General features: G+C 34.4%; 4 protein-coding genes across 5 annotated transcripts; 3 read left to right on the forward strand and 1 right to left on the reverse strand.

The window, feature by feature from the left end:
* Positions 1 to 3,400: 3,400 nt before the first annotated feature.
* LOC141393964 (BTB/POZ domain-containing protein 2-like) lies at positions 3,401 to 5,699 on the reverse strand. The gene is made up of 4 exons (XM_073967638.1): positions 5,470 to 5,699; positions 5,072 to 5,369; positions 4,467 to 4,923; positions 3,401 to 4,321 (listed from the first exon to the last, which is right to left on the reverse strand). The coding sequence occupies exons 2-4, from the start codon at positions 5,134 to 5,136 to the stop codon at positions 3,668 to 3,670; spliced, it is 1,176 nt and encodes a 391-aa protein (XP_073823739.1). The 5' UTR covers positions 5,137 to 5,369; positions 5,470 to 5,699; the 3' UTR covers positions 3,401 to 3,667.
* A 7,115-nt stretch (positions 5,700 to 12,814) lies between these two features.
* On the forward strand, positions 12,815 to 20,621 carry LOC141392765 (BTB/POZ domain-containing protein 2-like). 2 transcript variants are annotated; one of them, XM_073965734.1, is made up of 4 exons: positions 12,815 to 13,193; positions 18,625 to 18,839; positions 18,894 to 19,138; positions 20,077 to 20,621. In XM_073965734.1, exons 1-4 carry the CDS (start codon positions 13,141 to 13,143, stop codon positions 20,503 to 20,505), a joined length of 942 nt encoding a protein of 313 aa, XP_073821835.1. In that variant the 5' UTR covers positions 12,815 to 13,140; the 3' UTR covers positions 20,506 to 20,621. The 2 variants fall into 2 exon arrangements, with proteins under 2 accessions (XP_073821835.1, XP_073821834.1); XM_073965733.1 differs by having other exon boundaries at positions 12,833 to 13,193; positions 18,625 to 19,138.
* Positions 20,622 to 21,886: 1,265 nt separating this feature from the next.
* LOC141393966 (uncharacterized) lies at positions 21,887 to 39,689 on the forward strand. Its single transcript, XM_073967640.1, has 3 exons — positions 21,887 to 22,112; positions 26,194 to 26,650; positions 39,146 to 39,689. The coding sequence occupies exons 1-3, from the start codon at positions 22,060 to 22,062 to the stop codon at positions 39,572 to 39,574; spliced, it is 939 nt and encodes a 312-aa protein (XP_073823741.1). The 5' UTR covers positions 21,887 to 22,059; the 3' UTR covers positions 39,575 to 39,689.
* A 150-nt stretch (positions 39,690 to 39,839) lies between these two features.
* Positions 39,840 to 48,199, forward strand: LOC141392766 (uncharacterized). Its single transcript, XM_073965735.1, has 3 exons — positions 39,840 to 40,043; positions 45,461 to 45,923; positions 47,618 to 48,199. Exons 1-3 carry the CDS (start codon positions 39,976 to 39,978, stop codon positions 48,044 to 48,046), a joined length of 960 nt encoding a protein of 319 aa, XP_073821836.1. The 5' UTR covers positions 39,840 to 39,975; the 3' UTR covers positions 48,047 to 48,199.
* Positions 48,200 to 65,856: the final 17,657 nt, after the last annotated feature.

Consider the following 65,856-nt stretch of genomic DNA (forward strand, 5'->3'; position numbering starts at 1 on the left):
ATAATTGAGTGCAAGTGCAAAAAACTATTAAATTTTTTGGAAATATTTCAAAGATATTGCTGTGGTCTCTATTGTGACAAATTGGAAATAAACTTGTTGAAAGTTTATAGTTAGTGCTGCTGCTTATAGTTGGTGTTGTTTTGTTGGACAGACAGCAATTTCAATCCACAGTTTATTTTTTTTTCTTTTGTTGAAAAGATTTTATACTGTTAATCATTGCAGTGATAATATTTCTAAAGCAAAATATATTTCTTCACATTTTGACTGGTGAAACATAAAAATTCCATGTAAATATTTTTGGCCAAAATTGTTGCTGATATATTGACAAGTCAGAAGGAGACTTGTAATAAGAAGTTGTGTCATTTGCTACTAAGAATTTTAACATTGTGGAATTTTTGCATTGCAATTTCTTCTTTTTATGTATTTGACTGCGAGTCGCAATTATAAGTTTAAATCGCACATTAGAATTTTTTTGCATTCGCGATTTCTTTTGCTGGTGAACATCTTTGGCGTTCTTATTTAAATTTCGTTGGCGTTTTGTTGTTACCAATTGCGTTTTACTGTTGCCAGATAAACACTAACAACTAGCATGGAGTACTTCTTCTTATTGTTAGTTGGTTGTGTGTTTTAGTTTTTTTTTCCATTTCCTTACTATTATATTTGCAAATCCTTTTTATTATTTTATTAAATTAAAATATTTTTTAAAAGTGAAAAAACAAAATTGAGGAAAAACGCAAAATAAAAATATTCTGTGACAGTGATCGCTAGTGCTGATGGTAAATATCCATTTTTTGGTATTTTTGATGCAAATTTGTCTGGGTTGTTTGTTGTTGTCCATCGCTTATTGCTATTGACAGGTGCAGTCTATGGAAGAAGGCGACTTGTAATAAAAAGGTGAGTTGTCCTTCACTTAAAAATAACTGATTATTGGTGCTATATTATTTAAAAAAAGGATATTTTTGCGCTTGTTTCTTGTTTTGAGCAGTTTTTGGACATCGTTAAGATATTTTGCAGCAAGAAATTTATTTTCTGCACAAAACTGAGTTAAATTGTTGTGGCTTTGATAAAATTCAGAGGCAGTTTCTTAAACTTATATTGAAGTTTTGCGATTTTTTTTGGAAATTATGGCAGAATCTAAAGTTTTACGTAAATTTAAAGCACTTGCTGCTTTACTGTTAGACCTTGAGACAGATTTTAATGCCACCAAGAGTAGTGTCACTATGTTTGATGTTGGACCTCGTAAGGTTGAACTAAAAAGACTTTGGGCAAGGATTAACTCAATTTATGAAAATGTCTGTGTTGAGTGTAGTGTGTCGAAAGATGAAGTAGCTTATCTCTATAGACAGTGTAGAGAAGCTTATATGAGTTGTTCTGCTCAAATGGGTGAATTATCCCAAACCTTTGTGGATAACTCTACTTTGTCATCCACAATAGCTAGCCCCAGCCATCGAGCAAGGTTCTCGGAAAACAATGTTGCCGACCATCGTTTGCGTTTACCTCCGTGTACGACTGAAATTTTTCATGGTGAATTTTGATAAATAGCCAGTTGAAGATTCTTTTTAATCTCGTTGCTGTTAAGAATGAATCTGCTGGTGAAATCAAAAGGCTGCAGAGGGATGTCAATAATTGCATTACATCCCTAAAGTTACACAAAATTGATATCGACAGTTGGGACCCTATATTTGTGTTTTTGTGCTCCACCAAACTGCCTCTTACTACTTTGTCGTTGTGGGAGCAAACAGTCAGTAATAAGACTGAGATTTCCAAATGGTCAGATTTGGATTGCTTTGTAACTGCTAGGTTTTAATCGTTGGAAACCGTTTTTGATTTGACAAATACCGAGTCACTAGAAATAGCTGGGTCCGAAGATATTCTTTCTCCTATTGAAAGATTGAAACATGGTTCAAAGTTAAACAAATGTTCTTGCTTCATTTGTTCAGAAGACCATATAATGAAATATTGCCCCACATTTTTGAAAATGACCCAAAGTGAAAAGTTTAGAGTGGTAAAGAGAAACAATCTTTGCATAAGATGTTTTGGCAACAATCATTTGTTGAAAAATTGTTCAAGTACATCTTGTTGCTCCATATGTAAAGGCAAACATCACACCATGTTGCATAGACAATCACAAAAATTAAATTCGGATTCTAATGCTGATGATGTTAGGCATAGTACTATGCAACAGGCAAATGTTCAAAATTGTTTTGCTAGTGCTCACAATCAAGTATTATTGGGCACAGCAATCGTTAACATTGATGTTAATGGAAATAATTATACTGCCAGTGAGGAATGCGATGTTGACGTCTCTGCTTATGTTTTGCCCAGGTTAACGGGGAATTTGCCCAGTTATACAATAGATATACCTAATTATATTTCGTTGGGAATTGCACCGTTGGCTGATCCCAAATTTGGAAGAAGTGGTCAGGTAGATATTTTGATTGGAGGTGATATTTACCCGCAGATTTTGTTGGATGGTATACAGCGAAGGATCTTGGGGTCTCTGGTGGCCCAGGAAACTATTTTTGGTTGGGTGCTTACGGGACCAATTTCTGAGACAAGCTCTCTTATCTCGTGTTGCACTTTGGTAGATAGTGAACTATCTCATGTCGTTAAATACAGTCCACAAAGTAGATGTTGTGAAAAATATAATGTTGATATAATACGATCAGTTGATAGAATGCCGCATTTAAAGGGAATGGGACCTAGTTCGTCCGTATCCCAATCAATAAAAGGACCTAGTTCGTCCTATACATTATCTGGGCAAGGACCTCGTTCGTCCAAAGCCATTGTAAATAGTGGACCTCGTTCGTCCAAAGTTAAATCGAATAATTTTTCGAAAATTGTTTCTCAAAATGGACCTAGTTCGTGCAAGGAGAAAACCGAAAATGGACCTAGTTCGTCCAATTATAATGCCAATGGTGAAAATCGTTCGTCCAAAGGCGTATATGGAATGGAACCAATATGCCCTGAAGTCGCAAATACTAGTATACCAGCATTTTCCAGGAGGAAGATTTTTACGGATGACGCCACCTCGTATTTAATGATGCCAATCGATGGACCATGTGCCAAAGGACAAACGGTTGTGAGCAAATCTAGAAGATTGCTTTGAAATCGAGTTCGGGATCGTGTCTTGTTTTGTGTGGTCGCTGGATGTATAGATTGGTAATTGTGGCAGAGCCACACCATTTTTAATTTTTTTCTTGTTTTTGTTCGAGTCTTTTCAGAATCGGTGATTCCCAAAGACTGAACGGGGGCCGGGATGTTCACGTTCGTGAAGCGCCGTTGATTTCGGATAAGCGGGCGGCGGAACCGATCTGGTAACCCTGTATCAAAGGATCAATTTTTTATATGGCAATACCTTATGAAGATGTCACTAGCCATATTTTTTGTTGTAATGCAATTTATAGTTATAGTTGGTCTTGCTATTCGAGCGCAAAGACGCGTTTTTTATTGAAATTATTAAATATAGTTGAGTTATCATTGTTCGAGCGCGTAATTATATTTGGCGCTATCGCTTTTGTAGATTAAAATTCGATTAATTTCAAACAACTTTGAATTTTAAATAAACATTGTCGGAATTGTTTGTGGATTTTTTATAATAATAAAAGGAAAGTGTTTCTTTTTAACCGATATCGTTCGGGAATACAAAAAAGTGTTTTTATTCTTTTTATTTTCTGTTTGCTATTGTGCCTTTTTTCCTATCTTCGTTGGCTCCAGTTTTGCTCCCCGGTTGCTGCTCTTTTTTTGTTGTGGGATTTTGCCCAATTTGTTTAGAAGCTAAACAGTTACCATCACTCATCTTATTTAACTGCGGGGACGGAGATGCCACAGATGGTTTGGGTTCACCAGAGCATAGTTGTGAGTTACCATCACTCATCTTATTTAACTGTGGGGACGGAGATGCCACAGATGGTTTGGGTTCACCAGAGCATAGTTGTGATAAAATAATATATTTTTGTTGCCATGTTAGGATTTTCGAAACACCTGGACCGGCAAGATAATCTTCAATCTTGATCTTAATAAAGTCTATATTTGACAGTAACTTTTCGAGTAATTCCAATGATCTTTCTTCACTAAGGAGGACAACAGCTTCTTGGCCATACAGAGTGGCAGCAGGTTTTTGTGCAGCATCTTTAGTCTCCGATAGTTCTTGAGGTATTAACTCATTAACTGTTAAATACTTTTCGATAGCTTTAAATAAGTCTAAATGATTTATAATTTCTGCATCCTGTGTCATGTATAATTCAATATATTCCATAAATTGTAAGGGATTCAATTCGCAGAGACTTGGCAGGAGAGCATATTGGATGGCATATAGTTTCTGGAAGAAAAAACAAATATCAATAAAAAATGTTTGTATAATAAAATCCAGTAGATTTATAACGAGGATTTATTTGACATATACGCCATGGAATTGACATTTGAAATCGAGCGGATTTCGTAAATCTAAACTCACTCTAACTTACATTTTTAACATCCTCCAATAACTGCGAGTTTCGTAATTCCACAGCAACGGCAAAAATCATTATCAATTGATTTCCATCCTCCGTCTCGAGGAAACTTTTCAAATGTTCAGCACATAATTTTCCGATGGCCTTAAACATGTATTTATCACATAGTTTATACAAACTAATTGTATCGTTGAGATTGAACGAATTTACTTCCGTTTGTGCACCTCGTAGATTATACAATACAAGACGTAAATTACGAAAAGTATTTGGATCATCATCTGGTAAAGGAATTTCAGTACTTTTAGCTTCCAGAAAATGTCCCGAAAGCATTGATTCAAATACTTGGGAATTTAGTATAAACATTAATTTATGACCGAATATGGGTTGAGGTGGTCCAAGATTTTCTCCAACAACAAATTTACAATCCACTGTAAAGGCATTAACAATCATTGCCTCAAATTTTGGAGGCATTCTGAAAAAGGAAGATGAAAGAAAAATTAAATAATTTAAGCAGAACAAACTAAAAACTGGAGCTGAAAAAATAGGAGGCAGGGTGTTGTGTTGTTGAATCACCGTATTTTGCAGATACAATTTCACAATGTCATATGTATTTTATATACCTTATTTCTGTCGAAATTTCTTCATTTTTTGCATCTGGTAATTGTGTTTCAACTGGAGCTTCCATGATCCTCGTTTTATTTTCTTTATCAACTTTAAATTTAATTCCACACTGAATTCAGCAACAAATACCGTGGAACTGTTCTTCTTTGTATCATTTTCAGTCACACTTCAGTACGTCGAGTCACTCACTATCTCATAGTCCCGGTTGTTTGCAAATACATATATTGGTTTTGTTTATTTTTTACGATTTTTGCGGTTTACATTTTAAAATAAAGGGAATTTCCCTCATATTCATTGCTGAAAATAAAACAAAGAAAAAAGAATCAGTTGGGTTTGCCGACAGCTAAATACCCTTAGTCTATACTAAAAAACAAGTAAAAGATTTTTAAGTTTATACCCTCCACCATGAACAATTTTTTTTTGGTCCTTTAATAATTTGATATTTTAGTTTGTATCCTTGTAAGACGTTGTTCGCAGTAAATCTGCAGCTTAAGGAATGATGTAAAAGTAAATAGCGTGTAGCCGTATGTTTATTTATTTATTTATTATCAGTGAGTCATTGGTTTTGTTTATTTTTTACGATTTTTGCGGTTTACATTTTAAAATAAAGGGAATTTCCCTCATATTCATTGCTGAAAATAAAACAAAGAAAAAAGAATCAGTTGGGTTTGCCGACAGCTAAATACCCTTAGTCTATACTAAAAAACAAGTAAAAGATTTTTAAGTTTATACCCTCCACCATGAAAAATTTTTTTTTTGGTCCTTTAATAATTTGATATTTTAGTTTGTATCCTTGTAAGACGTTGTTCGCAGTAAATCTGCAGCTTAAGGAATGATGTAAAAGTAAATAGCGTGTAGCCGTATGTTTATTTATTTATTTATTATCAGTGAGTCATGCTGTTAAATTGTAGATATTCTATCAATAAAAATGGCCATAGCCAAAATGTAAAATGTAAATGAACTAATATGGAATATTTCTGTAACGAAAGTACCAATGGGGGGGCTAAACCACAACGTGTACACAATTAGTTCACCACCACTGGGAACTATAATGCCATGTCAAATACAATTTTTGGTATGTAGATAAAATTAAAAAAACCAAAACAGGGGCCTATGTCTTAATTTTTTTATGGAGAAGTTTTTTAACCAATTTGATCCCTAAATTCCTGATGACTTCCAAATACCTTAAATAAGGAGGTGTCGTTTATGAGAGCTATTCCAAAACGTGGTCCAATGTACACTGTTTTTATGGGCAGGTTTCTTAACCACTGGGAACCCTAAATTCCAAATTACAGCTAATTGAAGCAGAAAATGTCATTCCAAAATACCTGAAATCAGGCGGTAACGTTATATGGAGGTTATACCAAAACATGTAACAGTGGGTATAACTCAAGATCTATTTAACAGGTCACGCATGATACAATAAGGAGGTAGCAGCAACTGCCGTTTTTGGTAACATAAGAAGTCAAAATTTGACATAAATTCAATGCAATTAACACATTATGTTACCTTCAGCTGGGCTGATAATGCTACCTTTCTTATTGTATCATGAGGTCATAAAATTTAAAAATTTATTAAAAACCCACATATTTTTAGATAAACTGCAAAACCTGAATGAAAAGTAATCGTTTTAACGACTAGTATACATTTAAATCGTAGCAAATTTTCTCTTCTCTTTTACTACAGCTGTATTTTTTGTCCATCGTTTTAAATTCGCGTACAAATTTAGAAACAAAAATCAAATGCCTGCCGGAAAGTCTGTTACCAAAAACGTTATTTTGGCCGGTCTCTCTCTCTCTCTCTCTTGTTAATTTTTAAAATAGAAAAATTAGAAAATTTACTGAAAACACCAAAATTGTGAGAAAAAATAGAAAACATGAATGAAAATAATATAATTCAATATTAAATAGATATCTGAAAGAAGGATAAATATTTTTTCAGTTCATATCAATTAATTTTACTCGTCTTTGGGCTGAAACTTTCTTTAAAATCAGTAAACAAAAACCATGAAAATATGAAATATGTTGCATGGCATGTTGCATGTTACCATGTAGTATGAACAGGTTAATTCGTGTACGTAATTATGAGAACGAACGACGTGATTCAAATGCTGGTATGAACATGGCATAATATGGCATAGAAAAATGGAAAGTAAATCTCGTTTTTAAATCTTGTCTTTAGAGTCCATTTTTGTTATACCTTGCATTAAAGCTGTGTACACATTGTCAGTTTTGAATGACAGCCTTGTTGTTGCTTGCTAGTGTGGCCGTTCATTTTTGTCATTCATCATGCAACCACAAAATATTTTGTGGTTGCTGGACGGTTGGACAGTTATCGATAATTGCAAAAAAATCGTCATTCAAAACTGACAATGTGTACTGTACTTAAGAAAAGTAAGGAATAAATTTCGCATTACCATGGACTTGATATTACATCCTCCGTTTAGAATAAATGCAATATTTTGCAAAAATATGGCAATATCAAGCAAATAATTTTGTATACATCAACTCTCAAATCTGTAGTGGAATTCTGACACATTTTTTGAGTTACCGACAAAAATCGGTAAATTTGAAACGCAAAATTATGAATGAAAAGTATCAATAAAAGTTGACAACACTGTTGCTATCGGTAGGACCAAGGCACATTAAAGAAGGTAGCCGACTCGTATCAGCTGATTGAATATGAAATGTCAAATAAAATTGTTGTAATTGTGAAATGTAAACAAACATCTTGTTCTGATTGGCCGAAGCTAAATCGCTGCAAATTTAAGCGCCAAGGCGAATTGATTCTCTTTACAAATTTTGACGTATTATGTTACGGCAAAAGTTGCTTTGTTGTAGCAATTCGCCGAATCGGCTACCTTCTATATTTGCCTTGGGTAGGACTTATTTTTGTTGTAAACTTACCATGGCACAATTACCATGTAGATGCATCAGCCAACCACTAAAACAAAAACCAGTCCAGTACTGTGAAATGTCAATAGTGTCTTCCAAAAATAAAGCGATTCACAGAATGTTTTCAAAAAAATTTTGTTAGGCAGATTTTAATAAACGCATTTTTACAAAAATCCACCTAAAATTCACAATTTTTCGTTCAAATTTTTGCTTTTTAATTTTGTGTTTTCAATTACAACAACTTTTTTGACAGCTCGCAGTACCTGCATGATTGTGCCATGAAACTTACTCATGGTTCACACATACGCAACAGTTGCTGCAATTATACAATTCCGTTTTGATCTTCATTTTCTCATTCTGCAGGGGTGGAAAAAAATGTAGCAAACATGGATAGAAAGGGTACAAAAAGTACTTTTGAGATGAATTCACACATAATTATTTTTTTATTTAATTATCGAAGTTCTCAAAAAAATGTGACAACACCCATATCGAAAATATATGCGATAATTTACCTCAATATTAGAAATAAAATCTATTTGTTAAAAAAAGCGATATTAACAGGTATTTTAATTCATTTCCTTTCCTTTTTACCACACACGTGTATCACTACCTGTATCACACACATTTGTCAGTTTTCAGCCACTTTATTTCATAAAAACACACTATTTTATTTTTTATTACAGGCAATTCAAATTGTTTTGGTACATGAATAGTACATTTTTTACACAAAGTACGTTTGTTACGAAAATGCTGAAAAATGCAACCCTTCTGTTAAAAATAAGAAAAACGGTCAAAACGGAATTGTAAAATCGCAGCAACTGTTGCGTATGTGTGAACCATGAGTTACCAAAGAGTGTCGTTAATTGCCGAAATTAGGTCTGTACGGTAACTCAAAAGTTTGTACAAATTTGTACAAACTTTTACAAAATGCTGTTCGATAACAAACTTGTTCAGTGAAAGAAGACTGGGAGGTGTTGCAAGTACTCGCAAGAACTTGCAAATACTTTTTACTTGTAAAGTTATCGAACAGGCCTATTATAAGCATTTTAAAGCTCTGTTCCCGAACTAAAAGTTTTTACAATTTTTACCAAATTTACACATTTTGCGTTTCCGTACACAAAATTTATATGAAAATCGTATAAAGTACGGGAACAGGCCATAATTTTATCGATTTTTATCGGAAACTCAAAAAATGAGTTAAGGGGAGTACACACTATCATTCAAAACTGACAGTCAACGTACTTTTAGGACAATTATCCGGCAAATAACAGCTTTTATTTAGCTAAAAATGTTTGAAAAACAATATATACGGCATTATTTACAGATTACAAAAGCAAATTTTCAGTTAGGCTTTGATATTCACGAAATAGACCTCGATTACTGTCAGTTTTGCTTGCCAATGTGTACTATACTTTACAGAACTCCACTACTGTAGTGTGATTCTGTAACTGGTTAACAACAGAATTACCGACAATTTTTATTTGCTTATAATTTCGATAATTAACGAAATATGTCGGTAAGTTGACGACCAAAATGCAGTTGTCGCTTACCCCTATCCCAAGTGTTGTCAACTTTTATTTCAACTTTTCATTCATAATTTTGCGTTTTAATTTTATCGATTTTTGTCGGTAACGACAAAAAAAGTTATTTGAATTTGCTCTCAAATTTTTCTTGTTTTTGGTGCAGCATACTCTCGGGCGCACTTTAAATTTTAAAAGTAACACAAAGTTCCTTTTAATTTGTCTAAAGCTGAAAACACATCCAACGTTTGGGTAAAGTTTTGTGTCGTTTTTGGCCGTTTTTACACTGTTCAGCATGATGCCGAAAAATTCAAACGCTGGACTTTGGTGTCGGCGTCGCCCTGTTGTTGTTGTTGTTTTTTCTCAACGCCCAACACAAAACTTTACTCAAACGTGGGTGTGCTTTCAGCTTAACATTTATTTTTAAAGCAAACTTGTAAGAATTAAAACCGGTTATCTATCCAATACCGGCCAGCATTTAACTACAGAGAAGATATAATAACGGGCCATAGACTCTATACTATGGTGGAGGGTATAAAAACATTAGTGCGAGACGTGTATGAAGGAGTCGTCCCAAGGCATATTTATACAAGGTAGAAGTGACAATCAGCTGCATTCTTACTTTTTTGTAAATTTAGTTTTCAAAATGTAATAGGGTCTGCTCATGAAATTTGAAACTTCGAAATTTGCTAACATAAAATTCTTCTTTTCACCGTAAACGTGTAATAATAATGACCTACGACAGTTCTGAATGCTTTATATTTACATTTTGATTTAAATTTGTTCTATTTTAGAGGATTTTCAAAATGTATTTATGTTTTTCCTGAGAAAATTTTATCTTTGACAATTAATTTTCAATAACAACAATGTTGTTTTTGTAAATTTGTTATGTCTTGTTCATACTAAAGCGGGCCAGACACTATCAAATTTGCTTGTCCATCCGATGAACTTCTTCTGTACGTGTGTGCTTGATAAGTGTGTAGCAAAGCATTCAATCAGCCTTCAATCTGCAACCGAAATCTTAAAATTCTCCTCTAAAAACGGATGAACTTAATTTTTTTTATTTCTTTCCAAACACAATGTTTTCTTTTTTCAAAATTTCTTTTTGACAATTTTGAAAATAAACCCTATTCATCGGATTGATTGGGTTTCATTTTGAAAATCAAAACTATTTTGATTTTCCTCAATCCATAAAATAAACACATACATTCTCATATTTTGAAAAATCTACACATACTACTACAAATGTTGACATCAAAATTTGATAGTGTATGGGGCGCTTAAGGCTAATCCGCTCTCTATTCGTCGTTCGAACCCAAATTACGATATAATTACTTCATTTCCCACACAAAATTTTGAGAACGAACAACGATTTTTGTACATTGTTTAATTTAAATTACTCTCAGAACGACGATAAAATGTGTCCCATCTCTAACAAATAAGAGAATTTATCAAAATAAATTACAACATAAAATACAACATTTAAAAATTTATTAAAAACCCAAACTTTTTTAGAAAAACTGCAAAACATGAATGAAAAGTAAACGGTTTAACGATTAGTATACACTCAAATCATAGCAAAATTTGTCTTCTCTTTCATTGCAGTTGCATTTCTTGTCCATCGTTTCAAATCTGCGTATAAATCTAGAAACAAAAATCAAATGCCTGCCACAAAGTCTGTATACCAAAAAGATATTTTTTTGCAGGTTTCTCTCTCGTTAATTTTGAAAATAGAAAAATTAAAAATAAAATCTGAAAACACCAAAGTTGTGAGAAAAAATAGAAAACATGAATGAAAATAATATAATTTAATATATTTAATATCTGAAAGAAGGAAAAATATTTTTTCGGTTCGTATCAATTAATTTTATTCGTCTTTTTGCTGAAAATTTCTTTAAAATCAGTCAATAAAAAGTATGACAATGTGAATCATGTTGCTATGAATTGTGTACCATGTCGTATGAACGGGTTAATTCGTGTACGTAATTATGAGAGCGAACAACGTGATTCAAATGCTGTTATGAACATGTCATAAGTACTTCTCAGTCCTCTTTTACTGAACAAGTTTGTCATCGAACAGCATTTTGTCAAAGTTTGTATAAATTTTTGGATTATCAAACAGGCCTACTGTACAATTCATTGCGAAGAAAAATTATTTGTTTTACGAATGAAAACATTTAAGTAAGTTTCACGAAGTCAAAAAGATAACCAGAAAAGGAGCTACAAGCATTTTTTGACATACATATCACATTCGTAACACATGAGTTTGGCAAGACCCCACTTAGGCGGCCATCAGACCATCTGCTTTTTCACATGTATGTTGTCACTTTGGGTATACTAATATACAGAACTGCTGGTGTCATACATGTGAAAAAGCAGATGGTCTGATGACGGCCTTATTTTTTACTAAAAAAATTTCGACATTTTTCTTAAAATTGGATCTTTTCCACATTATTTGACAAAATGAATACCTTTTTATGAAACTTGTCGCATTTTACCTGTGGGATTCTTTAGGGCATTTTTTTGTTACCGACAAAAATCGGCCAAATTAAAACGCAAAATTATGAATGAAAAGTTCAAATAAATGTTGACATCACTGTTGCTATCGATAGAACTTTGCGACTACTTTTTATTGGTCGCTAACTTACCGAATAATATCGTTAATTGCCGAAATTATACACATTTTAATTTTAACGATTTTTGTCGGTAACTAAAAAAATGCGTTAGAGAATCCCACTACAGGGGCCGTCACCTCAGCAATTATGTGTTAACTGACTGTAGTTGGACTTCTTGGCTCTTCTCTTTCTCCATTTAAAACAAACGATTTTATTTAAATATTAACGTGATCAAAATATTAACATCCAAACGCTTTAGGTTAAAGCCAAAAACAGAATCAACGTATGGTTAAATTTTGTGTTATTTTGGCCGTTTTTACACTGTTAGGCCTGACAACGAAAATTTAAAACTCATTAGAAATATGTATATGCCGGCATATACATGCATACATATTCATTTATTGCTCTAATATAATGCAGACTTTCCTTTGGCCAACGCACAGTATTTAATGTAGTTTTTACTCTACCTTCCAATAATTGTTCCATGAAATTTGTCAAAAAGAAAAAACACTCAACGTTAGTAGATTCTGGAACAGAGCTCATGTATTCTACTTTTGTGGTGAAAACGTGTCATACGAGCGTATTTGGGTATGGGTGGGACAGGACAGTTCATGTTCGATCATCTTCGAATACCTACCTCGGTTAGTTAGAAAAAGACGAAAATAGTTTCATTTCTTCGTGTGATAAAAGTTGGAAAGAAGGAGTCCTAATTCGCTCTCTATTATCAAAAAGAAAAAAACTCAACAATAGTAGATTCTGGAACAGAGGTCATGTATTCTACTTTGTGGTGAAAACGTGTCATACGAGCGTATTTGGGTATGGGTGGGACAGTTCATGTTCGATCATCTTCGAATATCTACCTCGGTACCTCGGTTAGTTAGAAAAAGACGAAAATAGTTTAATTTCTTCATGCTACTCTGTGATAAAAATTGGAAAGAAGGAGTCCTAATTCGCTCTCTATTATCAAAAAGAAAAAAACTCAACAATCAAGTTGGAGTTGTGTTACCGCAAATTATAATTTAGAAAAGAAAAAATTGTGATGGAAAATCCAAAAACAGAAGGATGCGAAGAGGATTCTTCGAAAAACATCAGGTATTTATGTAAAATTATCGTAAAAGCCTTTTTTGGATGATGATTAAAAATTCGGAACAAGTGTAATTTATGGACACTTCTCGAATCGGGGTGAAATTTTTGCTATAGGCACTCATTGAGATCCTGAGCACAACGTTATATACCATTAATATTTATCTTGTTTAAACTTCGTCAAAATATTTCAGTTGCACACTCATCCTCAACTATATCAGAAATAAAAATGGGAACAAATTGCCTTTATCGACCCTTCGCAGAAAAAAATACAAACATTTTCTTTTAATCGCAAGTTTTCTTATGCCATGTTCATACCAGCATTTGAATCACGTCGTTCGTTCTCATAATTACGTACACGAATTAACCCGTTCATACGACATGTTACACAATTCATAGCAACATGATTCATATTTTCATACTTTTTATTTTCTGATTTTAAAGAAAGTTTCGTCCAAAAGACGACTAAAATTTATTGATATGAACTGAAAAACTATTTGTCCTTCTTTCAGATATCTATTTAATATTTAATTACATTATTTTCATTCATCTTTTCTATTTTTTTCACAATTCTGGTGTTTTCAGCAAATAAAAATATTTTTCTAATTTCAAAATGAACGAGAGAGAGACCTGCCAAAATAACTTTTTGGTATACAGACTTTCTGGCAGGCATTTGATTTTTGTTCCTAAATTTGTACTCGAATTTGAAACGATGGACAAGAAATGCAACTACAATAAACGAAAAGAGAAAATTTGCTATGATTTGAAAGTATATTAGTCCTTGAACCGTTTACTTTTCATTCAGGTTTTGCAGTTTTTCTAAAAATTTTTGGGTTTTTAATAAATTTTAAATTTTATATTTTTCCTGTCATAATTCATTTATTTCGATAAATTCTCTCATTTGTTAGAGATGGGACATATTTTATCGTCGTTCTGAGAGTAATTTAAATTGAACAAAGTACACAAATCGTTGTTCGTTCTCAAAATTTTGTATGGGAAATGAAGTAATTATATCGTAATTTGGGTTCGAACAACGAATAGAGAACGAATTACCGTCAGTCTGAACATGGCATTAAGTAGCCGGGTTTCGGCCGGGGATTTAAGACTTTCGGCTACGCGAACAAAATTTTTTTAATTCGTAAATATTTCCCCACGGAGGCCTATATCTCGGTAAGTATACATTTCCGCAACAAAACAAATACATCGGTGGAATCGGCATAATTTTTTCATGATTTTCTGCGGTGGGTAGGTAAAGCTGAAAACACATCCAACGTTAGAGTAAAGTTTTGTGTTGGGCGTTGAGGAAAAAACAACAACAACAGGGCGACGCCGACACCAAAGTCCAGCGTTGATCTGTTTGCCGGCATAAATTTCAAATGAATTTGAATTTTTCGGCATCATGTCCAACAGTGTAAAAACGGCCAAAACGACACAAAACTTTACCCAAACGTTGGATGTGTTTTCAGCTTAAAGGAAATATATGCCTAAAAATGATACATGTTTGCTTTTTACCTGCGTTAGAAATGCGTATTTTTGACGTTTTGAAAAACGTAGCTTCGCTGTTGTTAAGTACTGCGGCGTTAAGAAACATAATACTTCGCAGATTTTCAGCCATTTGTATTTGTTTCTATTTCGGTGGTGCTCAAATTATTTTGTGCATTAGTCTCTCTGAGCGAGTCTTTCCTTTGCTAAACCACGACAGATGAGAATAAAGAGAACATATTTTGTTGTTTCAGTCACGTTACATTTCATTCATCTTTTTTTTCTGAAAATATTTGTGTTTTCAATAAATTTTTAATTTGAACATGTCATAATTTATTTTTTCGATGGGACATATGTACATATTTATTCGTCGTTCGGAGAGTATTTCTACTCGAACAAGTAGAAAAATCCTCGTACGTTCTCAGAATTGTGTATGGGGAAATAAGTAATTTATTCGTAGTTATGGGTCGAACAACCGATAGAGAACGAACGAAGTACCCTGGAAACGGCTCATTAGTCATGGCACAATTACACAGGTGGTAGTGGTATCTTAAAATTTTGAATGTTATGTCAAAATTTTCTTTATGTTGTTGGGTAAATTACAACAAAAATATTTTTTATATTTCATATTCGTACAGCTGGTTTGATATCACTACCTTGGTAATTGTGCCATGCCTTTTATTATTCTACCGTGCTAAAAAGTAAGAGACCATGGTACAATAATACAGGTAGCATTATCATGCCAGCTGATGATAACATAATGTGTCAACTGCATTGAATTGATGTCAAATTTTGACATCTTATGTTGCCAACAATTGCCGATGCGGCTACCTGTGTATTTGTACCATGTAAGAGACACAACTATTTTTTTTGTTATTGAATTAATAGAGCTTTCATGACCTAAAAGCTGTTCTACACGGTATGTTTTTTACATATTTGTGCATACCAACTGTCACTTTTTACAAATCTGAACTTTGTACACATGGTGTGAACCATACAGAAATTTCAATGCATGAAAGTGTTATGTGCATACATACCCAGCAAAATTTTATGGAAGTGGTTCCATGAGATGCCATGATTTCACTGGATCTTTTGCATTGGTTCAATTGAAGTCGTGATAGATCCGATCTTTTCTTCAGCATTTGAATTAATTCCACGAATGATAAATCAACTCGTGAAAGATCCGATCTTTTCTTCAACATTTAAACCCATTCAAAGGAAGTCGTGAAAGATCCGATATTTTCATCGGTATTTGAACCCATTCCATCGATCCAATTGGGATGAAGTTTATTTTTAGGTATATTTTCTTTTATTTATTACACTGTGCAACAAAATGAATGTGAAAATCTGGGGCACGGGAATTCCCCGAAAAACCCCGAAGGACAGACCCGCCGTGAGTTGAACTTCCGCGTTATGGCGTAATGGATTTTTTTGCTATAGGCCCTGTAAGTCATCAGGAATTAGCGTTGTATCTTTGTTCACTTATGTTTTAGCTCTTAAAATGAAGGACGATGAGGACATCGAAGGAAGCGAGTTAGAAGGTCGAAGTACTCTACGAAAATAATCCTCATTCCATTTGACTGAAGACATATTATCTCAAAAATAAGCTAAAACAACAGTGAACAAAGATATAACGCTATTTCCTGAACAAAGATATAACGCCATAATGCGAAAGTTCGACATAGGGCGGATCTGTCCTTCGGGGTTCCTAATATACTTACCAAGGGCTTTTATCCCCAAAGAGAATCGTCCATGCCCCAAAATTTTTGTTCACAGTGTTATTTATAGGAAGTCTCCAATATGGAGTCAAAAAATATAATCGAACTGCACTCTTTGATACTAAAAGAGTTTCCTTGTCTGTGCTAGGATCTTATTTGTAAATACATAAGTATATTTTATAAAAGGTTTTAATTAGTAGTATGTCCTTATACATTTCTTGCAAATGTTTGCTTGAATCCTATTTCAAGTACATAAATATATGCAAAATCTGTCGAATCAAGATGAAACGTTGGATATGCGACTAACTCTGACTTAGAATGAAATCAATCAAATTTTGTTTTCGAAATTTGACCAAAAAGCCCGAATCGAAGAAGAACAGGATTCTGAAAATGAATGGTAAGGGAAGGTCGAGTTAAGCATGACCTGATTATGTAGTATTTTTCTACAAACGTGCCTTCGTGGACAAGGAGGCTTATCCCACATCAATTAATATACCTCGATTCAATTTTAAACTCATTGGTAGTGATGTACTTCTATAGCCGTGATGTACTTCTATGGAATTGGTAAAAATTCCATGCTAGAGGGTTCATAAAGATGACATGCCAAAGGGTTAGTGTAAATGCTATTCTAGGAATTGCTTAAGATGTCATGCCAAAGGGTTGGTAAAGATGACATGCCAAAGGGTTTGTGAAAATGCTATTCTAGGAATTGGTTAAGATGTCATGACAAAGAATTGGTTAAAATGCCATTCCACGGGGTTAGTGAAGATGACATGCTTAGGATCTGAAAAGGAATTGCATCTTTTGGGGGTCACGCTCTTGTAAAAAAATGAATGAAGATGCTAAAAAAATGACATTCCATATCACTTGTACCCATTCTTGAATAGCTTCTTTGGCATCGAACATGCTGGGTATGTATATTTTTCGAATAGAACGCGCTCTATTCTCGTCTGTACAACCAAAGGTAAACAGCTGTTTTGTTTGTACGCGGAATAAATAAAGAAAACAACAGAAAACGAATCAAAAATAAAATTTTGCCGTGCAGAAGGAATCACATATGGGCGACAAAAGTGACAGTTGCTATGTATGAATATGTAAAAAACATACCGTGTAGAAACACCATAAAAGGAGTTTTGTATTGAAAAAGTGATATCTAGCGAAGTCCACACACATCCAACCAATATGCTACGATCGTTTCGCTGGTGGTTTAGTTCAGCTCATCAGGCATATTTAGATGTGGTGCTAGACAAAGGCTGAGTTTGAAAACTTATATACATATACGTATAGGTACAAAACTTATTGCAAATTTTGCAGTTGTGAAGTATTTTTGAAGCCTTTTTTACTATCAAGTCAGCCTAGTGCCTCTGGTCTTCATAGAATCCCTCCATACCAATTGCTGATATTATTCGAATGTTCGGCACAACTTTCGAAAACGACTATCACTGTCGAATGTTTGACAAATGTTTTTCATGTGTACACAACCACGTTGTTCTTTTGTTCGTCAAAAGTTCGAAAACGATCATTTTCGAACATTTCAATATGACCAGCAATATTGTGGCAAATAAATAGTTTACACTTTCTACCTTTTGGCAAAATTTTAAGTTTCCCATATGTAGCCGGTCTTCGGTCGAGGATTTAAGATGTTATCCTATGGACAGGTACAAAATTCGGTTACGTGTACAAGGTACACTCTCCATATGCTTTAAAACGCCTTTATTGACCTCTTTAAAAGAGTAAAATGTCAAAACCCATATATCGGGAACTATAGACGTAATGAGCGTTAAAGTAAGATATTTTTGAAATGTGAAGACCCATATCTTAGGGAGTATTTTTGGCATATTAAAAAAGGGTTTTGGGATTCGTGTCTGATAAGACGTTGAGAGTATCGATCTTGTAGCTATCCTATCGTCGTTGTCTTGTTATGTGCAACAAGAGACACCTGCAAAGTATTGTACATCTTCACATAATCTGTAGTCGTACTGTAACCCATAGTGATTCTCGTTCCTTACATATCGAGTGGGAGAAGGCAAGTCCTTCTCGATGAGAGATTCCTGGTCTGCGGTGTGCCTTTTCAATGTTGATATCATCTCAACAAGTGGAAAGGGTATTATAAGTTTGTTTTACCCAATATTTACCTAACAACGCGAAATATTTGCCCTAAGTGTTGTGTTTTTTGGTGACGATTAAAACATTTTTACTGCTAGTAACCCCTTAAACTTATTTATTATTTGTCTTTATAGTGCACCCGCTAATATGGAATCCAAACTACATAATGCATACACTGTTGATTGTAAATTTATTGTTGGCGAAAAACTGGGAGTGCCTAAAACTGTATTTGGCCACAAATTATTGTTCAGCTTGAATTCGGAAGTGTTTGAATCAATGTTTTCGGGAAATTTTTTAGAAGCTAAATGTACCGAAATTGCTTTGCCGGATGACGACCCAAATGCTTTTCGTAAGTTACGTCTTATTTTGTATAACCTTCGTGATGCTCGAACAGAGATTGCAGAACTTAATGTCAGCGATACCATAGGCTTATATAAGCTATGCGACAAATATATGATTATGAACATAAAAAAATTCTGCGCCGATCATTTGAGAAAATATCTATCTGGTGATGATAATGAGGATCATGATAATGATGAAGATGGTGATTATGGTCAAGACGTGGATGATTATTATGGTCAACTGATAGAGCTGTTTGCGTTTGTTATGGAATTTCCTAATCCAGAGTTATTAAAAGAAATTGAAGAGGTAAGAGTAACATACAACGGTAAAAATATATGTATCAATCTTGTCCTATTAAAATGTGAAATGAAAAATGTTAGAGGCATTCCAAAATCCACCAGTGTACCCAAAGCTATTTCCACCAAACAAGTAAATTTTTGTAGTATTCGTTTTCTAGCCCAAAACATTTTGATTGGAACTTCTATGTAAAACCTAAATTTTTCCAAAGGTGCGTTTTCACGAAAATTCTCTAAAAGCCGCATTTTTGTTGCAATCAATAGTCATTTTTTTCATTGTTCATTTTCTGGCTATAAAACAAATCATAAAAAAAATTAGATATTTTGGGCCCTATATAGCTATATAGAAATCTGACCCCATTTTCACAATTTTTTGTAGGCCACAACAATGAACTATACGATTGTACCATAAATGCGGCTTTTAAAGAATTTTCGAGAAAATTCACCTTTGGCCCCATACTAATTACTATGGAGCACGAGTTAACCTTAACTGTAGTGCGATTCTCTAACTCATTTTTTGAGATACCTACAATTTTCGGTAAAATTAACGCAACTAATCAATTTCATATCCACTGTAAAACATTTTGTTGTTATTCAAATACTTGAATACAACAAAATATGGACTAAAGCTGAAATAAACACAAAGATGTAAAATTAAAATGCTTATAATTTCGGTAATTACCGATGTTTTCGGTAAGTTAGCGACAAATAAAAACCAGTCGTAATGTTCTACCGATAGTAAGGATGTTGTCAACTTTTATTTGAACTTTTCATTCATAATTTTGCGTTTTAATTTTAACGATTTTTGTCGGTAACTCAAAAAATATGTTAGAGAATCGCACTACTGATCGTCATAAAATTGTATATATAAAGTTTTTTTGTCGGTCTAATGTACATATGTATTTTCATTTATTGAGTATTTCTATTTCTCCTCATTTTTATTTTCAGAAACTAAGTATGGAAGATTACCCTCTACTTGAGGCCGTTTTTAACTTTAATCCAATAACTTTTTTGAAATATCTTGAAATCAAAGTAAATCGAGATCATACATATCATTTGCCCATATTCAATGCAATCGAAAAGTATTTAACATACAACAATTTAATACCCCAGGAACTGTTGAAATCTGAGAAAACTAAACAATCGCCGAGCAAAAATTTCAATGGACAGGAAAATGTTGTGTTTCTAAGCGATGAAAGACAAATGGAATTGCTTGAACAGTTGCTAACATTGGTCGATTTTGCTCGAATAAGCATTCAAGAATTTATTTCGGGACCTGGTGTATCAAAAATACTTACGTGTGAACAAAAGTATTACATTTTATCACAGCTTTGTGCCGATCCTCAACCATCATATATTAATTTGTATCAAAACTAAAGTAGTACTTATAAGCCAGCATGTTTTGTAGCTAATGGTATATGTACAAAGTATTGGCATTAAATGTCCTTTATTTATTTAATCAAAAAATATATATTAAGTATTCAATTCACCAATGTTATGTTTTATTCATTTACTAGCTGACCGGGGTCCGCGTTGCTGGCCCGTTGTTCGGATTTTCCGTGTAAACATCACATACATATTTATTTATCTAGTATTAATACTGAACTGATGATAATTATCTAGCAAAATTTAAGGGAAGGGGTTTCATGCGATGCCGTGATTTCATGGCATCTTTTGCATTGGTTCAAACAATGCACAGGAAGTCGTGAAAGATCCGATCTTTTCATCAGCAGTTAAACCCATGCAAAGGAAGTCGTGAAAGATCCGATCTTTTCATCAGCATTTGAACCCATTTCATCGATCCAATTGGGATGAATTTTGTGTTTTTATTTATACACAATTTCTAAATATATAAGATTAATTATTTACAATAGGCTTGATGTTGTCGGAGTCTCGAAATCATAACCAACGTTGTTAAAACTCTCGTAATGATAATGTCATTGGCAATGATGCCATTCAATCATGGGTGCGAGTAGTCTGGCATGTCATCTTTTTAGCATCTTCATCGATGAATTTTATATGAGCGTGGACCCCAAAAGAAGCTATTCATTTTTGGATCCAAAGCATGTCATTTACACCAATGCTTTGACATTTCATTTTCACCAATGCTTTGGCATGTCACTTCCAGCAATGATTTGGCATGTCATTTTTACCAACCCTTTGCAGTGACATTATCATTACAACGAGAGTTTTAACAACGTTGGTTATGATTTCGAGACTCCGACAACTCCTTAAAACAGTTGGCATTAGCTTTGTTTCAAAACTAAAAAGTTTTTACAATTTTTACGACTTTTACACATTTTACCCGAAACCCCGTTCCCGTACACAAAAAAGGTGTAAAATGTTGATTTCTCTTTAAACAAAAATGGCGCTGAATGACGCTCTCTTTAAAAACCTTTTACTCGACAAATTTGAGCGTGTAAAAAAATAGCTTTGTTCCTTTACTTTTTAATGGTAAAAGCGGTAAAAGAGAAAAGTATCAAAATTGCTCTCTCATGAACATTTTTACCAGAAAAGTAAAGGAACGTGACAGCAGTATTTTATATACATAAGCTTCGTTCCTGTACTTTTTTTTAGCTGAAAACACATACAACGTTTGAGTAAAGTGTTATCGTAATAAAAATAGCTTGTTGCAGGTTCTGGGACAGAGCAATACTTTATTTAAACTGGAAGACCTGTTAAATGGGCCACGGCTGGGTTGATGCATCTACCTTGATTAGTGTGTCTTTGAGTGTGCCATGCATTCACTGGAAGTTAGAACAGGACAAAAATAGTAAAATAGTCAAACAACAGATGTGTGCTATTCATTCGCTCTGCAGAAAATAATTTCATTGGAAGCTGAATAAGCTGAATCGAGGGAACCGTTTATTCCATTGTTCTCGTAGTGGCGTCAAGTACGGGCAAAAAAGCTGTAATTTAAAAGTTAAAGTTATGGAAGCGCTAAAAACATCAGGAAGCGAAGAAATTTCTTCGAAAAATATCAGGTATTTATGAAAAATGATGTTTTTAGATATTATAATATCCAATTGACAACAAGTGTTATGTTCCAGAACTACTATCTTTGAAATGTTGGCGATTCTTTTATAATTTGTTGTCATGAAAATAGTAGGGAGCAAGTTGAGTTGAAGTATTAAGCTCGGCTAAAATTATAATTTTTCCTATATAGCCGGCCAAAGGCCGGGGACTTAAGACTTTCTCCTATGGACAGTAGCCAATCTAGGGAACGGGAACAACATTTTCTTTTAAATTAAAATTTTTCTCTAAGTAGCCGACATTTTTACGATTGTTAACAAGGGAATTTTCGGAACTTCGGATATCTCGGGAAGTGTGGACTGCCGCAATAAATGTTATATATATATATTTGTGATCAGGGTAACGAGACCTACCTGTGGAAAAAATTTTGTCCCGATCCGAGCTTAATGCTTCAACTCATCTTAAGCCAAATAGATTCTAGCAGGTTCTGGAACAGAGCAAATATTTCACCATAAGCAAATAACTAAAAAGGAGAAACAATCGTTTAAAACCACAAAATAAATAACTTGTGAAAATGTGCTGTCGGATCATAAGGGAAAAGTTCTGTATGGAATATTATAAGATTAAAGGGGAGTACACACTATCATTCAAAACTGACAGTCAACGTACTTTTAGGACAATTTTCGGGCAAATAACAGCTTTTATTTAGCTAAAAACGTTTGAAATACAATATATACGGTGTTATTTACAGATTACAAAAGAAATTTTTCAGTTAGGCTTTGATATTCACGAAATAGACCTCGATGACTGTCAGTTTTGCTTGTCAATGTGTACTATACTTAACATGGGATTCCCCCGCAAAGCGGCCTTTTGTAATTACGTATGTATACATACAGTGCTGCTCAAAACATTTGCAACTGGAATGACTAGTTCATATTTTATATAGTTCTGAGGTACTTTGTGGATTTGAAATGCCAATATTTTTGTAGATTGATTGTTTATTGAATCCTTTTTAAAGATTTAAAAATTAATTTGCAAAAATTTCACTTATTTTACAAAAAAATAAACAAAACAAAGCTCGAACTCACTTTTGGCTTTGCTCAAAACATTTGCAACTAAAAAAATTTTATTCAAAATCTGAAGAAATTATTTTTGTTTTGATAATATATTGTGAATTAAACATTTTATTTATTATCTGGAGACATCGTAAAGGAAACCAATTAACTAAATAAATTAATATATCCTTTGAATCCTGTGCTCTAAGGATAATTGTGAAATACCAAGGTTTTATTCGATATTTAATAGTCTAGAGTCCAGATTAGAGGCCCGGAACCTCCTATAAGAATTTAGATTACTATAGATGATTTCGTCCGATAAGCAATTAAGCATATTTTCAAAAAATTACTAGTTTTACGTGGTTATATATACGTTTAGAAGCGGTATTATGCCAAAACATTATGTTATACGACAATTCTGGAGTGTACATGGTGAGATTTTGACATGCTACCTGTCCGGTTAGTTCTTGGATCTGATAAATATCTCGACCTCATGTATCCTGTACCATTTCTGTCCATAAAAATACCTCCAGAACAATTTAAAACACCATCTACATTTTGGGTCAACTTTTTCGTATAAGGGGACTAATTCTATTATCTTTCGTTCTGGTGATCAATCAAATTTTTTCAAGTCATATAACTTAAATATTGATTTATATCGAGGAGAAGTACTCGGTTTCACTACTTCAAAAATATTACCACACATTTTTTGAATAATTTCTATGAAAAATTCCATTTTTCCTGGAAATTACTGTTTTCCCAAAATTTGCCTATTTTGGTATACCGGTGTCTTTGGTATGTATCGGATGTGATTGTATAGATTTATCGGTGTCAAGTCTTTTTTTAACATCTGTTGATGACCTCTGAGAGATCTGCTTAATAATTCGTATAATTATTTGATCATCCCCTGCAGTAGATGTTGTTGTCCTTGCATCTCCTTCCCATCTTATGGCGATTTTAGTTCTTTTTACGCGGTATCCAGCTCTGTTTTAGATATTGTGATGTTCCTATGTTTATTTTTGGAACTCGTTGGATCCACAATTTTCAAAAATTACCATTTTAGAAAAGCGTTGATAAAAATTTCTGGTCATATTTTAAGTTTTTCTTAAAAAAATGACATGTCTTGTTTTCGGCATACTTGTCTATCAAAAGTAAACATATGTGGGATAAAATGTACTAATCATGAAAGCTTTTTGCCCCTTCTTCTGATTAAATTCACTTTGATGTCAATCAATACAAAAAACTCGTCAAAAATCAACTAATAGATATTCGTATCACGGAGTTGCAAATGTTTTGAGCAGACTAAAACATGTGTTCCTCCGATATTTCACACATTTTTTAAAGATAAGTGTTCATAATTGAATAATGCTTTTTAAATCTTGAAAATATGGTCAATAAAAAATCAAATAATAAAAACCAACATATTTCAAAACTCAAAATGCCCCTAAAAATAGACTGAATGTGATATAGGCATCTGAGTTGCAAATGTTTTGAGCAGCACTGTACATATTATATGCACGTATTGTATGGTTGTTCGTATAAACAAAGTGTTCACACAAATTCTTTCCATCATCAAATTCCGATGGGCATAGTACCTCAAAGTATGTACACTAGGGTTATTACTTTTTTACAAACTCATATCCCAGTATCATATTTTGATGAGCTTTTACATAAGATTGGACAACATCTTAATTATAATATAATATTCGATGAAAAGGCTTTTAAAGTTTTTAATTTTCAGAACTTTGGTCAATTTTTTGAAGTCACTGTAAGCAGATATGTATGTATACCACTGAAAACAAGCTTTAGGGCCACACGACATAACCAAAATGACAACAGTTTGTTTCTCACTAATTTTATCATCATATTATATGTATATATAGCTATGTTCCATATATCAACCCAATTGAGAGTGGTTTGTGCTGTGCTTGCCCCTTTTCACTATTTAAATGGCAAAAGATCTTTCATTCGTGCAACAGAAAGAATTTTTTTCAACAAGTACAGGCTTAAGACGGGTTTACACGCGATTTTTTTGAAATTTTTTACCACAGGTAGGTCTCGTTGCCCTGATCATAAAAATATATATATTGTCTAGATGTAGTCCATACTTCCCGAGATATAGGTCTTTAAAGTTCCAAAAATATGTAGCCGAAGGCCGGCTAATTGGAGAAAAATTAATAATATAAAACTAAGTTTTGTTTCCATTCCCTAGATTTGCAATTGTCTATAGGTGAAAGTCTTAAGTCCACGGCCGAAGGCCGGCTATTTAGAAAAAAATTTAATTTAAAAGAAAATTTTGTGCCCGTTCCCGAGACTTGTACCTGTCCATAGCAGAAAGTATTAAATCCCCGGCCGAAGGCCGCCTAATTACAGAAACATTTATAATTTAAAATAAATGTTTGTTCCCGTTCCCTAGATTTGCCTCTGTCCATAGGAGAAAGTCTTAAATCCACGGCCGAAGGCCGGCTATTGCAAAAGAAAATTATAATTTAAAAGAAAATTTGAAACTTTAATGGCCTATATCTCGGGAAGTATGGACTACATCTAGACGATATACCTATATATTTTTGTGATCAGGGCAACGAGACCTACCTGTGGTAAAAATTTCAAAAAAATCGGGCGTGCGCGTGTAAACCCGTCTTGTTCCCAAGTACATAATTAGAATGGAATGAGCCTTTATAGGCATTAAAAGGCGAAAATTAATTTCCGTTACTAGAAATCATTTTTGAAAAAAGTGGTCAAAATGCCGTAATCCTAATGTACACACTGTTTTTCAAGCTAATGTTCTCCAGACAAGAAAACGAACATTTGTATTCCTTTATGAAATATGAGAAATAATTGTGATGTGTTTTTTGTTTTTTGGTCGACTTGTTGATAACAGCATTGTATGTAAAAATAAAAAATTTATCAATGTACCATAAAAAGGCTTTGGTAGACTTGTGTAAACAAAAAATCAAGAAAAATCTCTTCTTGAAGCTGTACATACTGGTGGTAGTAACTAACCCCTTAAACTTACTTATTTTTATTTTCTTTATAGTGCACCAGCAAATTTGGAAGCCAGACTACATAATACATACACAGTTGATTGTAAATTTATTGTTGGTGAAAATCTTGGAGTACTTAAAACTATATTTGGTCACAAATTAGTGTTCAGCTTGAATTCGGAAGTGTTTGAATCAATGTTTTCGGGAAATTTTTTAGAAGCTAAATGCACGGAAATTCCTTTGCCGGATGACGACCCAACTACGTTTCGCAACTTACGCCATATTTTGTATAATCTTCGTGATGCTCGCGCAGAAATTGCAGAACTTACTGTCAGCGATACCATCAGCTTGTTTAAGCTATGCGACAAATATATGTTTACGAACATTAAAAAATTCTGTGCCGATCATTTGAAAACATTTCTAGGAACTGCTGGCCATGATCAGCTGGTAAACCTGTTTGAAGTTGCTGTGGAATTTCCTAATCAAGATCTATTGGATGAAATTAAAAAGGTAAGTGCATAATACTATGGTAAAAATACATTATTTAATCTTGGTTAGAAAATATATACAGTGCGTTAAGAAAATCTTTTCAGATTGAAAACATGTTATGATTTTTGTATAGCATACATGTAATTAAAACTGCTGAATAATTGTTTTAGAAAGTAAGAAAGGTTTTCGATTTAGCCCTGTTCGGCGTCCGATAACTCGGCGTCCGATTTAGTCACCGTAATAGTTTGTCCATATTGAGATCAATTTCGAAGATGGATTAAATCGGTAAAAATCTTCAGGTACCTACCTCCCCCTACGAAGGTTCAAAACTTTCCACTAAAATGGTGCGAACTATTGACGTTATTCTGAACTCTCCGTGATTTTTGCCACTCTGTTGTTTCGTCTTAACTGAGAGTGTGAGAATACTCACGGAGAGTTTTCATTCAGAATAACCCCCTATAATTGAGAATCCGACTGGTCCAAAGTTTAACACATCGTACATCAAGTTCCAATAAGGTCTATATCGGACAACACATTCGGCACCTCCCTCACAAATGTTCAAAATCTTCGTTTAAGTGCAGCAGCCCAGAGCTCGAGGATAGTTATGAAATTTTAAACGAATGCTTTTTTGTGATCTTGTTTTCATCGATCCTGCTTCCATAATGACACAAAAGTTCTATAAAATCCTACGGTGACCAGCCAAATATAGAAAGGAATGACTCTTATACAGTTTAAGACCACTTCTCGAATCGTGTTGAAAAATTAAAGCGGGTAGTCGTTGTGAGTATGATCACGAAACGTACGAATATTTAGGCCCACTCCTTCATACATTTCTCGCTCACTTTACACTTTTTACAAAGCTATACTTTTTTCTCCATAGGATTATGTTTTATTTTTGTGTAGACTTTCAGTGGTATAAATCGACCTAATATTTATGATACCTACCCTATAAACGCTAAAAAAATCTATGCTTGGAAACTTACAAAACTACTTCAACTCTATTTGTTAACTTAAATTAAATCTGTTCATAGTACTGTTCATAGTTTACTAATAGCCCGATGATGTTTAGCTGATGGCAAAGTCCACTGATGCTTTTTTACTTGGTTTGCACTCATGAAGATAATTCTTTCTCAAATAAAATCAGCAGGCAATTGTTGCCAAAATCCAAAATTTCTTACACAATTAGTTGTTGTATTTTGTAAATTAAAACAAACACATAACACATATGTATGTATCTATTCGGCTGTATATTTATTTGGCAAGATGTATTTTTTATTTATTTATTTCATATTTATATGGTAACATGGGGCGCCTTCGCCACGTTTTTGCTCAAAATGTTCTCATATCGACACCGTAAAGTTCTTTCAAATATTATTTTTGGTAAAAATATTAGCATTTATTGGCTATAAGTTTTGATATATAAATGGTTACAATTTTTTTTTTTAAAATATTATTTTTGAGAATTTACAAAATATCTAAAAAGTGTCGATATGGGACATTCACCAACGGGCTCTTGAACTGTAATTTACCATACTTCATCCTTAAATATCGATATTATGCGAAAAATTAACAATCAATCAAATCAAAAATGAGTCTAAAGCAGGCCTGCTCAAGGTGCGCACCTGAGCTGTCGGTGTGTGTCAATTTTCTCACACACACAATTTAAAAAGAGAGCTTTTGTTTTTGTTTTGAATATTTTCAAAATTAAAAATCAGTCTCTATTGAACATTCAATGAGGAAGGTTCTGTTTTCGAATTTGTCTATGAATTTATATGCGTACACTGAAAAAATGAATGAAGATACTGAATACGAATTTTTATTTGCCTAAAATTTTTACGGCAAATTAGAGTGTTTGGTTTGTCAACGCACTTTGGTTTGTCACGAACTTGATTTGCAACAAATTATAACATCAACAGTCACATTTGGTCAAAATAAAATAATTATTCTACTCTATATTTTGAAATATAAAATAAAAAAAAAACTGTTACGATATTTCTCACAGTATACAGAGAGAGAAAGGAAAATTGAAATTTGTGTATTTCAAAACCAACACAATTACAAAATGTGTTTGTATGTGTCTGAGCAGGCCTGATTTAAAGTGACATGAGACACTAAGTCTATGTTGCCACTTTCATGGGTATAAATGTATTTCATGGGAATGTGATAGATTTGTTAATTTTTCTTGGGAGTTCTGTGTTCTTGAATGTTTATTCTGATTTAAATTTTAATGTCTGCTTCTTTGTAATAAGTCCATAAGGCCAGGTAGGCCTTAATGTTGTTTGTTTTAAGAATATCATCGACTGATGGTTGATGTATACCGAGTTGTCGCAGTTTTTGTAATAGAGCACGTCTTGTGCTGAGGTTAACGTCTGGGCAATTGAATGTGACGTGGTCCACGGTTTGGATGTCACCACAATCACATCTGTCAGTGCTGGTAATATTGATCTTGTGGAGATGTTGTTTCATCTGGTTATGGCCAAATCTAAGTCTCGTAATGGTTGTTGCGACGCTTCGGGGCATTTTGATGTTTCGAAACCAAGGGTTGCAGTTGACTTTAGGGGAGAATGAGTAAAATCGTCTGCCGTATATACTTGTGTTCCATTTTTCCTGAAAGGATGTGACAGCCGCAGTTTTGTCTTGTTGTCTTAAGTCCGATGAATATAATTTTGGACATGAGTCGGTATGGTTGTGATTCGTTGCAATAGAGTCCACGTACTCATTCCCATCGATGCCACAATGACTTGGTACCCACAGGAAGTGAACGGTGAAAGCCTCCCCAGACATTTGATACACCTCATTCTTTATTTCAAGAATAGAGGGATGGGTGTTTTTATTGTTTTGGGATGCAATGGCTGTTAGGACCGATTTGCTGTCCGTAATGATTATATGTTTCCCAGGTTCACAGGTTCTTACTAATAACAAAGCCTCATGTATGGCGTATGCTTCCGCGGAATATATGGAGCTTGCTTTATTTAAGGAGAAGGATGCTTCGATGTCTAACGATGGCATCCATAAGGCACAGCTGGTTTTGTCTGGGGTTTTTGATCCGTCGGTGAATACTTTTATGTAATCTGGAAAATTGGTGTTGATTGTAGTGCTATACAGGTTTTGTATATCCACTGAGGTCGAACGATTTTTACAGACGTTCAGAAATGATATGTTGGGAACCAGAAGGCTAGCTTGAAGTGGGAATTCATATTGCACAGGCCGCTGAAGTTTCATAATATTGTTGTTCGCTACCTTATCTTGATATAGTTGGAAAAATGTAGGCCTGATCTGAAATTTTTCATTATATTCTGATAGAAGTTTATTGGTCGGGTTTCTACAGTCGACTATCATACTGTTGATGTAGTTATTGGAAAGCAGTTTTAATCTTTCCGGCAAAGGCATTATATTGGCCTCCACTTCCAAAGATTGGGTATGGGTAGAAATCATAGCTCCGAGTGCCGTTCTGAGCGCCCGAAATTGGATTCTTTGGATTTTGAGTAACTTGTTAAGCGGAGCGTCAAGCAATAGGTGTCCCATGTATTCAATTTTAGGTCTAACTACTCCAACGTAGAGACGAATGAGTTGTTGTGGATTGCCTCCCCAAGACACGCCACAAAGGGCACGGATTATGTTCATGAATTGAAAAGTCGATTTGTGTATATAATCAATGTGTGGTATAAAGCTGAGTTTCGAGTCCAATACAAAACCCAAAAAATTGAATGTATTTACAAATTCAATTTGTTCGCCATTGATAACACTGTGCAACAAAATGGAGCTCAAAGTCTGGGGGGTGGAAAATTCCTATTGGAGCTGAAAGCCCTTGGTGAGTGTATACAGAACCCCGAAGGACAGATTCGCCGTGAGTCGATCTTTCGCGATATGGCGTGATGAAGTTTTTGCTAGAGACCCTGTAAGCCATCAGGAATTATCGTTATATCTTTGTCCACTGTTGCTTTAGCTTATTTTTGATATGACATGTCTTCAGTCAAATCGAATGAGGATCATTTTCGTAGAGCACTTCGACCTTCTAACTTGCTTCCTTCAATGTCCTTTTCGTCCTTTATTTTAAGAGCCGCTATAAAAGTACCACAAGATGACGTTTTTCAGCTTCGAAATGTTCTGCAAAAATGTCGGCCAGAAAATTTTAGGTACGGCTCTCCTTGAAAACAAATCGATTATGTCGAGTTTTCGTGGTCGTTTTGTGCATTTACCCTGTTTTTGTTCAGAAAAATACTATATTTTGTTTTTTTGTATATTCGTTACAGAACATACAAAAACACAAAACACAGTTTTTTCTGATCAAACAGGGGTAAATGCATAAAACGACCACGAAAACGCGACAACATCGATTTGTTGTCAATGAGAGCCGTACCTAAAATTTTCTGGCCGACATTTTTGCTGAACATTTCGAAGTTGAAAAACGTCATCTTGTGGTACTTTTATAGCGGCTCTTAAAATAAAGGACGAAAAGGACATTGAAGGAAGCGAGTTAGAAGGTCGAAGTGCTCTACGAAAATAATCCTCATTCGATTTGACTGAAGACATGTCATATCAAAAATAAACTAAAGCAACAGTGGACAAAGATACAACGATAATTCCTGATGGCTTACAGGGTCTCTAGCAAAAATTTCATCACGCCATATCGCGAAAGATCGACTCACGGCAAATCTGTCCTTCGGGGTTCTGTATATACTCACCAAGGGCTTTCATCTCCAAAAGGGATTTTCCACCCCCCAAAATTTCGGTTCACAGTGTAATTAGATCAGGGTGCATTTGAATAGAACGTCTGCTGTATGGATTGAAAATCATTCCTTTCGATTTTTGTGGGGAAAGTTCAAGCTGTATTTCTCCTAATCTTTTAACTAGACAATCAAGTGCTTTCTGCATTTTTATTTTTGCAATATTTAGGTCATATTCTGCGCAGAATATTACGAGGTCATCTGCATAAGCTAAAATTTCCACTCCTAATTCTTTGAAAATATCGTTTATATAAACGTTGAAGCTCAGTGGACTCAGGACGGAGCCTTGTGGTGTTCCGGTAAAGGATCTACAAGTAGTAGAATTCTCTGCTTCGATAATGAGTTCTTTATATTGGAATAGACGATGTAAAATAGCGCAGGTATGTTCACTTGCACCAAGATCTTTATATTTATCGATTAAAATATCAATGTTTACATTATCGAATGCACTTTTGATGTCTAGAAATGCAGCCATAAGGTATTTGCCTTCCCTTTTTGCCAATTGGGCCGCTGACCAAATACAAGTTAGGTTATCACGTGTAGATCTGGTTTTCCGGAATCCAGATTGTGCATTGTGCAGTTTATCTGAAGATTCTAGTTGGTGGTCGATCCTTCGAAAGACCATTCGTTCGAATATCTTCCTCCAACATGAGATCATGGCAATTGAACGATATGAATATGGGTCATCAACAGGCTTGCCTTTTTTATGTATAGGACATACTTTGTATTTCATCCATGGGTTCGATATTTTTCCAGAGCGCCATATGTGGTTATATAGTGACAATAGTGTTTCTCTTACCTCATTATTAAATTCTTTTATGTGCCCATGACGAATACCATCAAGGCCGGCTGATGTGTCTTTAGATCCCTCTATAGCTGCGTTTAATTCCTCTATTGTGAAATCATTGTCTCTTGGAAAGTTGTCCATTGTAGGAGGTACATTTATAGGTCCGATGGGCCCAGATAATATGTCGTAGAATTTATCAACGCACATTTCTGGCATGCTTTTGTGTTTATTGCTGTGTCTTCCTCTGAACTTTTTAACGGTGTTCCACAGTTCAGTTGGTGTGATGTCGGCATTGATGTCTTCACACATTTTTTGCCACCCTTTTCGCTTTTCCTCTCTGAGAGTGTAAAAGTAATCCTTTTGACATTTTTTCAACTTTTCATTATTTATTCTGGTGGGAACTTTTTTGAAACGTGCAAGGGCTTTGATTAATGCTGCTTTGACTTTTTTGCATTTAAGATTCCACCAGCCGTTGTCTGGATATTGTTTCTTGCCAACGGGAACCACAAATTTGTTGTACAAGCCTTTTGAAAGGTGTTCAAATTTTTCGTCATCGAGACATTCATTATATTGTTCACTATTCAGTATTTCATCTATGCCATTATTTAGCCGATCTTTTGTTATGTGTCTTGGTACGCCATATGTGGTTTTGCGGCACCTTGCGTCTAAGTCGACTTCAATGATTACGACGCAGTGGTCGGAACCAAAGCATTCGTTTAACGTGTACCATGTTGAGATCAGTGCTATAGCAGGACTACATATTGATAGGTCTAATGCTGAAGGACAGCTGGTACCAAAATAAGTTTGTGCTCCATCATTTAGGAGAACGAGATCTTTGTCTTCTATAAATTGGAGCATATTTTCTCCGCGATGGTCAGTGTTGTTACAACCCCATATTATGTGATGGCAATTGAAATCTCCACACATAATAATTTTTGCACATTGTGGTGTAGATGGTATGATGCTCATAAGGTCAGCTGTGCTGAAAGACACGTTAGGTGGAATGTATGTTGATATTACTATGACTGGGCCAATCTCGCTGTTAATGCAACAGGCGACTATTTCTATGTTCCGATTTATGATGTTGATGTCAACGCTGGTGAAATGTATTGAATTTTTTATTAATATGGCAACTCCGCCGCCATATGAAGTCCTATCTTTTCTTAAAATGTCGTAGCCAGGTAAATTACAATCATCTATATTATCCAAATAAGTCTCCGAAATGCATGCAATGTCTATCCCCGATTCTCTTAAGAACTGAGACAATTGGGGTTTTTTATTTCTGATACTTCTTAAATTAATCTGTAGAATCTTCATTGTTACAATTCATCTTGTCTTTTTGAAAAGCCTCAAAAAGATGCAGGGGTGCATTGATGCTGTTATCGGAGGATGTGGATGATTGTTTAATATTTTTAACTTTACTAACACTTGTATAAGAGTGAAATCAGGAAAGCTAAAAGGGACTCGTGGAAAAGCTTTAGTGAATCGATAGAAGGGGTTAATGCAGCGGCGAGATTCCGTAAGGTGATCTCGAAGGATCCAAAACCCTTCGGGAGCATCAAACGGGATGACGGTACCTGGACTAACTCCGCTCTGGAGACTCTAGATCTACTGACAGGAACACACTTCCCTGGGAGTGAGGATGCCAGCTCGAGTGCACCGAGTGTGTATGAAAGCAGGAACCGCACGCCCGAGGAGGTGGCTCTTGTCAACAGATTAATAAGCTATCCCAAAATCTCATGGGCGATAAGTACTTTTCAGCCATATAAGTCTCCTGGACCTGATGGCGTCATTCCAGCGATGCTTCAGAATGCACCGGCTGTGCTGATAACCATCCTTCAGAAGATTTTTAAGGCATGTTTACTACTATCGCACATTCCGGCACTATGGAAAGAGGTGACAGTGACCTATATTCCCAAAGCTGGGAAACCAAGTCACTCGCTGCCTAAAGACTATAGGCCGATTAGTCTCTCCTCTTTTCTCTTAAAGACTTTGGAAAGGTTGTTAGACTTAGAAATTAGAACTTTCTTCAGCAGTGACCTCATAAGCAATTCTCAACATGCTTATATTAAAGGTAAATCAACAGAAACAGCGCTACACTGTGTCGTAGGTTGTATAGAGAAGAATATGGGGGATTCGAACTTCACTTTGGCTGCCTTTCTGGACATAGAGGGTGCCTTTAATAACGTGAAGCTCGAATCCATTCATCTCGCTCTAGAATCACTGGGTGTCCCCTCTATCTTGATAGATTGGATTGACAGTATGCTTAGAAGCAGACTGATCAATTCTAATATTGGGGAGAGCTCTATTAGGAGATCTGTCACCAGGGGCACACCTCAAGGGGGAGTCTTATCCCCCTTGCTCTGGCTACTGGTGATAAATGGGATACTCTTGGAATTCGACAATTTAGGAACAAGGGTAGTTGCTTATGCGGATGATGTGGTAATCCTGATTAGTGGGAAATTCTTAACCACATTATCTGATTTAATGCAAAGGGCACTTGCTAAACTCTCACGTTGGGCTCACAACAATGGACTGGGTGTGAATCCGGCTAAGACAGAGCTGGTGCTCTTTACTAGGAAAAGAAAGATCAGCGAGTTCGTACCACCAACACTAGATGGAGTGCAGTTGAATCTCTCTACGGAGGCGAAATACCTGGGTGTGATTCTTGACCATCAACTTAGAGGAAAAAGGAACACAGAGGAGCGCACCAAAAGGGGTCTAATTGCACTCTATTCTTGTAAGAACTCGATAGGTAAGAGTTGGGGTCTGAGACCAAATGTCGTACATTGGTTGTTCTCGACAGTGGTATGCCCCATTTTGACCTATGGGTGTCTTGTTTGGTGGCAGGCCCTGAATAGTAAGTCAAATTTGTCTAGACTAGCTAGTGTGCAAAGATCAGCCTCAGTTCTTATTACGGGGGCAATGAAGAGCACCCCTCAAGCAGCACTGAGTGCAATACTGAACATTCACCCTCTGGATGCTTCTGTTCAGTATCTAGCATCCCGTAGTGCCTTGAGGCTCAAGGAGCTTAATCTATGGCGTACTTCAGGGTCTGGACATGCTAGCATTTTACATCTTAGCAGTCAGATCGGACTATGTGGCGGTGGGTCTGAAACAGACTACATCTCGCCTTCGCTGGACTTTGATGTAGCGGAGGTCTATATCCCTGCCAGAAGTGAATGGGAGCATGGCAGGCCACTACCCGATAGCCTCTCCATCTTTACTGATGGCTCTAAGATGGTCGAAGGTACTGGTGCGGGGGTGTACTGCAATGAGCTAAACATTAAACGCTCTTACAAACTTAACACGAATTACAGTGTCTTTCAAGCGGAGGTCTTCGCAGTAATGAAGGCCTTAGAATTAATAGCAGGACTGACGGACGAAACAGGTAGGGCAGTCACAATCTATGTAGATAGCCAGGCCGCCCTTAAGGCGCTAAGGTCTTATACTATTAAATCTAGGCTTGTTCAAAACTGTAGGTCCTTGTTAAAAACTTGTAATTCACGTGTTAGGCTATGCTGGGTACCAGGGCACTGCAATGTTGAGGGAAACGAGATTGTTGACGAATTAGCAAGACGTGGCTCCCAGTCCTCTAACCTTATGGTAGAGGACTACGTCAAACCCCCGCTTTGCTATTTTCTCGGCAAGCTTAGCCAGTTCTACGCAGAGAAAACCGAAAGGATATGGCAGGACGTACCTGGTTGTAAGGTATCAAAGTCTATCTGGCCGGCTATCTCGAGGCGTAGGACTGCGTCCCTTCTCTCACTATGCAAGTCAGAGATCAGGATTGCCACAGGAGTCATAACTGGCCACTGCGGCATTAGATCTATGACGTGCAAGTGGGATGGCAACAGCATTGAGTACTGTAGGCTATGTGAGGATGAGGAGGAAACGGAGACAATGGAGAACCTTTTATGTAAATGTCCTAGACTAATTGTCAAAAGGCATTTACTTTTTGGTGTACACGTGATTGAATCTCTTTCCTACTTTTCCTCTGTCGACCCAAAAATCTTGGTAGCGTACTGCAAGAGCCTTAAGTGGCTCTGGAGCAGTACAGTGCGGACTTAATCTGCATCCGTATGTAGCATGTAGTATACCTATATTTACATATTTACTTATATCCATATTTCCCTTACTTTCATTTACTCTTCTCCTACTCTTGATTATTACTAATTACTTTATTTTCTTCTCCCTCCTCTCATCTATTCTGTACATTTCCATTTTCTCCCTCTCCTTCCTATCCAAACCCCCTACATAACCAACCACATCCCAAACACATAGCATTGGAACTCTCACATCATCATCTTTGGCATCACCATAACAAACACCCTAACCAGCAAAAATCATCATCTCCATTATGCACGCAATCACCATATATTCAACACAATAACCTGATTTACCTAACTACATCACAACAACAACACCAGCAATCACCAATAACAAACACATTAACCAGCAACAATCATCATCTCCATCATGCACACAATCACCATATATTCAACACAATAACCGGATTCACCTAAGTACATCACAACAAAACACCATCAATCACCAATAACAACAATAGTCTGGATGATCACAATGGACCTCAAGGTCTCCGAGTGGAGTGGCTGTCAGTATTGGCAGTCACGCATCCTGAACCTAACCTAACACTTGTTTGGATATGATTAGGTTTATCGTTGTTTGTCGTTTGTTTTGGTGTAATGTTGATTGTAGTTTGAATGGATTCAAGTGAATTTTGGTTTTGGGTGCTTTCAATGCGAGTGGAGTTGCACAACGAGTTTGAATTGAACTCAACGTGCGAAGCTAGGTTCTCCATGGAATCAGGCAATTGAAGGTCATTGTTAGTCTGAGATTTGGCTATGTCGATGTCAACCGACAAGTCCTCAGTTATTGGAGTTTCATTTTGAATGTCATTATTGTTAGTTGTTTCTCCTATGCCATCATTAGCAATAGGTTTTGGGCTATTAATTATCTTTCTTTTTATACCACCTTTGGGTTTTAGCTTTGGTCTCTTTGCGTTTATTTCAGGAAAGTCTTCCTGCGTAAGGTCGAACGTATTTGGAGAAGTATTTTGACTTGTTGAATCCAAGTCAGTCGTGAGCATTGGTGTTTTTTCTTCGGCTACTTTTTTAGCTTTATTTCTCAGCTCGGTACGTACATCACAATGGTTGGACCTCGCATCATGGGGCTTGTGACAATTGATACACTGTGGCATCAATGTGCAAATACCCTCATGAGCAGATCCACAACGTGGGCAAACTTGGCGGGCCCGTGTGCAAACTCGAGTGGAGTGTCCGAATTTCCAGCACTTCTTGCACTGGAGAATTCGCTCAATAAACGGCTTCACTGGGAAATATACTTTATTGATACATACATGAGAAGGCAGCTTATTGCCACCAAATGATAACATGACGGCATCTGAATTAGTTCTTTGACCCTCTTGAGCTGGGTCCGGCTTAGTAAAACGCTTAACCTCAGTTATGGCAATGTCTTGATCGATTGGGCCATACTCGGCTTTATGTTTTATAATTAAATTTTCATACAAAAATTTTTCCGAAAAGTCTTGGTCGGCCGGGATTTGCACTACGGCTTTGATCTCACAAAGCTCAGCAGGAATGAAAATGTTATATTTACTGCGCATTTCCTCATCAGCAACAATTTTGTTGATGGTGTCACGGTCGCTACAGATAATCTTCATTTTCCGCTTCGTAACAAAATGTGTCTCCAAGTTTTCAAACTTGCTGTGGAGCTCATCGGCGATTTTCATTATTGGGATAATTTTCTTATTGGGAAAAGCTTGTAAGATCGCGGCATACTCCCTCATGTAATTAATGTATTTATTGATCCTCGGTAACGGGTATTTAAACCCATCATCCAGAGTTATTTCAACGGCCTCAGGCCAAACCATTTTATTTGATTAGTTTTTCGTCAAAAAAATGAAAAAAAAAACACTAATTAATTAATTTATTTTCTTTTAAATTTTGCGCGTCCTATTCGTTCGGCGTCACTTTCGGGTTTTTTCACCTAAAAGTATTGTAAACATTCCATTGTATATACATACTTTTACAAGGGTGTAGAACAGCTGATTGTTTTGTCATCACTTTGTTGTGAGTTTTATTTTATGTCGGAGTTTTGTTTATGCCTTGTTCAGACTGGCGGTAATTCGCTCTCTATTCGTTGTTCGACCCCAAATTACGATACAATTACTTCATTTCCCATACAAAATTTTGAGAACGAACAACGATTTATGTACATTGTTCAATTTAAATTACTCTCAGAACTACGATAAAATAAGTGTGTCTGCGTACTCGATAATTTGTAATAATTATTACAAATTATTACTGAATGTTGTTTTTTTACACAAATGTTCAGTAAAAGAGAATGAATTGAGAAACTTGTTTTGAAATTTTTATTACTGAGAACTTATAATTTTTACTGAAGGAATTTTGTTCAGTAACATTTTGTAGCTTTAGGCTGTTGTCAAAAGTTTAAAATATTCAAATATCATAATCGTAAATATTAATCAAATTGAAAATTTTTACTGAATGTTGTCTTTTTACTTTTTTAATTTTTTCCTTTGAAAGAGTATAAAATGCTTTACTCTCTAAAAAGAAATTACTGAGTAATATTTACTGAGAAAGTACAAGGACAAACCTAGGCATTCCTTCAATCCATATTGCAAAAATGATGAATTTTCCTCCAGAACTCGATTTTGGGTTGAAGTTTTCCAAATTTTTAATTTCCTCACAAATAATATTTATTGTTTTCAAAAATTATTTGTTGGTTACTTGGAAAATAAACAAAATTCATGGGATTGAATGGGGTTCATTTACAAAATCAAAACTATTTTGATTTCAATCCTGCCAAAACTACTCCCAAATACATTGACAAAAACTTCAAAATTTACTAATACTATTACAAATGCTGTCCTGCATGCCCATAGTGTATTGTTTTTTTTAATCACTCCTATTTCCCTTTTCTACTTTTTATTTTCAGAAACTCAATCTTGCTCAATATCCCATAAACGAGGCTGTTTATAACTTGAATCCAATAACGTTCATGAAATACTTTGAATACAAAGTTGAACACAATTATGTCGATTATTTGCCAATATTCAATGCAATTGAAAAGTATTTGACATGTAACAATTTAATTCCCCAGCAACTGTTGAAATCTGAGGAAATCAAACAAACGTCCACTAAAAATGCCAAAGGACAGGAAAATGTTGTGTTTCTAAGCGAAGAAAGATTAATGGAATTTCTTGAACAGTTGTTGACATTTGTTAATTTTGCCCGAATTAACATTAAGGGGTTTCTTTCAGGACCCGGGGTATCAAAAATACTTACGTGTGAACAAAAGTATTACATCTTATCACAGCTTTGTGCTGATCCTAAGCCATCATCCATTAAATTATATCAAAACTAAAGTAGTGCTTGGAAGCAGTGTATGTTTTGCAGCTCTTTGTATATGTACAATGTATTGTCATTAACTATGGATTAAAAATTTACATTCGACAATATATAAAATATTCTTTTATCAATGTAGTGTTTTATTCATTATTTATTGTTACCATAATCCGTTAATTCTCCTGGTTCTAATGATTGGATACATTCGGTGTTAATGTGATCGCCGATGCATCTACCTTGCTAAATATGCCTTGGTCAAAACAGATGTGTGCTATTCATTCGCTGTGCATAAAATAATTTCATTGAAAGAAGGAGAGACATTTAAATAATATGAATATGTATCCCATTGCTTTCCGTGACATCTAGTTGTAATACTGATTGATAAAGCAATAATTTTTATAAACGAAAAATTAAATTGTTATGGGAGAAATTGTTATGGGGAATGTACAAACAGAAGGAATCGAAGAGGATTCTTCAACAAACATCAGGTATTTATGAAAAATTCTTTTAAAAGTTTTTGGATGAAAAGCATTACAAATTCCGATGGACATACTAACTTTAAAGTATGTGCATCATACGCAAATGATTAAAAAGCCAAAATGACAGTTTAAAAAAGTAAAACAAGTATGGGAAATGCGATATGGCACCATTCCACGAACTAAATAATTGAATAAAGTTACGAAAACTTTTATTTTAATAGTTTTCTATGGAATATTATAAAATTATTGTGGGATTCCCCTTAATGCAGAGGTCTTTTTTAAGTGCGTAAGCACACACACACACCTACATATTGATATGTACACCCCTCAAACATGAGTAAAATCATTATAGCAGATACGGCGGAAACTAGTGCATGAATTTATTGAATACAAAATATTTAAGAATAGTTTACATGAAACAAAAATATATTTTAACTAGTTCCATCAGTTAAGGGTGTAGATAGATGGCGTTCAGAGTCGAGGCAAAATTCATATTTGAACACCTTCAGGATTAGGTTCACTGGAGATGACTTTTCCTATACAAAAGTTCACCGGAAATGACGTTTCCTATACAAAAGTTCACTGGAAATGAAGTTTCCTATACAAAAGTTCACCGGAAATGATGATCACCCTCTGATGTTCGGACAAATAAAATTTAGAAAAGTTTATAGGTTTATAGGACAAACCAAATGTTAAAAAATTGTGTAAAAATTTAATTGAATAAAAATATTTATTTATTTAATTCATTTTGTAATACAAGCCATCAAGGCCAAAAACATTACAAAGTATAATTCAACTGAGTAAGATAATAAAATTAAACATCAAAGAATATAAGTAAATATGAGTAAATATGGTTCCCTAACCATAAAATTTGAGAAAGAATTTATTAATCAAATAATAAGTCCTAGTCAGCAGTAGTCATAAAAATCAACTTAAAAAGATTGTTAGAATGAGAGAAAACCCGTAACTCTGACGGTAAACGATTCCAGCTTCGAGCTATTCGTACTAAAAATGATCTTCTAAATACGTTTTTCCATATTCTTGGGATAGGAATTTGCGTTTTTCTGAACGAGCGACCAAAGCTAAAACCACTATATAAAGAGACTGGTTTAGCAGTCTTTATTATTTTATGGAATGAAATCAAATTCCTAAAATGCACATATCTGTTGAACGTACATCCAAGAAATCTTATGACGTAACTTGACACATGATTTCTTCTAGGAATGTTGTAGACGAACCGGGTTATTGCATTTACTAGCCGCTATATTCCATTCAGGTGGATACCCACAGTACCAGTAAAAACTTCAAATCCATAGTTAATGTGTGACATAAGTAAGGCATGGCCAATCTTATATTTTATATGGAAAGGTAAGTGCATGTTGCAACCATAAATCCTACGCAACGAAGATACAACTTTACCTGATAACGCATCAATGTGATGTTTGAAAGTAAGTTCACTGTCGATTATTATACCTAGACATTTGTGTCGGTCTATAACCTGCACCCTGCCATGCTGTATAAAAATATCAAACAGTGGAATAACGCGATTTGATGCAGGAAACAAAATGGCTTTGCTCTTAGCAGAATTAATAGACAATGAGTTGCAGCTGGTCCAACTAACAACATTCCTCAGGCAGTCATTAATGTTGGTTTGACATACATCAGGTAAATCCGGACAACCACTAAAGAGCAGAAACATGTCATCTGCGAACATAAAGGTATCACAATCATTAGAACTTGTGTGAATTGGCAAGTCATTGACATATAATATAAACAATAGGGGCCCCAAAACTGATCCTTGGGGAACTCCCGAGAAAATGGATACAAAATCCGATTGAAGTCCATTTTAAGTCACATATTGAGTCCTTCCAGACAGGTAAGAATATATAAGTTTACAAGCAGTATAGCAAAACCCAAACTGTTGGTTCAACTTAGCAATCAATCGATTATAGTTAATTGAATTAAACGCTTTGTATAAGTCCAGAGATATCAGCATGCTTAGTTTTCCAACATTGGCATTTTCCCGAATTTTGTCAGTAAGACTCAGTAGCAAATGTGTTGTGCTGTGCCCAGGTCTAAAGGCATATTGTGAATGACAAATCAAACTAGAACAGTGTTGAACTATTTGATTTCTCATAACGTGCTCAATAATTTTAGAGATAGCCGGAAGAATCGAAATCGGCCGAAAGTCATCAGGTCCACTTACGTTCTTGGTTTTTGGAATGGGAACAACCCGACCTATCTTCCAAGCCTGAGGAAAAGATGATGTCATTAGAATACCATTAACCAAATCTGTTATAACATTTGACAAATAAGGAAAAATTATTTTGAAAATTTTCTCTGGAACTAAATAATATTGTTCATGAAATGAACATTAATGGCAAACTGTTTATGGATATTGCTAAAAATAGCGAATGTTTGTTATTCTACGACAAAAAACGTGGTCCTTAGTAAAAATAAATGCCATATCATAAAAATGTAAGCCTGCCTAAGCTAAGGACATTTTTAATTTCTACGTGTGAAAATGAACTGGCAAACTTCACTAATTGGTTTTAAATTCGTTATAAATGTACTCTAAGTACAATTCTAAAATTCAACGAAAAAATAATTTTTTAATGTTGTCATTCATATGAAACATATTTATTTTTTATTTTTCTCTAACATATGAAATATTATTCAGATAAAACAACATTATTGTGGAGTTTTTAGAAAAGATTACCCTATTCATTACTTACTTTAAAACTCAAGGCCTGGGTACATAAGCTACCTCGCCTGCTTGCCTTGCTTGCTTCTGATAAAAGAATAAAAAAGAAAAGGGCAACCCAGTTCGAAATTTGATCGGCCTTCTTTATTCTTTTATTTTTATTATGCCAGAAATGAAACAGGAAAGCAACGCAATCAGGCGAGGCAGCTTATGTACCCAGGCCTTGAGTTTTAAAGTAAGTAATGAATAGGGTAATCTTTTCTAAAAACTCCACAATAATGTTTTTTTTTTTTTTTTATCTGAATAATAGTTCATATGTTAGGCCATGTTTATATTATAGCCTTTTACAGGATTAACCTTCTTTTTAAGGATTTATTTGAAATATAAGCAATGGAATTGACATTTAAAACCCAGTGGGTTTGTTAAATCCCGTTATATATAAACGTACTATTAGAGAAAAATAAAAAATAAATATAAATGTTTCATATGAATGAAAAAAGGCGAAAATATATCACACACAGAGGCAGTAAGTTTTGTTTAGATTGCATTTCGACATTTAAATCCAGGATTTGCGTAGTAGTTGCCCATATTTATTTCAGTGACATGAATTTCGGAGTCCTTCTCAATAATTAAAAACCAATTTAGACTACTTATTGAAGAATATGTGTTCATTTTAAGACGTAGGGACCTGCGCACGATTATTCAAGTAATAAAATCCTTCAAAAACAGCGAAAATGTATTCCCCGAAGGTGTTCGAATATGAATTTTGCCACGACTCTGAAGGCCATCTACCCTTAAATGATGGAACTACACCATTTTCACATGTAATTCGAATAATTTCAGTAGTAATTCGAATCATTTCACTTGTAATTTGAGAATTCCAATTGAATTTCGAATTATTTCATTTGTAATTTGAGAATATCATTTGAATTTGGAAATATTTCATTTGTAATTTGAGAATTCCATTTGAATTTTTCATTTCATCATTTTTAATTCCAATTATTTCATTTATAATTCGAATTGTTCCATTTGTAATTTGATTTTTTTCTTTTGAAATTCCAAATGAAAAACTTCGATTTACAAATATAAAAATTCGAATTAAAAATGAAATAATTCGAATTGCAAATGAAAAAATTCATATTACAAATGAAATAATTCGATTTTCAAATGGAATTCTCAAATTACAAATTAAATAATTCGAAATTCAATTGGAATTCTCCAATTACAAGTGAAATGTTTCGAATTTCAAATGAAATAATCAAATTACAAATGAAATTCTTCGAATTACATGTGAAAATGGTGTAGTTAAAATCATGGTATAAATAGAAGGGTATAACAGAGCTCACATCTGATTTCAATTTTTTTTCTGAGTGACCGACTAGTGTCAATGTGAAGTTTATATTTTGTGTGTGTATGTGTTTGTCTTGAAAAATATTAAAAATGTTTTCAAAATAGATTCAAAATGAATTGCAAAGAAATCGTTAATAACAGAACCGTTGTAGAAGAATATATTTATCAAACTTAATTTTAAAATAAGTTTTTGACCGTGTTTCGATGTATGTATATGTGAAAATAAATATTTATGTTTCTTTCAATTTCGCGAATTGGATAAAATGACAAACAATATGCCTGTCTGCGTACTCGATAATTAAAAATAATTATTACAAATGGTTCGAGTTTTGACAGTTGTAAAATGGAAAAGTTGCTGAAAAAATTGTTTCAGCAACATTTAGTAAGTAAAAAGACACACCAATTATCAAACAAACAAGGGAACCTGTTGCATATGCCAGTATAACAATTCTGCCAGGAAGCGCGCATACGTGTAGGGTTGAATTTCTATCGTTTTTTCGAACCTTTTCTACCTTCCTTATTGTACCATTGTTAAAACATATTTTTGTTTCATGTAAATTATTCTTAAATATTCTCTGTCCAATAAATTAATGAACTTGTTACTTCCATGTCTGCTATAAATAAAGATTTTACTAACTTTTGTGAGGTGTTCGAATATGAGCTTTGCATACTGTATGTTATATATGATTTTTCATACAAACAAAAAACAAATGCTGCAAGAATCTAAAAATTTTACTACGATAACAATTTTTGATTTGTGATGTCGAAAAAAGTAATAAAACTAGTAGATTTTTGCAGGTTCTTGAACAGACCAAAACTGTTTACACAAATACTTTTGGCCGTTCCAGAACTGCAAGAATCTACTATTTTTTTCGACAACATAAAGGAAAAATTGTTATGTTAGAAAAAAGTTGCAGATTCTTGCAGGTTCTGGAACATGCATAATTCGTTGGATGGAAATTATCGTTTTCGACTTTTTTCATTGAGAACTTTTTGCTTTCTTTTTTCTGCTTTTTTGTGGAAAAAGTTCTTTTAGTAATAACTAGCAAGTAAACAGACAAAAATAATGATGATTTGTTTTGTTGTTGATTTAAGATGTGCCCTTTAAGATACAAAATATACATACATATGCTTTGTTCCAGAACCTGCAAGAAGCTACTATTTTTTACTACGATAACATTTTTTCCTTTATGTTATCGAAAAAAATTGTAAATATTTGTAGATTCTTGCAGTACTGGAACAGACCAATTTTTTAAGAAATTTTTGTAGATTTGTGTAACAAAATCATGAACAAATTCTTCTTGGAGCATTACATACTGGAACTGCGGTAGCAAGCCGACCTTAAACCTATTTATTTTTATTGTCTTTATAGTGCAACCGAAAAGATGGAAGCCAAACTGAATAATAATGCATGCACCACTGTTGATTGTAAGTTTATTGTTGGTGAAAATCTGGGAGTGCCTAAGACTATATTTGGTCAAAAATTAGTGTTCGGTTTGTACTCGGAAGTGTTTGAATCGATGTTTTCGGGAGATTTTTTAGAGGCGAAATTAACCGAAATTCCTCTGCCGGATGATGATCCAAATACTTTTCGAAACTTACGTATTATTTTGTATAATATACGAGATGCCCGAACAGAGATTGCAGAACTTAATCTTAGCGACACCATTAGCTTGTTTAAGCTTTGCGACAAATATATGTTTACGAGGATAAAAAAATTCTGTGCCGATCACTTGAAAACATTTCTAGGAACTGCTGGCAATGATCAATTGATAAACATGTTTGCGGTTGCTGTGGAATTTCCTAATCAAGAGCTATTGGACGAAATTAAAAAGGTAAGTGCATAATACTATGGTAAAAATAAATTTTTTATCTATGGTCTGTTCCAGAACCTGCAAGAAGCTGCTATTTTTTACTACGATAACATTTTTTTCCTTTATGTTATCGAAAAAAATAGTACACATTAGTAGATTCTTGCAGTACTGGAACAGACCACTACTCTACATAGAGTATACATACATAGTCTGTTCCAGAACCTACAAGAATCAACAAATTTCTACTACGATAACAATTTTTCCTTTATGTTATCGGAAAAATAGTAAAAATTAGTAGATTCTTGCAGTACTGGAACAGACAAACAGTTTGTCAAGTAAATCTTTTCCAATGGAAAACATGTTCGAAGTTTTATATTAATTGATGTCGTACAACAAAAAATGTATCGAAAGTAAATAAAGGTTTTATACGTCAGTCTTTAGATTAACTTACATTGAATTCGAACTCATCTTAGCGAACCAAAGTTCAAAGTTTCCCCTAAGGTGCAGTTTAAGCGGGGTTTAAGGATCGTTTTGAAATTTCGATGCACATTAGCAATTTGGACTGGTATCGAGGCAAAAACTAGATTACTCTTTCCATGTTTTAAACAAAATAATACATCATATACGTATTTTTTATACGTACACTACCGCTAATTTGTAGTGTTCCTATTAGATAATAACACTATATACAAGGCGGCGCAAAAGTAAACTTCCGATGTTTGTTGGCTGTAATTCAAAAATAAAAAATTAAAAAACTTTGATTCTTCTTGTGGGTTATTTTTATTTGGTCTTTTAAATTTTTTTGCATCAAGTCGAGAATATGATGTCAGATAAATGTCCGCCGCCACAGTTTATTGTCATTTGAGCGTTTTTTATGGCATTTTCCAACACTTTGGCCAAAACTTCCGGCGATAGGTCCTCACATTCTTGACGGATATTGTCTTTAAGAGGTGAAAGAGTCTGAGGCTTTTTGACATAAACCCGAGACTTCAAAAAGCCCCACAAAAAGAAATCTGGAGCGGACGGCCAGCAAATTCACGTTGTGCCAAAGTCACCGACCGATTATTGGTCAAATAAATAGTCATCAATATTCCGCGTTCTGGAGCAGTGTAGCGTAACAATGTTTATTAACGTGTATTTCGCATGTATTTACTACACAAATGTCAAAACAGAACTGACATTAGGGGCCAATCGCAAAATTTATAGCATTTTCTGATAGGAGTATTACTTTTGCGCCACCTTGTACATATTTTTCGGAAGACCTACTATATGCCAACATTGACCGGAAAATCTTCACGATGTTGTCATATTTTCCTAAATTAGCTAAAATTGGCTCTTTTCCAGAAATTCGAACTAATTTTTCGTTAACTCTGTTTCACTATGATTATTGTCGAAACACACATAGAGATTAAAAATCGGTGACAACAAAAATTGGGGTTTTGGTCAGGAAAATTGATTTCTGAACCGTTGTGCGGCGTAATCTAATTCGAACTAGGTTTCCCATTGCCTTTTAGTATTTTACCAGAAATAACTTAAACAACAATACCACCAAGCAGATAAGATGAGTTATATAGTCTTTTCTTAGTTGTTTCAATTGTCTGCGTACTCGATAACATAACGTTTATATATTTCGAAAAGATTGTTTTGACTAGCTCTATATACATACATATATTCATTTACTAATTACTCCTATTTCCTCTTATGTTTATTTTCAGAAACTAACTACTGCTCAATATCCCATAAATGAGGCCATATATGACTTGAATCCAATAACCTTTTTGAAATACATTGAATTCAAAGTTGAAAATAATTATTCAGATCATTTGCTAATATTCAATGCAATTGAAAAGTATTTAACATGTAACAATTTAATACCACAGCAACTGTTGAAATCTAAGAAAACTGAACAAACGTCAACTAAACTTGCTTATGGACAGGAAAATGTTGTGTTTCTAAGCGAAGAAAGACTAATGGAACTACTTGAAAAGTTGTTGTCATTTGTTAATTTTGCTCGAATAAACATTAAAGGATTTCTTTCTGGACCTGGTGTATCAATATTACTTACGTGTGAACAAAAATATCAGATTTTATCACAGCTTTGCGCGGATACTAAACCATCATCCATTAGATTGTATGAAAACTAAAGTAGAGCTTATATGCAAAATGTGAAATGAAAACTATTAAGGCGTGTTTATAGCATGTTCCTACGTGCGTTTGAATTATGTTGTTTGCCTGTTGAAATAAATACACGAATTAACCCGTTCCCACGACATCATTCGTCATTCATATAAACATAATTTTTTCTCACTTTTTGTTTCTTTTATTTTAAGGAAATTTGAACAAAAAACACATAATACATATTAAATGAACAGGAAAAACAATAGCCTTTCCTTTGAATGTATGTTTTATATTTAATTACACACTTTTCATTCATATTTTCCATTAATTCTGAAAATTTAGCTACTTTCAATATATTTTTATGTATTTCTATTTTCAAAATTAAGGAGAGACATGTCAAAACAATATATGTCCATATTTACATTAGGCAATTTTCCTTGCGGCAATTGACAGTTTGTGGGTGAGAGAGGGTGTTGAGAGGCAAAGGGTTACCATATGCTTCACCTCTCTCACCTACAAACTGACAATTGCCGCAAGGAAAATTGCCTAATATAAATATGGACTTTGTGTGTTCAGACTGTGATTTGTTTCCTTTTTGTTTCGAATTTACGCGATTTTGAACTAATGGACAAGAAGTGTGAGTGGAATGCAAAGCTCATCCGGCTTTGTAGAATGACATTAGGTGTGTTCGTTTACTCAACAATTTGTACAAATTTGTACAAGTTCAGTAACTTCTTGTAATCGGCTAAGGTCTTTTGCATTGTACTGTAGAGTAAACGAACAACATCCAGTAACAATTTGTACAAATGTTGAGTAAACGAACACACATATTAACTGATACTCGATCGTCAGTTAAAATAGGAAAGAACCTCTCCGAAGAGTTTGGTACCAAAAGAGGCTTCAGGCAAGGTGAAGGCATCTCGTCTGATCTTTTCAACATTCTGCTGGAAAAGGTTATACCAGATGCGAAGGTGAAAAGAAGTGGCAGAATATATACAAACAGCCATATGTTACTTGCTTATGCCGATGACATTGACATCATAATCATAGACCGATCGGTAAAGGAAGTAACTGAAACCTTTGAAAAAGTTGCTAAAGCGCAATGCGTCCATAGAGATCGGGCCAACTGTTGACGTTGGTTCCTATAATTTTGAGGTAGTAAGGGACTTCGTCTACCTCGGCACCACCGTAAACACAACCAACAACATCAGTTGTGAAATACGAAGAAGATTAGTGTTGGCCAAAAGATGCTACTTTAGCTTAAGTAAGCAGTTTAAAAACAAAGCCACATCTCGTCAAACAAAAATAACGCTCTACAAAACACTGATACTACCCGTGCTGATGTATGGTTCCGAAGCCTGGGTACTTGCGCAAACAGACAAGGCAGTGCTTGGTGTGTTTTAGAGAAAAATTCTTCGAAAGATCTAAGGACAAATCTGTGTTGACGGTGAATATCGACGTCGTATGAACCACGAGCTGTATCTGCTATACAACGACATCAGTATAGATAAACGTATCGAGATGCAACGATTGCGTTGGCTAGGCTATGGAACAAATGATCTGTAATGGGCCAGCTAATGGGTACTTATTTTTTTGCGAACGTTCCCACGCCTCACTTTCCCACCCCTGCCGACCGAGGGGGCGACCATGATCCGCATCATGATGGGGTATGAGAGGGAAATTGAAAACCAGCTACAGAATCTTCTTCATCAGCTAGTTAGTTAATTACTCATCATGCGTATATACTATTCATTAAAAATAAAATTATTTTAGTTTTTATAAGGTTTAGGCTCATGGCAAAGTCTACATTAGGTAAGGTTTAGGATGCGTAGCTGCCATGCTGGCAGCCACTCCATTCGGAGACCTTGGGGTCCATTGTGATCATTCAGACTATTGACTTATGTGGATTGTAGAGATGAAGCTGTTGTTATAATGTGATGATGTGTAGATTGCGTTATTTGTTGTAGATGATGAATGTGGCTATGAGTGTTGTTAAAAGGTGTTTCGGTTGTTGATCTGGCGATGGTGTGTGAAAGATGTAAGATGTGCTGTTAGTTATGTACAGTATCGGCCAAAACTAAAGCACCCCCTCAGTAAATTTTTTTGAAACGATATTTTTTTATGAAAACTAAATTATAAATTTATATTTTATTTTTCTTTCTATTTATTTCTATCTTTATAATTGGAAAATACAAAAATAAGGAATTCAGAATTTAATAAACAAAAGTTAAAATTCAAAAAACATTTTAGGTCGCAAATATAAGCGGACAAAACTAAAGCACCCCCCCCATTTGAGGTACAGCAAAAACTATTGAAATCAATATTTCGTTGCTTATCCTCTATTCTGGATGACACAATCACATCTTTTACGCATAAAGGATACTAAATTATTAATTATTGCAGGCGAAATAATCGGTTTTCGGAAAATTTAGCTTAAATCCTCAAAATACTGAAAATCGGAAGGTACCGTTATATGGAGGCTATACCCAAACGTGAACCCAGGTCCACGATTTTTGGTGGATATGTTTTGTGACCACTAAGAACCCTAAGTACCAAATTACAGCTATTTTAGTAGGAAAATGTGGCTTAAATATCCGAAATACCGAAGATCGGAAGGTACCGCTATAAGGGGGATATACCAAAACATTAGCCGATATTGTACATATTCATCCAAAAATGATGCTACAGCATTCTCTGGTCAAATACTAAATCCCTTAGGTTTAGAAATTAGCAAAAGAACGAATTGCAAAAGAACGGTAGACGCCGGCTTATTCAGTCGACGACCAGCAAAAAACCTCCCGCCTCCATGTTTTACAGCGCCTTTGCAATATTTAGGATTTAACGGTTGCCCATTTGGTCCAAGCCTTTTACCATCTGAATACTTTAAATTAAGCATAGATTCATCGGAAAACAGTTCAAATGGGTCTTGGCGAATGCCAGTCTGCCTCCTTCATTTTTAGTCGATATGAAATGATTTTTTTGCTGGTCGTCGACTGAATAAGCCGGCGTCTATCGTTCTTCTGCAATTCGTTCTTTTGCTAATTTTTAAACGTTAGCGTATTGTATTTGACTAGTGGATGCTGTAGCATCATTTTTAGATGAATATGAACAATATCGGCTAATGTTTTGGTATAGCCCCCTTATAGCGGTACCTTCCGATCTTCGGTATTTCGGATATTTAAGCCACATTTTCCTACTAAATTAGCTGTAATTTGGTACTTAGGGTTCTTAGTGGTCACAAAACATATCCACCAAAAATCGTGGACCTGGGTCCACGTTTGGGTATAGCCTCCATATAACGGTACCTTAAGATTATCAGTATTTTGAGGATTTAAGCTAAATTTTCCGAAAACCGATTATTTCGCCTGCAATAATTAATAATTTAGTATCCTTTATGCCTAAAAGAAGTGATTGTGTCATCCAGAATAGAGAGAGGATAAGCAACGAAATATTGATTTCAATAGTTTTTGCTGTACCTCAAATGGGGGGTGCTTTAGTTTTGTCCGCTTATATTTGCGACCTAAAATGTTTTTTGAATTTTAACTTTTGTTTCTTAAATTCTGATCTCCTTATTTTTGTATTTTTCAATTATAAAGATATAAATAAATAAAAAGAAAAATAAAAAATAAATTTATAATTTAGTTTTCATAAAAAAATTATCATTTCAAAAAAATTTACTGAGGGGGTGCTTTAGTTTTGGCCGATACTGTATGTATGCCCTGCAAGCAAACACTATCGCGGAAGTGACTTAGGCGTGTCGCCCAGGGCGATGAAAACAGTCGCGGCGATAGTCGCAGAAGTCACCCCGAAGTTACCTCCGTTGTGAAGAAATGAACCACGCCGGCGTGTCGTCTTGGAAGTCACTCCAGCTACACTTCTAAAAGATAATTTCCGCGATAGTTCTAGAAATTGAAAAAAAATTTTTTCTATATATTTTTATTTAATTCTTTTTGTTTTTATCTATTTTTTTCATTTTTATTTTTTTTTATTTTTCGTCTCTTTTAGAGAAATTATTCTTTGCAATTTCCGTCTACATTAATTTTGTCATTTTAAAAATGTGATGTTTTGTTGCCTGACTTGGGAAGCGAACCCGCACCTTCAGAGTGCAAAGCGAGTATGCTCACCACTGCACCACCGCCTCATATAATCATCAGATAGAAAATGTTCTATATTTGTTCAAATGTGTTGAATCATTAACACTGCGTTTACAAAAGACAGGACAGTTGACTTCATGTATTGATTGTCAAATACCCAAAACTTGCCATTGTGACGTAGGCGTCCAGACAACTGCAAAAACAGTTGTAAAATTATGAATGAAAATCATAGATTTCTTTTTGTTTTCCGTTCACATATTTTGTTTTTGTACCTATTCTTTTGTTTTGAACACATTTAAATTATCATCTCACTTCTTTTTTCACAAAATGTCAAAAATTTGTTAACCCTACTGTCTATGAAAAAATGATGGACAGCTGGGAGACAAACGACAAACGTATGTATGTGTTAGTAAATCAGATTTGTATTTGAAAACAAACTGTCTGGTGTAAACGCCTAGTAAATAAATGTAAACAATCGTCTTGGAAGTCACTCCGAAGTGTCGGTATACGCGATAAAAGGTAATCACAATCAGCCCAATTATGAACGGCATCTCACCGTGAGTTTTCTCTTTCTCGCCTCCTCCCCTATTATAAACATCATATCGCCGTGAGTGCTGTTATGTTCTCACTCTTCCCTTATTATAAACAACAAGAGGGTAAGCAAAACTCACGTTCGTGAAAAAATTAGCTATTACAAATGTAAAAAAAAGTGAGAAAAAGAGGCAAATTTGTGCTGAAATTTCTCACTAACGAAATCAAAGTGAGTTGAACAAAAAAATTTAAGTGTGGTCATTTATTTTAAAAAATACGAATATTTTGTATCTGTAATGATAATTAATTGTATTTTAGGTTGAAAGCAACAAAAAATAATTAGAAATTTTTTATGTTTTGAGGTTATTGTTGACCTTTGGACGCTTTTTTCTTTGGTTTTAATTTTGGCTTGAGGTCAACTTAAGAATTAACATTTTTTGTTTTTATTCTTATAAAAAGAAAGAAATATCATTGTTATTATAAATTTCTACCATATTGTTTATAGTTGCATAAAACAAATGTTCTTGTTTTTGAAAGCCAATCCCTGAGGATGACCATCAAAGATGGTTGAAATATTGGAAATGGAATAGATTCTACCTTATTGTGATAAGAGTTGCTTTATATTTTTAATCGCAATATGTTTTCGACAAAAACAAATATTAGGACATTTACCGCTAACATTTTTTCAGAGTTCTTTACGAATTCGGTCTGAATCTCTGAATTCTTTCAGAATTTGGTACAAAATTGGGTCTAACTTCAGTTCCAAGAATGGGATGTAACTATCCACTGAAGTTAAATGACTAGGTTTGGCATCGCACCTTTAAAAGACGAAGAGTGCTATGCATGGTGCTATCAACATTTGCCCTATAAGAATTTAGACGACTGCAATATCCCGAGTATAGTTGAGCAAAAACTACTCTGGTTTGTGGTGGACTTTATTCACACTATATTTGTTTGCATTAGAAACTGCGACTATGTGAAAGCTATACAAACCTACTTGAAATGCTTGTTGAGCAAGGGGTTCTCTCCTGTATCGTTGGGCTTTCCTCTCTAGAAAGTGAAGATCATTCTTGATGGACCTAGTGTGTCGGGCCAACCTACTAGATGGTGATTGGGATGGCTCTCACGGTAACGCCCAAGCAAGTACTGTAACTAAAGTGTTCCCCGTTTTCAGGTATGGACAGATCAAAAAGGTGCATACTGTATAAAGCGGTTCACAAATATACAAGGACCCAATCTGGAGCAACCCATGTCTGCGATTGTTGTTCCTAGAGAGAGTAATGTACACGATTTGGAACTTTTGGGGTCGCAGTCTTGGAAAAAATGGGTGCTGGTGCTAAAAAGATGGCATGTCCAATCACTTGCCCTCAAGCTTGAATAGAATCAAATATTTTGATGGAATATAAGTCCAGACCGTTGCCCCAAAAAGATCCAAACCATTTTGAGATCTTAATCACGTCATCGTCGATAACCCAGTGGAATGGTATCTACACCAAGCAATTTCCTGGAATAGTATTTTAAGTACCGGTTGTTATATGCCATGAACAAAAAAAATTGAAATTTATTGAAATTGTATTTAAAATTCATTAAATTGGTTTAAGTGTTGAAGAAAGCATTAGGAGTTATACTTAGCATTCATAGAATTGGTTCTTATACTGGAGAAAATATCGGATGTTTCACGAATTGTATTTACAATTCTTGGAATTGGCTAAATGCTGAACCTCATTTGAACCAATCATTGATCTCCTGTGATGTCCTAACATCGCTGGTACAGCTTCCACTCCATTTCCTTGGTATTCCTCAGAACTTGCCATTTCTGTTATCACCCAAAATGCAACATTAAACATTTACTTATTGTAGCCATTTAATGACGTTTTTAAACGACATTTGTTCACTTTTTTACGATTTTCCAATAAATTTCACGAATTCTTCAGTGTAAATAAACAATTTTCACATATCTGTCAAAACAAAAGAACAGCTGTTACAGATGTTGCCATGTTGTTTCAATGTTGTATTTTCTTTTACCAATATTCATGTTCTTTTACAGTGGATTTTTAATAACCGACATTTTTCTTGCTAGAAATGTTTATTAATTTGAAAATTTATTTACTTTTTATGCAAAAAATAAGAATTTAATAATCCCAAAGTTATTTGTGCAAAAAATGACGGTATGGTAACACAAATTATTATTTCAAGGGTTCACAAGTCGCGCCATTATTTTCCATTTTCCGACTTGTCAACCCTTGTTCACTTTTTGTGCTCCTCCCTGCCCAATCGTAATAGCTCGAGCAGGTGAAAGTGAACTGCAACTCACTTGTGAGTAGCTCCCTACGTGAAGATTCATAATCGCTATGAATAAGGCTATAGAAATTGTTTGTGTAATTCACCAACGTTCGTCTTTGGCGTGTCTCCGGAGTGACCTCTTAGGCCGAGGGAGTGCGAAACTCACTTCCAATTTCTGGCAGGGTGGTGATTTGTGCACGCAGATGGTGATGGTGTATGACTGATGGCTATATGGTGTGCATACTGATGATGATGGTGTAGAATGATTTGTGCGTGTAGATGGTGATGGTGTGCGAAGGTGATTGTGGTGTGGAAGAAACGAGTGATGAAGCTACATGGCGTTGTATGATTATAGATCATAGCCGACCAAGAAGAGGACACACAAAATTCTCAATATTTGCAACTTTTGACAGTGTGTTAGTAACGTTGTATGCACGCATGCTGCAAAACAAAAACAAATCAAAACATTTGTGTGATCTTTCGTTGCGTTTGGGTCGTGTGTGTGTGAATTGCCGAAAAACTTTGTAACTTTAACAATACCAAATTTGGAGTACAACCTGGCCATTGCATCATACGATCGCCAAGTGTTATTTGTTTGCCTTGTGTAAAGGCGCTCGAGAGTCCAAACAATAAAAATACCAAAGCACGACATTGTTAAGGTGAGAACACAGTCAGCTCTTAGCTTAATTTTCCTGCTTAGCTTATTTCTTCACTAGGCCGCTTATTTCTTGGTATCACACATCGAAGCGTAAAATTCATGGGCGCTATAAACATAATTATTTCAATATATCAAATAAAATTCAATTTTTTAATATGAATTGTTAGTAAATAATTAGTACCGAACATACAAATTACAACCACATTCTATTTTTCAGACTGAACACGTGTTTATATCAAATTGAATGTCGAAACGAAATGTCAAAAATGAAGCCAGGCGAAGAATTCAAAAGTTCAACAATTTTTAACTTTGTGGCCTGAAGCCTCGCTTCGTTGTGGTATGTCCTATTGAAAACAGTACAATTTCATTTTTGCGCTTTGAAGCGAGGCCGAAAAAATAAGCAACAAAAATCCATTGTGTTCTCACCTTTACTAGGCGTTTACACAAGACAGACTGTCTGCAAATACAACTCTGATTTACTAACACATACATACATTTGTCGTTTTCAGAGACAGTAGGCTTAACAAATTTTTGACGTTTTTGTAAAAAAGAAATGAAACGATAATTGAAATGTGTTGAAAATAAAAGAATACGAACAAAAACAAAATATGTAAACGGAAAACAAAAAGAAATCGACGATTTTCATTCATAATTTTACAACTGTTTTTGCAGTTGTCTGGACGCCTACGTCACACAGGCAAGTTTTGGGTTTTTGACAATCAATACATGAACTTAACTGTCCTGTCATTTGTAAACGCAGGGTTATAGATGATGGTGTGGTTGATGACGATGGGATGTGCTATGTGGGGGGAGATGGTGGGTTAGGTTGAAGAGGTTGGACAGGAAGGGAAGTAGAAATTGGTAAGACAAGAGAAGAGAATAAGAATGAGTTAAGAAGTTATGTTAAGAATAGTTAGTGACTGTAAAGGAGAAAACAGGCTGTTTTGAGAAGAAAAGATTTATTATCTAACTAGGATTTATTTACTAACGGTTCTAGAGCTGGCAAACTATCAATAGTCGCACCATTCGATATTTTCGATAGTTCTTATAAAAATATCGATACTATCGTTAGTTTTAATACCCTCCACCATGGTACAAATACCCAGGTAGCCGCATCGGCAATTGTTGGTAACATAAGATGTCAAAATTTGACATCAATTCAATGCAATTGACACATTATGTTACCATCAGCTGGCTTGATAATGCTACCTGTATTATTGTACCATGCCCTCCACCATGGTAGAATAAAGTAAAGGTAGGCCACAGCTAACAGCTGATTACAATTTTTTTCTTTTTATGGCCTAATCTGTCAAAAGCAGGGTTGACATTTTGTACTATTTTTGACATTATGCAATCATAAAGGTAGATGCATCGCTGAATTGTTCCAACAAAAAACTTCTGCTGTAACAGGACAAAAAATGTGTATTCGCGTGGAAAAATAAAATTGTTGATTTTTTAGCAAAACTTACGAATGAACGATTTATCAAATATTGATATTAAATTAAATTTGTTTCAAAAGTACGGGAATGTAAAAATTACAATTTTTGTAAAAATTCTGCTGACATTTATCTGCAAATCGGATGCCAGCAATCACGATGTCAGATTAGCCAAACTTGTAAAGTAGAAAATAAGTGAATGACATTTTTTCACCGTCATAAGTTTGGGAAGAACTTTTGCTATTTTTGGAACACTTTTCCAACAAGAATATTCTGGAGCCTAGCTAAAGAAATGCTTTTACACTATATGGCACTTTTAACATACAAAAAGTGAAGCTCTAAGTTTCATATGTTTTTGTAAAACGGGATAAGCTATGCAGATACATCTACCATTATTATTGTACCATGCCATTTGACGTTTTAAGCCATGGCTGCAGGGTGGCATTTCTCAGTGATTTTCATACCTGGCCTACCTCTACTTCAGGCCCATACCTATATACGGACGTATACCCAGGGCGTGTGTGGTGAAAAAAGTAGAACACATGTATTCTTATGAGAACTACCGAAATACGTCGAGCATATACTTTTTGTAAGTTGAAAAAGTTTAACTTTGACAGAACGTTATTGTTTGTATGTGTGTGTGTTTTGTATTTTAAAAACAAAAGCCCAACAAAACATGAAATACAATTCATTGCAAAGGAAAATTATTTGTTTTACGAATGAAAACATTTAAGTAAGTTTCGGTCGCGGATTTTGTGTTTTAAATGTGATTTGGGACTCAACGTATTTGGGTAATACGGACGCTCAGAGAGCGTTGTTTTGGTAGGTTGGTGAAATATTTGTGTACGTCCCGTCGTTATTTAGGTTTAGCAGTCATTGTACCATGCCCTCCACCATAGGATGGGGGTATATAAAGTTTGTCACTACGTTTGTAACTACTCGAAATAATCATTGTAGACTCCACAAAGTATATACAGTATGCAAAGTTCATATTCGTACACACCTAAAAATTAATAAAATCTTAATTAATTCCATATTTTATGTGCAAATATGAAATAATTGATAGGAATTACCATAATGAAGAAAGATTTAAAAATAACAAAACACATTTTTAATTTATTCCGTCATTTAGGTATAGATGGCGCCTGTATGGGTGGCAAAGTTCGTATTCGTACACCTATAAGCACTATATATTTGGAGTTTTTAAGGATTTTCAAAGCAAAATACCGCAAATTTTTGTTCTTTTCTTCTTTTGGAATGCCTCTGCTATAGAAATATGTTAAAATAACGGTAATTTTATTAAAAATTTGGCATGAACAAAAAGTGGGACGAATATTTAAAATACTTAAGAAAAATGTTCTAGATATTATTAACTATTGCCATTTATTCCAGAATTTTGGACGAAAATAGCTAATAGCAGTCCTTCTGTAACAATATTCAAGGTCTAATATGAAAATAAATGTTGTCAGCGTTTGGAAATGCAAAGAAACGTAATCCGGGCTTAGGCAAAGTAAACACATTTTTGGTTTATACTTGGTGAAAATCGCAAGTTTCGTTTTATATTTGACATTAAATGTATTGAAGTTTTAGAATACAGCTTCGAAAATCATTTTATGTCAAGACATATCGGAAATTACGATGAATAATAATTTTTTTAGGAAAAAAAAAGGAAAAAAAAATTCCCCGAAATTAATGCATTTCTTCAAAAGGTTACCTCTCGTTCTTTCCTGTACAATTTACTTCATTCTTTTGACATTTTTGTACTCATTTTGGATCCTTCGGTAAAGAAATATAATTTTCAAGAAGTAAAAACTATTATTTTCACGATTTTGGCAGTCATAAGCCTCGTTCATAGTAAGCGGAGAATTTCAGTCGTACGCAGACAGTATGAAAACTTGTACAGTTTCATGTTTCTTCACAATTTCTCACAGTTTTCGACATAAAATGATTTTCGAAACTGCATTCTAAAACTTCAATACATTTAATGTCAAGTATAAAACGAAACTTGCGATTTTCACCAAGTATAAACCAAAAATGTGTGTACTTTGCCTAAGCCCGGAATACGTTTCTTTGCATTTCCAAACGCTGACAACATTTGTTTTCTATTAGACCTTGAATATTGTTACAGAAGGACCACTATTAGCTATTTTCGTCCAAAATTCTGGAATAAATTGCATTAGTTAATCATATCTAGAAAAATTTTCTTAAGTATTTCACATATTCGTCCGACTTTTTGTTCATGCCAAATTTTTAATAAAATTACCGTTATTTTTTTCATATTTCTATAGCAGAGGCATTCCAAAAGAAGAAAAGTACAAAAATGTGCGGTATTTTGCTTTGAAAATCCTTAAAAACTCCAAATATATAGTGCTTATAGGTGTACGAATACGAACTTTGCCACCCACAAAGGCGCCATCTATACCTAAATGACGGAATAAATTAAAAATTTGTTTTGTTATTCTTAAATCTTTCTTCGTTATCATGGTAGAACAAGAAAAGGTAGCAGCAATACCCAGCTGACTGAACTGGGTTGTAGTGTTAGTGTCAAATTCCATTCGACATTTTATGTATTTATTTCTATGTTCGATGTATATTAGGGATATATATTTTTGAAGAACAAATTTATTCATCAGAAAAAAAACTATTTCCCATAAAGACGGCTTCATATCATTGACATGTAACCTCCTCCAGGTCCGAACGACATGCCGCACACTAAAACACCGCTTATAGAGGCGGTACAATATTTGTTAATATGTGTGGTATTTTCTTAAACTTGAAAAGAATGAAGCCCTAATAAACATGTGTTTTTTTGTTTTCAAAAGCAAATGATTGAAACATCTTCTCTTTTTTCAATGAATTACCAGCGACCCGAAACATTTTTGCAAGTATTCTACTTTCTGCGAGAAATTATGCATTTAGTGGAATGATATGGAAACATTCAAATTGAAAATCTAACGAGTTTTCATTCATGTTTTCCAAAATATTCAATCAAATGTGAAAAATTATTAGTTTTTTAAATTCCAATAATTTATAGACATTTCCTTGTTTTGTTTACATTTACGTTGACACTAAGGTTTACAAACAAAAACAAATTCCTTTGTGGTTGTTGTTCGAGTTGTATTTGTTGTAGTATTAACTTTACCTTGTATTTGTTCTACCATGCTTCGTTATGGTAATTCCTATCAATTATTTCATATTTGCACATAAAATATGGAATTAATAACGATTTTATTAATTTTTTAGGTGTGTACGAATATGAACTTTGCATACTGTATATTCTTGATCAGCGTGCAATTCTACATCGATATAGCCATGTCCGTCCGTCTGTGGAAATCACTCTAGCGTGCGAACGGATTGACGTAGGTTGATGAAATTTTAGGAAAATATGTTATATTTACGTAGGACTTTTGGTATTGAAAGCGGGCTATGTAGGTCCACGCTTTCGTATAGCCCCCATACAAAATGACGCGTCGTCGTTTTATGGAATTTTTAAGATATTTGGCCCATTTTACAACCGAATTGGTTGTAATTTGGTATTTTGTGTCTTCAGAGGCCAGAAAACATTCCTACCAAAGTTGGGTTATATAGGTCCACGTTTTGGTATAGCCTCCACATAAGGCCCCTTATAAAGTACGCGTCATTTTAATATATTTTGAATGTATTAGACCCATTTGACCAAAGAATCGGTTGTAACTTAGTATTTTGTGTTTCCAGAGGCTAAGAAACATTTGTACCATAAAATGTTTATATAGGTCCACGTGTTGATATAGCCCCCATAATACAATATCTCCCGATTTTCGATATTTTGAACGTTTTAGCCTCATTATCACACCGAGATGGCTGAAATTTGGTATTTAGTCTTCTTTAGGCGTATAAAACTTTCCCCCAGAAAATTGTAGGTATAGGTCCACGCCATCATATAGCCCCCATAGAACGGTACCTTCCGAATTTCGGTATTTTGAAGGTTGTGGCCACATTAATCCACCAAAATGGCTGAAATTTGTGGTGGAGGGTATAAAAAGTTCGGCCCGACCGAACTTAACGCTTTTCTTACTTGTTCATCTCCTGTATTTGGAATCAAAATGTTGAATTTTAAATCAATCACATAGAGTGTACGTCACATAAAATCCACTGGATTTGTTGGCGAATATTCATTTCACGTATACGAAATGGAAGTGACAATTGAAATCCAGTGGATTTCCTAAATCTAAACCTCCATACACATTAGAATTTTTGAGGATTAATTTGATGTATACGCAATGTATTTGACATTTGAAATCCAGAGGGTTTGTTAAATCCGGTTATATTTAAGCGTGCTAAATGTGTGTGTTCCCGTAAACAAAAACATGCAAAACTTTCCAAATTTATGGTATGTTCCAGAACTGCAAAATCTACTCTACTACTCGAATATTTGCATTTAATACTAGTTAATGTAATAAACAAATAAATAATAATAATTACTTTAGCTAAGCTCCAGAATATTGTTGCTAGAAAAGTGTTCCACAAATAAGTCTTATGTCAGACTATGAAAATTTTCATTAACGTGAAAACGAGTTTGTTGGTAAGAGGTGTGAAGGGGGTGAAACTCTGTACACAAGGTTCTGTAATCTGAAATTATTCTTTGTGTTTATATTCGTAACTCTCAAACCAATTCAAAGCAATGAAAATATCAAAATTTTCATATGATTTCAAATATGTGTGTAGATATCAATGAAAATTTGGAAGAAAATGGCAAAACGTTTTCAATGAAAATTTTCATAGTCTGGCATAAGACTAACAAAAGTTGTATACAAACTTATGACAGTAAAAAAATGTCATTCTCTTATTTTCTACTTGACAAGTTTTGCTGATCTAACATCGTGATTGATGGCGTCCGATTTGCAGATACATTTCATCTAGAATTTTTACCATATTTCCCAGCAAACAGTATGCATCCGCGGATGCAGTTGAATCACTACAAGTGTACAGTACATTTGCCGTTGGAGTACATCTTTTCCTATGAATTTTACAAGAGAGCGCGCAGCTAGGATGCACTCCATGTTGCTTCCACAGCACACAGCTAGGATGCATTCCGTTTTCGATCCAAATCACAACTTTTTATGTAGTCTTTTGGATTGGATCAATCCAAAGATGCAGTAAAAATCCAAGCTATTGCGAAATATCCAAGAATAAATGAAATGCATTTATTATTTGTGTAAATCAAGAATACAAAGAACTTTATTATAAAAACATAAATTAAAAAAAGTTTCCATTAAATTCTATCACAATTGAGTGTACTTCCTCCGTTCTCCATTTAATCCAAGCGCAACTGATTTTGCTTCATCATCCTAAAGTTTTTTTATGTTGCCTTCCCATCACAAGTTCAGCTTTTGGCATGGACTCCAACTCCACTCCATTAAAAATTTCAGTCTCGTAAATTACAACAAAAATGTTGGCAACTTTAGGTTGTATTTTTAATTTCATAACAAATTCTTCGAAATATATAAATATATTCACACTTGTTTCTCTTTTGAAGAAATTATGTCGGCAGCGACGGGTAGGGGTCAACTAACTGTTTTTGTTTTGTAGGGATCTCTAAAGCAACTGCTTATAAAATGTATTGAACGGAGTGCATTTTTCATAACTCTGTTGGACTACATCGAAAGATGTTGTGAAATCATAACTCCAATTGCACAACTTCCAATTTTTTTGCTTTGTTGTAATTTTTCCATTCCCGTAGTTTTGGATCAAATTTCAATTAATATAAATATTTTTTATATCACAAATATTTATTTCTAACAATTAACACTTAAATTAACAATTTAATTTTGCCATGCAAATAAAAATGATTTACCCTTGTTTTTAATTTTAAGATATAGTAGTTTTGTTCCTTTACTTTTTTAATGGTAAGAGTGGTAAAAGAGAAAAGTGTCAAAATTGCTCTGTCATGAACATTTTTACCAGAAAAGTAAAGGAAAGGAAAAATGGCAGGTCTGGCAGCAATGTCGAAAAGAAACATAAAAAAACAATTTTCGTCTTTTATTTCACAGTTTTTAATTTAGTTTTATCAGCGTTCGACTTTTTCTTCTGTTTTGCGTCCATTTTCTTTTTCATTGTGAAATAATCGTCAAACAAAAGTCGAAAAATCAGTACTGCCATTTTTTAGATGCAGAAATTTTGCTGGTAGCCTGTGGTAGAAGAGAAAGCCATTTTCGCTATCTCTCCACTCTCACTCTCTTAAAAATTGCTTCCAGTTTTGCCACTTTTCGGGGTTAAGGAACGCTTTGCAGGTTAAAAATGGTAACAAATGGTAAAAATGGTAACCTCAGGTAAGTAAAGGAACACAGCTAGTGTTGCAGCAGAATTACCTTTATTGCATACTGTTAACAACAATAAAAAATGTCAACCATGCTTTTAGCTCTGTTCCAGAACTAAAAAGTTTTTAAAATTTTTACCACTTTTACACATTTTGCGTTCCCGTACACAAAATTTATATGAAAATATAAAGTACGGCCATGATAAGAAACAAATTAGGTCTGTACGATAACCCAAAAGTTTGTACAAAATGCTGTCCGCTAACAAACTTGCAAAGTAAAAGAGAGAGAATTTGGAGACAATTGTGAGAGAATATTGGAGAGTTTTGTTTACAAGTTTTTGCAAGGAAAATTTTTCTTGTAAGAATTTGCAAGTTTGATCAGCTGATTTAAATTCGAATGTTCCAGAACTAAAAAGTTTTTAAAAATTTTACCACTTTTACACATTTTGCGTTCCCGTACACAAAATTTATATGAAAATCGTTTACGACTTTTACCACTTTATAAAGTACGGCCATGATAAGAAACAAATTAGGTCTGTACGATAACCCAAAAGTTTGTACAAAATGCTGTCCGCTAACAAACTTGCAAAGCAAAAGAGAGAGAATTTGGAGACAACTGTGAGAGAATATTGGAGAGTTTTGTTTACAAGTTTTTGCAAGGAAAATTTTTCTTGTAAGAATTTGCAAGTTTGATCAGCTGATTTAAATTCGAATGCTTTAATTCTTGTAAGAATTTGCAAGTTTGATCAGCTGATTTAAATTCGAATGCTTTATGGCGGACTTCTTGGCAAAAACATAAACAAACGTTTGGTTATTAAAATAAATAGAAATAAAAAGGGAAAAAATATTAAATACATTTTGAAAAACGATAATGTAAGTGAAATAAATTATTTTGTAGTTTGTGGTGACAATTTTTTTTATTTTTTATTTTATTTAAAGTTTCTCGACCTTTCAAGTTTTTATTTATTATGTTTTAAGACTTCGTCTTATCGGGCTATAAGGTCTTCGTTAATCAATGAAAATAAAGACTATTTATTTCATTTTTCTACCCGACGTTTCGTTGGGATTTTCCAACATCTTCAGGGGTAATTTTTATTAATCTGGCAACGACAATAATTAATAATACAATAATTAGTTTTTATATTTTTACATTTTGTTTCATTCAGCATTATGAAAATGTATACTCACAAATAATCCTTCGTCAATTTTACATTTAAATTTAATTAATTGTAGGTTATTAGAAAAACGACACAACAAATAAAATAAAAATAAATGCAAAAATAATTAAATATAGGTGTAAATATCACAGTAGTCCTAATACTAAAATCACAGAAGTTAAAAATACGACTAAAATATTGCTAGAGTGTATTTATTTTTATTTTATTTTTTATTTTATTTAATCTTTTCCGCTAACTTCTTCTTCTTGTTTATCAAATCAGCTGACTTCTTGCAAGTTTTTGCAAATTGCTGTTCGATAACAATCGGCAAATTTTTTGCTTCGAGAGAGTAAAATTGGTGGAGAGAGGTTACTGAGAACTTGCTGAGTGCTTGCAAGTACTTTTCACTTGCGAAGTTATCGTACACACCTATTGTAATCAGATGTTATATCCCAGCAAAAATTTTGGAAGTTGTTCAATTGGAGTTATGATTTTACAACATCTTTCGATGTAGTCCAACATAGTTATGAAAAATGCACTCCGTTCGATACATTTTAGAAGCAGTTGCTGTAGAGATCCCTAATAGTTAATAAGAAAAAAAAAAAATAACAACTTAAGTTGTGAACATTTTTGCGGTAATTCACGAGACGGAAATTTTTAATGGAGTGGAGTTGGAGTCCATGTCGAAAGCTGAACTAGTGATGGGAAGGCAACATAAAACAACTTTGGATTAGATCGAGAACGGAGAAAGTAAGCTCAAATGTGATTGAATTTAATGGAAACTTTTTTTAATTTGTGTTTATATAATAAAGTTCTTTGTGTTCTTGTTTTACACAAATAATAAATGCGTTTTATTTATTTTGGGATATTTTGCAATGGCTTGCATTTTAATTGCATCTTTGGACTGATTTAAAACGCAATCCGAAGAGTGCCTTTAAATTCAATCCAAAACACTACATCAAAAGCTGTGATTTGTATAGAAAATGGAGTGCACCCCAGCTGTGTGCTGTGGAAGCAAAATGGAGTGCATCCTAGCTGCGCGCTCTCTTGTAAAATTCATAAGTAAATTCATAGGAAAAGATGTACTCCAACGGCAAATGTACCGTACTTGTAGTGATTCAACTGCATCCGCGGATGCAAACTTTTTGCTGGGTAATTACACTGTGAACCATTTTTAAGGTGATCTTGTGCAAACAGTTCGAACTGAGGATTTTTTGAAAGTACAGATCCAAACGACAAGAAACCGTAGTTGGGATTTGTTGTGTCAGATCCAGCTCGGATTTTATGGCCCATCTAAACAGGGTTAAATATTGAGCGTTTAAAGAAATTCGGGGCTATATCTCTGAAACCAATTCGAATCTTCTTCTAACCTCTGAAGCAAA

Source organism: Musca autumnalis, unplaced genomic scaffold (genome assembly GCF_047663935.1).
Source record: "Musca autumnalis isolate F117 unplaced genomic scaffold, ASM4766393v1 scaffold_2, whole genome shotgun sequence".
Taxonomy (NCBI): Eukaryota; Metazoa; Arthropoda; class Insecta; order Diptera; family Muscidae; genus Musca; species Musca autumnalis.

Bases quoted from the DNA above. Each gene is read 5' to 3' on its own strand.
- LOC141393964 (XM_073967638.1), bottom strand. From the start codon at position 5,136: ATGGAAGCTCCAGTTGAAACACAATTACCAGATGCAAAAAATGAAGAA. The intron at 4,924-5,071 runs GTATATAAAATA...TTCCTTTTTCAG, and splicing joins GAAATTTCGACAGAAATAAG to AATGCCTCCAAAATTTGAGG. The intron at 4,322-4,466 runs GTAAGTTAGAGT...TTTTTCTTCCAG, and splicing joins TATTGGAGGATGTTAAAAAT to AAACTATATGCCATCCAATA.
- LOC141392765 (XM_073965733.1), top strand. From the start codon at position 13,141: ATGGAAAATCCAAAAACAGAAGGATGCGAAGAGGATTCTTCGAAAAAC. The intron at 13,194-18,624 runs GTATTTATGTAA...TTGTCTTTATAG, and splicing joins GATTCTTCGAAAAACATCAG to TGCACCCGCTAATATGGAAT. The intron at 19,139-20,076 runs GTAAGAGTAACA...TTTTATTTTCAG, and splicing joins TATTAAAAGAAATTGAAGAG to AAACTAAGTATGGAAGATTA.
- LOC141393966 (XM_073967640.1), top strand. From the start codon at position 22,060: ATGGAAGCGCTAAAAACATCAGGAAGCGAAGAAATTTCTTCGAAAAAT. The intron at 22,113-26,193 runs GTATTTATGAAA...TTTTCTTTATAG, and splicing joins ATTTCTTCGAAAAATATCAG to TGCACCAGCAAATTTGGAAG. The intron at 26,651-39,145 runs GTAAGTGCATAA...TTTTATTTTCAG, and splicing joins TATTGGATGAAATTAAAAAG to AAACTCAATCTTGCTCAATA.
- LOC141392766 (XM_073965735.1), top strand. From the start codon at position 39,976: ATGGGAGAAATTGTTATGGGGAATGTACAAACAGAAGGAATCGAAGAG. The intron at 40,044-45,460 runs GTATTTATGAAA...TTGTCTTTATAG, and splicing joins GATTCTTCAACAAACATCAG to TGCAACCGAAAAGATGGAAG. The intron at 45,924-47,617 runs GTAAGTGCATAA...GTTTATTTTCAG, and splicing joins TATTGGACGAAATTAAAAAG to AAACTAACTACTGCTCAATA.